General features: G+C 48.3%; 1 pseudogene; it reads right to left on the bottom strand.

Moving 5' to 3' along the window:
• Positions 1-44925: 44925 nt before the first annotated feature.
• Positions 44926-58847, bottom strand: LOC147749060 (ubiquitin-protein ligase E3C-like; annotated as a pseudogene).
• Between the last annotated feature and the right edge of the window lie 13242 nt (positions 58848-72089).

Below are 72089 nucleotides of genomic sequence, written 5' to 3'. Positions count from 1 at the left end.
TGTGTTGCGTTATATAGACAATGTAATGACTGCCTCTCCTTCGGATAAGCAGGCCCTTAGAAGGAGCATTCATCTTCCCCACCCCCTCTGTAAGAAAAAAAAACACCCATTGGAACTGCACCACTCCCCTCTCACTGCTGCACCCCAATCATGCAAGTATCGAACCCCCCTCCCTCCCACAACAAGAGCAAACCAAAGATCCAAAGGGGTACTCCCATTAGGGTAACCGTCTAGATGGCACACGTAGACCCTGCTGGTAATGAGGGAATTCGCTGGTCTTATCAACGCCCAACATTAGCAGGGTTGTCCGTCATATCAGAAGAACCTTAGCCTGAAACCTCTCAATAAACCACTTTCATATCTATGAAGACAAAATTGGCATAAACCTTCAATTATCAGAACACATATACATTACAGTCTTGGAACGTCCAACGGTTTCTCAGCCATCGTTGTAGAGATGAGGTTACAGATTCACAGAAGAAGGACCCTTGGTGTCATGTCCGAACACCCTCATTCCACTCCAGACAAATTTGCCTCATCAATCTCTGCGTCATCAGCTGGGGTATTTTTGCGCTTTTTCAGTGTTTTCAGGAACCTGTCAACCGACTGTGGTGTGGTGTGGAAGGTTTGTGTCCCTTGGTGCGTGATGCACAGACGTGCGGGGTACAATAGAGCATAGTCCACCTGCTCCTGGCATAACTTCTGCTTCACGATGTTAAATTTGCGGCGTTCCTCCTGCACTCGAGCAGTGAAGTCTGGGAAGATGGTGAATGAGACGCCATCATAAGTAAGATGCTTCTTCTCGTGCGCCACCCGGAGCACAACATCACGGTCGCGATAATTAAGCAGCCGTGCTATAATGGGTCTAGGAGCCGTCCCTGGCGGTGGTCTCGGGCCCAATGAGCGATGCGCCAGTTTAACTATGAATTGAGCCGATAGGGCTCCGTCGGGAGTTATCGCCGTCAGCAGCTTCTCAACATATTGTTCGAGGCGTCCCGTGTTGGTACTTTCAGTAATGCCTAAGATTCTGACGTTGTTGCGTCGACTGCACGCTTCAATGTCCTCATTCTTGGCATCTATGATGCGCATCAATTTATCCATTTGGGTGATTGCTTTTTTAAGTTGTTCAGTGACATCCTCAGAATCAGATATGCGCTGTTCCGCCTCCCTAAGTCGGACATCGTGAGTATCCAGCTTATGCGCTATACTGTTCATCCGAGTCGTAAGCGTATCTGGAACTGATGAGTCAGGGAGAGGGCTTTAGCTTGGTTGTCCTTAAAGCACCCTACAGATGCACCTATCTTGCTCTGAACACCCTGACTTCGTCAAATGGCATATCCATCAGCGATGCTAAGATCTCTCCACAGCATCCAAGCATGTTGTTTGACAACAATGCTGAGGAAATGTCTTGACTGACAATCCTCTGTGATCAGATCAGCCCCAAGGTTGTCCTTGGCTGCACCCTAGCTGTCATGTACAATTTGAGCAAAAAATAAAAGTCCTCAGGGAGAGGGGGCAAGATCTTGCTTGCCATGTGCCATAGAGCGAATAAAAGACCCAATTGGCATACACCGTTCAGTAACCACAAGGCAAAACAAACAGACAAAACTCTTATCTAGGGTGTCAGAGTTGTTGTCCTCCCTATCTGGAAGAGCAAAAGAAAAAGTATTAGGGTCACCGAGCTCTATGAAGCCTAAAGATTGAGACTATCTGGAGTTGGATGTTAGGTTAGGAAGAATGTTTTTCCAGAAGTAGCCCTGAGGCGCAGAGCAATCGGGCACATCACTGGTGGGGCAGAACAAGGTTTCAACCAGTTTGCCATAAGAGCCTCGGTTAGTTATTCATTAAGTGGCAGTATGGGCTAAGGATTCCATAACCAAAGTCCAAAATGTCAGTACTTTTGGCTTAATTCCCACCATAGGCAACTGCCCTGCGAAACATGAGTGCAAAAGATGCACTCTTTGCAGTAGATGGGGCCTAAGGGCAAATCCTTTTCAGTTTCAAGTGTAGGGTCTAAGCAATTGACATACTGAAAGTCGAGGTAAAGGCTAGCATCAGTATAAATAGAAGGGAGTACATTGCCCACCTCTTCATTGTCATCTTCATTGAGGGGAATCTGCTTGAGCCCCAGGACCGCAACAGTCAGAACCAAAAAAATATCTTCCAACCACAGATAGTACTGGCACTGCGGTAAAGAAACAATAGAAACATTCTCCCAAGCCACAGGCTGCACATTTGTTATCCCAAAGCATGACACGTGCCTAGATCTGGCTGAAGACAGAACCAGACCTAACACTGTAACTGGTATCAAACTGGGCACCACCAGCAGGGCCTGAGACAAAGGTGTCGCAGTATAGCCTGGAACTGACTGAAGACCAGACTGAGGACAAATGGGGTCAGGTGGAACAATCAACAGCAGTCCAACTAGAGGTCCAGATGGATCCATTGGGCCTGAAGGCACACCACAGAGACCCAAAGCAATTACAAATAACTGCAACAATGCCTCCTTAAAGGCCTCAATTTTCTGCTGATTATCTGGAAAATTAGGGTCTCTCTGGTTCCAAACTGGAATTGGGTCTGAATTGGGCTGGGTTAAATTCTGTTTAGCTGTCCTGTGCTTGTGTCGAGACTAGTTGTTTGCCTTTTATTAGACTTATCCAGGGATGGCAACGCAGACCAGAAACAGTTTTCATATTTCTAATGCCCCCCCCCCCCCAACATCTTTTTTGTGTTCATTGATATAAAGCTTAGTTTTACACTCCCTGCTGGCCTCCAGATTAATCAGACAGTATTTGTCATGGACCTTGAAGTGTCAGAAAAAAAATGTTGGAAAAATTGGCAAAACACCAAAAGTTGAGAGCAGATCTCCGGATCCACATTGAAAATTGCGAAAATGGGGAATGGACATCAGGTAGGTCTCTCTATCGTTTTGGAAGCATGAGCAACGTACTTTATTTTTATTTCAAGTCAGTCTTTTCAATGCAAAACATAAGACCCCAACTCACATTCAAGATATGCAAAGGTCTTTCTGAGACTGAGGATCAGGAAACAAGATCACAACTCAACTCTTGATGAATGCACAGAACAACACTGCCCGTAGGCATCTCAAACTGTGGTAGACGCACAGCAAGTGCCTGTACTCCAGACACGCTTCATAATGGAAGTTTTGGGAAGCATATTTTCAAAAGGTGGTTGCATCAAGTGCAAAAATGGTTTGGTGGCTTCATGATGCAAGTGGGGTACAGTGTGGTATACAGACTCCTTTCACATTGTCTATGAAAGCGTCCATAAGATATGAACAATGAAATATAACTGGATTTGAAATATGTTGATAATTTAGACAAGTGGATGTATAACCTAGATGACCATACAACAAATACAGTAAAAACTGTGATACATTTTGAATTGCTAGTAAAGAAGTAGCAAATGCTCTACCTGACACAATGGCATAAAACATGATCTGCATTGAGGAGTAGCCCTTTTACGGCCAAAGCTGCCAACTTTGGACCTGGTGATCCAGGTTCGAGTCTGTGCGTCGGCTTAATATCCTGCGATTCTGGGCAAACAAATGACTCTTCCCGTCCCCACGGACAGCGCCTAGAGACTCTCACTGGTGGTTAGTCACGCTATATAAATCCAAGACAGACAGATGCTGAACATTGTGAAAGGCTCCTATGGCTTTTGCAATGTTCTTGCCTTTCTTTCAAACGTATGAAACTGGACAAATCAAAGTGCTACGTAAAAGGGAAACTCAAAAAGTGTCTTTGAACCTCTACACCCAATGTGTGCAGCCATGAAAGACCCCATACCAATAAAGCAACTAGTGAGCTGCCTGCCATCTGTGTCAGGAGCATCCAGGGGATTTAAAACTGATATGGGATCATAGTTCCTGTTCTCAAATGGAGCCCTGCGCTTTATGTTCCTTGGGAAAGTACTGAAAGATAACGTAAACATCTTTCCTCTCCTGAACAGGTTGTATAATCTACACCATGTCACTGCTTTGCTTCTGTTGCCATCTCAATTTTCTTCTACACTTCAAACACTTACTTGTCCGATCTGAAGGAGGGCCTGCATTTGCTGCAGGATGTATTGACCATTTACGAACAGTTTTACAACCGTGATTCGGGAACTGCATGTGGGCAGATAGAAGTCGGATCCTGGAGAGAGGGTATAAGTGTATACTCTGTTATGTATAGGACGGCTTTAGCTCTAGCTAGACTTTGTAAAGCTCTACTCCATGCTGAATAGGTAAATATGGAATATGAAGTTATAATGGGGATCCATGTAAAGGATGCACCATTCTTCTGCTTTCTCTTTCATTTGTGCCCCACACACGTCTGCAGCTCAGAGTCACACCTCTGAGGGAGAGGGTGTGCCAGGCCTTCAATATCCATTCTTCCTCCTCCTATTGCTGCCCCTACCATGGCCAGCAGCCTTCTTGCCCTGCAGTATGCTAGATCTTGATCAGGGTTTTCAGTGGCAGAAGGGGTTTAGAGTGGCTCTCATGTATGACCTTATAAGGGAACAAAGTAATTTTTCGGACATTGCAAGGACAAATGACACAGAAAGAAGGATCATTCAAATACTTATTTTCTTATCAGCCATCACTTTTTTATGGACGCCAAAATGTTTAGCACCTATTTTGAAGCAAAGATTTTTCAACTTCGAGCCCCACACTTTGGCATTGTGGGGTTTTCAAAGCGGAACATATGCCTTGCGTGATGATGATGCTTACTCTTTCTCTGGAGTAGGTTGAGCCTGTCTGCTCTTATGAGTTTTCCCCCCTTCCCTTCGACATTGACATATATTACTTGACTTCATCCCTGTGCCAATCGGCACCGAAGGCTTCAAAGGCTTACTTACGGTACTTGGAGTGCAATCTAACTCTTCCGCCTCGGGTCTTTAGGTCTCGCCTATTCCACCCGCAAGGAATGGATAGGGGAGAATAATAGTGGGCAAAATAAGTTCTCAAACCATCGGGCGGATTTCCGACAGTTCACGTGAACACAAGCACACGCTTTTCCCTAGCTCCCGAGCCGTCTGCCTCCGAGAGCTTCACTTCAAAGGGCTCCCCCGCCCACTGCTTCACACTTCATGGCCGCCAGGCCGTGTCTCGCATTTTTTATTTTTTTCCTGCGGGTGTTCTGGAAATGTGGGCTTTAGTTCCTGTACGTGTTTACCCAATCCTAAATGCCTTCATGAAGGGAGTTAAACCATTTGGTAATCATTTTCGCCATTGTTTAATTTTATTTGTTACAATGGGCATGGTTTTTATAGGCATGGGGAGAGCTGACACTGAGATTCAAACACGCTTCCTCTGTCCAAAAGTCGTCAGCTCTGTATGTTACACCACATACTCACACTGCTAACTTGAAAAGCAAACTTCTTTATCCTCTGGTCTCCAGGCAGGGGATCTCGTCCACTCGGTGATGTGTGTGTGTAGCTGGGCGCCGCTCGCTTTCCGTGCTGCACAGGTTGCAGTGCCATGGCCATATTGAACATTCAGCTGGGTCTCAGTTATGGAAAGCGGTGGGGGGACAGCTGCGGGGTCCCGTTGGCAGGAAGCGGAGGCGGCTCTTGTAGCACCATCTTTGCATATACCCTCTTGGGCGGCAGCTGCTTGCTGGTGCTCCACAGCTTCAGCAGCAGCGCCAATGCCTGGCCAGCCTTGAATGGGATGCAGATTGCTGGGCAGGAGAGTCCCTGGCCAGAAATGGAGGTGTATTTCAGTGGTGGAAAGGAGGGTGCATGGAGCTGTGGAGAGGGCTGTTTGGATGCCACAGACACACTACCATCCCGCGATAGCTTTGTGGCATACTGGAGGGGTTGCTGCCCGTCCTCTGGGATTGTTTTGTTCTGATGTCCGTTTTTGCTTCACCCGTCAAGTCACTTTAAATGCAATGGGGGAGCGCGGCTAATGGACGTGTAGAAATTATTATTATAAAGTGTTATGTAAAGTAGCCTGCACATCTTGTGGTCAGTTTGTGGTGCTTCGCGAACTCCGATGAAATAAGTTCTTTGGAGCTGCATATTGTGTATGGAACTTCCAAACTGATTAATGAACTCTGTCTCCACGTTGCATGTTTAACCTTTTATCATCACTGTATGAGTTCAGCTAGTTTAGGATCTTTTCTGGACAAAATTGTGCACGTTTTTTGGTTGCACTGTGACGAGTTTTGCAGCATTCTGTTTACTGTTGCTGTATTGGGTGTGGCTTGGATTAGCTGTTCGGAGAGCACACAAAGGTTAATTTCCTTTATGATCAGCAGATTTTCAGATACCGTGAAGAGTACAATTATGACCTGACTTTTCAGATCTTGGCATTGGGTCTTTATTTTTATTTTTTATTTTTTGGGTAATCGGGTCACCCAACGTTTTCAAAGTTCTGTTTCCACCACACTAGCAGTCAAAATAGAAACATAAAAAAATCAACACTCAATTATCCCCTTATTTGTAATATAAACTTTTTTTCGGCATTCATGCCTTCAACGTTTTCACATATACAAAATCTTTAAAAGCGAGCTCAAGGAAAAACCGTCATAATTGTGCAGTTACCTGAGAAAATAATAAAGTTCATAGGTTTGACTTTGTAGTTGTACTAAAAAAGAATAAAAATTCATACTAGAATTCTTAAAAAGTTAGTCCTTTACAAGTTAACAGAGAGCATGTGTGCTAAGGAATAAAAACGGCCGAATGTCACAATGCTAAATTATACACAGTAAAGCCTCATGCTTATTAACTGTTTTATCAGAGCCAGCCTGTCTGTTATATAGGGAGGGATTCTTCAGTTTTATCTGTACAGCGCATTGCTCCAAGGCTCTTTTTATGGCCCAGTTCCATTACTTTTGGGTTAAAAGCGAGTTATGGCAAAGGCTACTTAGGGCACAGGCAACAGTATAAGTGGGAGGAGTCAGCCTACTTCATGAGCTATCTTCTTGTGCATTTTTCCTAATGCTCCACATATGGTCAAGGAACTTGGTGACTGCACAAGCAAAGACTGGTCTAGTGTCCGATTTAAAGAATGTGCAAGGCAACCTGGTAATTCTGTGTGCCCATTTGTTGGCAAATTGGCTCAATCCATTTTAGTCTGGGGTGCACATAAGCCAGACAGGCAAACACATGGGCTACGACTCCGAAGATGCCTTGGAACTAGGACAATTGCTTTATGTCAGGGCTTTGCCATTTGGCAACTACATTGTTCAAAGGAAGGGTGCCAAACCAAAATTGTATGTAAAGTTTCCTGTCCAGGGGTATTTGGATTAAGTCGCGGAAGGGTTCCAGGGAGCTGACCTGTTTGTAAGTTCTTCCCAGTCACTCCTTAAGAGATCTATTTGTGAAACCCAATCCCAGTAATGCCTCTTTACTTTGCCTTTTTGGAGCAGGGATGGCTCAGAAGTTTCCCAAGCTCCCTGAAGGCCTATGTCTGAAAGAAGTCTTCTTGTGGTATTTAGCCACCCAACTTTATTGAAGATGTCTAGGCAGGTGACCCACCAAGTGCTTTGGCATATGGCAATAGTTATGTGGTCCTTCGGACTCTGGCCCAAAATAACAATGGTCGAAGCTTCGCTATATCGGTGATGGTGTGTCACCCCAAGTCTAGCATTAGGGGGTGGAGATTGAGTACTCTGGGGCACATGCACTCTGTGCAGCCAGGGGCTTTCCAGACTAGTCCCCGCTGCTCACCGAGAATGTAGCTTGATTTCTTTCACTTCTCATCGCGTGGGAAGTCTCAGGCACAATAGCCCATAGTTACTGCCGGCCTCCACCACCCTCCGACACAAATGCAGCAACGTTACCTTTAAACAGGCGCGCAGTCGGTGCTTTCACACACCCTTCAACACACATGCTGTGCGTATATGCTGCGTTTTTGTTGTCAAGCTTTGAAAAAGAAAAAAAAATCACCATAGTCTTCATAAAGTAAAATGGTGCACGTTTTAACTAGGCATTTTGAGTGTGGTCCATTTGCATCCGTCTGCTTAGACCCATATTTTGTCTATAGAAGCTTCTACCTTTTGTGTTTTTAGACTGACATGTCTCCTGTCTCCACTGAGGCATGTGTGTTATGTTTTCGCACCCTCAATAAGTATTGAACCCTTTGGGGACTATAACTACAGAACCGTTTTTTTTCCGTGTTTTTAGACACTCAACCTCTTTGTCTTCATACACTACACCTAGAAAGCCGTTTTGTGTTTTTAGACAACTGTCAATTTTGTGGGCAGTTTCTTCTCTCATGCCTGCCAATGCTCGTGGGCAGATTGTCCAATTTTCCAAGATTGCAATCTGTCCCCTCAGAAACCCTTTGTCTTTTGTTGTCAGGTCTCGTGCATAGGACCGCCTCTGCTAAAGAGACCTGCAAAGAGGCTGGCTAAGGTTTGGTCTTTCACATAAACCTTCATGGTAACGCGCAAGCTTCCCCAGGTGCATGCTTGGCTTCACTCACACCCCATATGCCTGCTCCCCCTCCCCCGCCCCCACGCCTCGCATCAGACTCCTCCGCCGCTCGCCATATGCTCCTTTCCCTCCCACTGGCAGCCTGCGGCCACTGACAGCAGTAAAGGCTTTGATCTATCTCACACCCCTCTCCCACTCCCACTCCTTCTTCCCACTTGCTCCTACTGACCATGTAAAGGGGACGACACTGGAACAATGGTTGCCTGGCCAGGAATGGGCTTCTGTCGACCCCTTCTTACATCCTCAAGATATGGCTGAGGTAGCTTCTTCCTGCAGTTTGTTCTTTGGGTGAGGGTATTCCTGGGTGTGGCAGAGCTGCATGCAGTGTAGGTCCATGCACACCACAACTTCGCCTTGCTTTGTTGTATTTTTGCATTGTTAATGTTCACATTTGTTCGCAATACGCCATGTGCCTTTCGTTTCTCTCTCACTCTCTCCTACCCCTTCACTGTCTTGGCCTCTCCACTCTTCCTCTATTTCTGTCTCACTCTCTCCTGCCCCTTCACTGTCTTGGCCTCTCCACTCTTCCTCAGTTTCCGCCTCAGTCTCTCCTGCCCCTTCACTGTCTTGGCCTCTCCACTCATCCTCTATTTCTGTCTCACTCTCTCCTGCCCCTTCACTGTCTTGGCCTCTCCACTCTTCCTCTATTTCTGTCTCACTCTCTCCTGCCCTTTCACTGTCTTGGCCTCTCCACTCTTCCTCAATTTCCGTCTCACTCTCTACTGCCCCTTCACTGTCTTGGCCTCTCCACTCTTCCTCTATTTCTGTCTCACTCTCTCCTGCCCCTTCACTGTCTTGGCCTCTCCACTCTTCCTCAGTTTCCGCCTCAGTCTCTCCTGCCCCTTCACTGCCTTGGCCTCTCCACTCATCCTCTATTTCTGTCTCACTCTCTCCTGCCCCTTCACTGTCTTGGCCTCTCCACTCTTCCTCTATTTCTGTCTCACTCTCTCCTGCCCCTTCACTGTCTTGGCATCTCCACTCTTCCTCTATTTCGGTCTCACTCCCTCCTGCCCCTTCACTGTCTTGGCCTCTCCACTCTTCCTCTATTTCTGTCTAACTCTCTACTGCCCCTTCACTGTCTTGGCCTCTCCACTCTTCCTCAGTTTCCACCTCACTCTCTCCTGCCCCTTCACTGTCTTGACCTCTCCACTCTTCCTCTATTTCTGTCTCACTCTCTCCTGCCCCTTCCCTGTCTTGGCCTCTCCACTCATCCTCTGTTTCCGTCTCACTCTCTCCTGCCCCTTCACTGTTTTGCTTCTGTTTATTGTATTTGCACAAATCCAATATCTTGGTCTATTCCTTTTCAATCAGGCATTTTTGTTTATTAGGTGTTTATGTGTTTGATGGGTTTATTTATAGGCACTTTCTATCTATATATCCATCGCCCTCACTCTATCTATCTATCGCCCTCACTCTATCTATCTATCGCCCTCACTCTATCTATCGCCCTCACTCTATCTATCGCCCTCACTCTATCTATCGCCCTCACTCTATCTATCTATCGCCCTCACTCTATCGCCCTCACTCTATCTATCGCCCTCACTCTATCTATCTATCGCCCTCACTCTATCTATCTATCGCACTCACTCTATCTATCGCCCTCACTCTATCTATCTATCGCCCTCACTCTATCTATCTATCGCACTCACTCTATCTATCGCCCTCACTCTATCTATCTATCGCACTCACTCTATCTATCGCACTCACTCTATCTATCGCACTCACTCTATCTATCGCACTCACTCTATCTATCGCACTCACTCTATCTATCGCACTCACTCTATCTATCGCACTCACTCAGCACCACCACTCAGGGGCACCACAGCATCAATCTGTGCAACCATTCAACAACAACTGGTTCAAATATATTCTCTCAATGTCTCAAACTTTATTACAAATGTTACAAAAAGATGTTAATATTTCACTTTTGTTCTTGGATTTTCGTCACAATAAAATACACTTAACACAATCTTCACAAAAGTTATTTACAAAAGTATAAGCTATTGCTATTATAAATTACAATAACTTATTTAAGTATTAAATATTTTAAAAAATTAAAAGCCATTGTTATTTGTAAAAGCAATACATCTAAGTCACGTAAATACAACACACAAAACCACACACAACACACACTAGCACACACAACACACACAACCACACACACAACCACACACACAGCCACACACACAGCCACACACACAGCCACACACACAGCCACACACACAGCCACAACCACAGCCACAACCACAGCCACAACCACAGCCACAACCACAGCCACAACCACACCCAACTGCACACCCAACCACACACACAACTACACACAAACAACCACCCACACAACCACACACACACACAATCACACACACAACCACACACATCTATCCATCGCCCTCACTCTATCTGTCTATCTATCGAACTCACTCTATCTATCGCCCTCACTCTATCTATCGCCCTCACTCTATCTATCGCACCACCAGAGCATCACTCAGGGGCACCACAGCATCACTATGCACTACCACAGCATCACTCGTCGCCACCACAACATCACTCAGCGCCACCACAGCATCAATCTGTGCAACTAATCAACAACAACTGGTTCAAATATGTTCTCTCAATGTTTCAAGCTTTATTACAAATGTCACAAAAAGATGTTAATATTTCACTTCTGTCCTTGGATTTTCGTCACAATAAAATACACTGAACATAATCTTCACAAAAGTTATTTCCAAAAGTTTAAGCTATTGCCATTATAAATTACAATAACTTTTATATAAGTATTAATTATTTTGGGGGGGGCGGTAGGTGGCGCACTGGTGAATGGCTGCCTTCGCGTGAGGCTCCCACCGCCCGGCGAACAAAATCCGGACAATTATCCTCTTAATGGCAATTCCTTGAGCTGTGCTTGAGCTAATCTGTGCATCGGGACCTCCGATGCATGTTCCTCGAGTTTGGGCCGAATCGGTGACTGCCTGCGGCCGGGAGGAGCGACGACATCCCCAGCGCGACTGACCTATGGAGCTGCTGTCCGGCTGCACATACAAGGTGAGGCCGCGGCTTCACCGGGGGCCCTAGGCCGCACTGGGCACGAAAAACTGCCGGAGCTGCGCTGCGCAGGCCGTGAACCTGATTCCCCCTGCTGATCGATAGGGGGGCATCGGCGAGGGACTCCGCTCCTGCCACCACTCCTCCCCATATGCTACAGACACAATCTTGGAGCTGCAGGGACGATCAGAGCGGCGCTCGCCACCGGGTAGGCCGCGCTGACCTGTAAGGCTGGACACTTCGCAAGAGGCCCTTCAGAGACGACGGGTGGTGGAGGTCTGGCTGGCCTGCAGATAGTATTTACGCCATAGAGGGAATTCGGACACCTGCCCTTGGGATACGAGCGCTGCAGTATTGGGCCTGCACGCTTGCACGTGTCCGAACTGCCCCCGAACTGACGTGAGCTTCATCCCTAAGCTCTGGTGTAGTGGCGGAAGGCTGGGAGGTTGCCTGGAAAAGAAAAATTGAGGCCTTAAGGGAGGAGACTCACTGTGTCCCTGCTGAGCTGTGGCCCCTTCATTGCGCTCCAAAGCTAGGAGAGAGGTGATCTGCAAAAGAGGCGGAGGCTGGTGGAAGCGGCTGCATACCTTGACGTGAGCTGCGGCTTGAGCCCCAACCATCATTGAACAGTGGTGCAGGACTGCATAGAGTGCAGGGTGGATCGTGATGAAAGGCCTGCTTGTGGGGAGTATAGGAGTGAACTGGGCAGATAGCGGCGGAATCCCCTGATTTATCCGGCCTTCTGCCACCTACAGCACCAGACGAGGCCCGGGGTGACCGCGCAGGACCTGACTGTCCGCAGCCGCTGCCTATATTCTTACCTTGGGAGGTTGGACGTACTGAGGAGAAGTCTTCTCTCTGCTTCTTTGGTCCTTTGCTGAAGGCACGGGTGTTGCTCCCTGACTTTCCTGCGTTGCGGGGATCATTACCGGTGCCCTAGTGCATCGTCGCTCTGAGGTGATCACTGTCAAATTTGGGCTGTGGCGAGAATGGGGAGACCAGACGCGAAACAGCCGAAGATCACGTTTGAGGCTGCCAGGCAATCGAATCGTACCGGGCCAGACCAACAGCATCAGGCAGGCGCTAGTGGAGACACCAGGGGCCCATCGGATACCTCCTCGGACCTCAAAGAAGTTCTCAGAGAAATGCGTCAGGGGTTCGCAACGATAGCTGATAAAGTGGATAGGATGTCTTCACGCATGGATGCGGTAGTACACAAATTGGACGTACATGAGGGGCGACTGAAGGAGGCGGAGCAGCGAATCTGGGACACAGAGGACACCACGACACAACACACGTCACAACTTTCCCGGATGGACAACCCGCTACGGATTATTGCGGCCCGTAGCAACAATTCACTCTCGTTTGATGGCAACAGTTTTACAATATATCCTGACTTCACACCAATGGTACAGGAGGAACGTCGGAAGTTTATCGAGGTGAAGGCCAAACTACGTAATATGCAAGTGGACTACACACTGCTGTATCCGGCTCGCCTGCGAGTAACATACCAGGGGCGGCAAAAATTATTTACGAAACCGCAACAGGTAGAGGAGTTCATCAAACACTACAAACGTGCGGCGCAGCACAATGGGGATGGAGAAGAGGCTCCTGACCCACCCCCTGAGAGGATAGACGAGGAAGAACAGTAACTGTATTGGCTTTGAGAACTTATCACTGTGCTGGTAACCTGTACCGGAGTACTGATCTGTTTCAGAGACTGGAGCTAACGTTATTTCTGTTCTGTGTTTTGCTTATTGCATGGATGTGGCGAAGTATAGCTCCTGGGATGCCAAAATGCTGATCGCTGGGCACCCCCTCTTTCCACTGTCCGGGTTACACTTTCCTGTGTGGCTTCGGCGGGTGTGAGGGGTAATCGTGTTGCCACCTGGAATGCTACCCAGCGGGAAATACCCTTAATGTTTCCAATTGGTCAGGGCATGTTTTGGCCCTGGGCCTCTGGGAAGTTTGGTGTGGGATGGGGAGGGTGGAGAAACTGGCAGGTTGGGGTTGCTTCAGTGGGAGGGGGGTAAAACGTGGGAGAAAGTGTGGGGGTTGCATGTGTTGAATGAGTGCGATATATACAAACGAGCTTTGAGCCTTTCTGTGTTGTATTGGAATGTACTATATTGGTTGCTGATGCAAAGTACTGTGCTATCTACAGCTTATGTTTGGGTAAGCGACGCGGAAGGGAGTGTGGTATGGAATGGACTGTTGCGACAGGTTGAAAAGTCTAGAACCGCGATGGATGACAGTAGGAAATATGCAGGGCACTATCGATGGGGGATGTAGACGTTAATAAATACACCTTTTTATCATGGAATGTACGTGGACTAAAAGATGCTCGCAAATGTAGACAAATGTTGGCTTACTGGGATAGACATAAGGTGCAGGTGGTCATGCTACAGGAAATGCATATCTCCCCTCAAGCTTCCTCTAACTTTGGTAATAGATGGGCGGGAGTCAGAGCTTTCTCGAACTACTCGTCCTATGCCAGGAGCACGGCTATCCTTATACACCGCGCTACTCCCTTTACAATTCTGGGTCAACGTATAGATAAGGCAGGGAGATATGTTGTTCTTTGGGGAAGACTGGGCAGGGATACTATCACCCTTGCTAATTGCTATGCCCCGAATGTGGATACGCCTGAATTTTTTGCTATGTTGTGGGGAATTGTGTCAGATATTGGCTCACGCCACATAGTTTGGTGCGGGGATTTTAATGTAGCCATGGTCCCGGGGTTGGACAGAGCAGATGGACAGACGAACTTTCATCCTAGGGCAAGAGACATTCTGAGGGGCATAGTGGAAGATGAAGGACTTGTAGATGGCTGGAGACATATACATCCCGACCTCAGAGAGGGTACGCATTTCACATCATACACTGGAACGTGGGCAAGGATCGATTATTGCTTACTGTCCAGGACATTGGAACCATGTATAGTTGATGCAAAACATCTTCCAAGGACCCGATCAGATCACTGCCCGGTGTTGATAACTATAGACATGCCTGGTTATGACCGACCTCGCCGGCCTTGGCGATTACAACCCAATGCTCTAATAGATATGGTATTTCGGGAGGAACTGAGGGAAGAATTCTTTCCCCGTAATAAGGACACAGTGGACAGTGTGGAGACGATCTGGGAGGTCTTCAAAGTTACAGTTAGGGGTGGTGTATAGCTAAGAGTGCTGGGGCATTGCGAGATATACAGCATACATTACACAGGTTGGAAGGGGAACTGCGAGCACTTGAGACTAGTATGTTGCAGGAGAATGCAGGGAGATTACAGCAGGAGTTCAGAACCAAACTGTCAGAGTATGAGGCGGAAGCGCAGCAGGAGGTCCACTTCAGGGGCAAGTACTAGAAGGCTCGTACATACAATGAAGGCAATAGACCAGGCAGGGCACTGTCAGCAGCAATCCGTGCTGCCCATGGTAATAACACCATCTTAGAGCTCGAAAACACTGAGGGTGAGATATGTAAGGATACCGATCGTATCTTGACTACACTTCAGGCGCATTATGAACACCTATATACTTCACAAGTCTCCGGAGACATTGATTTAGAGGGCTTCCTAGGAGATCTAGCATTGTGCTGGCTAAGTGACGGTGATAGACAATTCCTCGGAGCTCCGTTCGAATTGGACGAAGTCCGAGACACCATAATGTCCCTGAGCAGCGGTAAAGCACCTGGCCTTGATGGGCTACCAGCGGAATTTTATAAATGCTATATTGACATCATGGCGCCGGTTTTAAGAGAGGTATTTGAGGACTCACTAGAAGTGGGCGTACTTCCTCGATCTATGAGGGAGGTGGGTATCACATCTCTACTTAAGCCAGGCAAAGATTCCTCGCAATGTGACTCTTATCGCCCTCTGTCACTACTTAATTGCGATGCTAAGATCCTTGCCAAGGTATTAGCCACAAGACTTTCGTTACTCATGACTACAATCATATTGCCGGATCAATCTAGTTTCTTACCCACGAGATCGACCTCTCACAACTTTTTTTTTTCACTGATTCAGACAGTGGCCCCAAATGTTCCTCTAGCCGCTATATTCCTTGATGCGTCCAAAGCTTTTGACTCCGTGGAATGGAGATATCTGTTCACAGTGCTGCACAAGATGGGTTTTCCCCCAATCTTTGTGGAGTGGATACGCCTGCTATATACTGCTCCTAAGGCGAGAGTGCTGGCGAATGGTCGTCTAACAGAGGCCTTCGCGATTACGAGAGGCACTCGTCAGGGGTGTCCACTGTCCCCCTTACTGTTCGCCATAGGGATAGCATCATTGGCATGTCGCATTCGGCAACTGCACAAAAGTAGTGCTTTTAATTGTTTTCAGAGACAGCTTTCCATATCATTGTATGCAGACGATGTTACACTCTATGTTAAGGACCTTCAGACCAATCTGAATGCACTCTTGCGGGAGTTTGTGGCCTTTGGCGGCCTATCAGGCGTCTCGATAAATTGGGGGAAGTCTCAACTATTCCCATTAACGACTGCTGTATCTGAGTTCCCGTTGGATTATCCCTTGGAGTGGTGTCATACAGATTTGCGCTACCTGGGGATACAAATATCAAGGGATAAGGAAGAGACTATCCGACTGAACTATGGCACTGCCATTACCAAATTATCAGACTTGGTAGCGAGGTGGATCAAGCTACCGCTATCCATGGCTGCCAGGGTTTCCCTTATTAAAATGGTCATCTTGCCCCGATGTCTTTACTTTTTTCTTAACATTCCGTTTTATCCAGGGTCATACTTTTTTAAAACATTGAGATCCGAACTCATCCGGTTGGTCTGGGGGCGGGGGGGGGGGGGGGGGGGGGGGGTCGACAAGCGCGTTTTAAATGGACGGTCATGGCACAGCCTTACGATATGGGCGGCTTTGACATACCCGATTTTGAGATCTATTACTTGAGTGCACAGGCGCACTATATGTAACACTGGATGAAACCTGCCAGTTTCATGCCGCAGATAGCGGCCGAAGATTGGATAGCCCATCCGTTACCATTAACTGGCGTGGTCTATACCCCCACAGCTGCGTTGGACATTCCGCCCAACACAGTGACATGCACCATGGACGCATGGCAAAGGATAGGACGACGGCTGCAAGTGTCCATGTTGTATACGCCCCGTATGCCGCTGTCTTACCACCCTCAGATGGCGATACTCCAGGAGACTGGCTTTCGCAATATGTGTCGTCGGCTTAATATACTCACATGGGGCGATCTATTCCCTGATGGTTCTTTTCGTTCTCGGGATCTGTTTTTTGGGGAACATAACCCTAGCCCTCTGGAAATTTTTTATTACATACGGCTGCGGGAGGGTCTGAAGGCCATGTTGCCTGATTATCCACATGAACCCCCCAGCGTGGCTCCTCTTACAGTAGTGCTGCATAGCCCGGACGGCACACATCTGGTGTCTAGCATATATAAGAGTTTGCGCAGCACTTTACCGATAGTGGTGGGCACGGCCAGAGAGCATTGGTCACAGGATCTAGGCAGAGAAGTCACAGATGACCAATGGGAATACTGCTGTGGACTCTCGGGCACGCTGATGTCCAGTTGCCATTTTAAAATCATCCACTATAAGTTCTTGCACAGACTATATTACACCCCAGCTCGGAAATTTAGGTTCAAGCTTACAGAATCAGATTGTTGCGAGCGCTGTGGGCAGGGGGGGTGCCGACTTCCTCCATCTGGCATTGGACTGTCCACAAGTCCAGGAATTCTGGTCACAGGTCCATGGGGCGCTAGAACTTATGATTGACGGTACGTTGAAAATGGATCCGCTGGTGTTTCTTCTGGGTTACACAGCACAGGTTCCGAAGAACAATAGAAAATTCACCAACGTAGCGTTACTGTTAGCGAAAAGACGACTGACATGCAGATGGGGGAGGGGACGGTCTCCCAAGTTTAAGGACTGGATACAGGACATGGTGCACTGCCAGGAACAATATGGCATATACTCAGAAATGCAACCCATAGCGTCTAGACCGGCTGATATTTGGGGGCCACTTCAATCATATTTCATACAGATAGCAGCTCAGGAGTTGACAGACACGGTGCCTGTCGAGGCAGGAGGAATTACCCCCACAGAAACATCAGAATAGATGGGTGTAGGACACTTTCAGGGAGGTGATGTATGGCGGTTCGAGGACTATTCCAAAGGGTTTGAATTGGCAGCACTGGGTGATAGGATGGGCGGAGCCCTGTAGGACCTGGGATGGGAATAGGATATTGATGATGTAGGAGAGCAAGGCTGATGCCCCCCTTAGGCCATACGGAATGTGGGTAAGGCAAAGCATGAAATATATATTTGTACTGTCACATCGGCAATACCCTCTGCCATATCCTCACATGTTTGCAAACGATGTACATAGGCCGAAAAGGTAGGGGACCTCCACTGCCGGCGGGGCGGGAATTAAGACGTACTGCCATGTATTTAAAGTTGAAGAGCGTTACATGTTTCATGATGATCATATGGTTTACGTACCACTAGACTGTGTGCATGTCACTCCCCTTGATGTCCTAGAGAGACTGGTCCATTGTAACCTGATGATATGGTCGATAGAATATTGCGCGGCCTGCCCGTAGAGGGTTGTCAGCGGATTGCTGCGTCATTGTATACTTCCTATGGCACTTTTACATTCCTCTTTAATCAAAGTAAATTGCTGCCGGTCATGTATGGTTGTAGGCACAAAGCTGTGTATATGAGCATGTGTGTTAATAAAGGTTTTTGAAACTTAAAAAAAATAAAAGTATTAAATATTTAATTTTTTTTAAAGCCGTTGTTATTTGTAATATCAATACATCTAAGTCACGTAAATACAAAACATCTTACATTACAAATGCTATAGGTGTCACATTTGCAAAAGTTAAAAGTATTGGCGTTGTAAATGACAAAGCTATTAATTTAGCTATTTTCAAAACAAACATAAATAAATCATGTGTCATTTACAATACCAATAGCTCAAACTTTCCTAATGCGAGACCTATTGCATTGCAAATGCTTGTTTCAGTATCTTTTGCCCATGCAGATTGTTTGTATGGCACATCTGTAGTCTGTGTGCTTTCTGCAGAGACAAAATAACTTTAGGAACCGACCTTGGTGGGAGTCCACACCATTGCTGTGTTCAGTTTCCCATCAGAGCCAACATTTGTTGCGCCTATACTAATTCAGCCTCTTCAATTCCTAAGTTTTCATTTGGGAGGGGGGAGAGGGAGGCAAGCAAGACCGACTACTATTTTGTGTGTGGAAAAGGCCGCTTTATTGAAACAGGTGCACATCACATTATTTTCCAAACTGGCTAACCGCCTTACAAAACTTTTACCTCTCTAAACATCAAATTACCTGACCCCCCTTTTTGTCTTTCTCCCTCCACCCCCTAAGAACCCACATGATAATATCCCTCCACCCGCAACATTACAATATATATATATCACAGCTTTGACATCCTCTGAGTATCCAACTTTGTCCCCTACCTATTAACTCCAAACCCTCACAAATGCTACCTTCCTGTCTGTCCTCTTGCAACTGTAACCAAACTACCCTCTAATGTAACCCCCAACTATTTACCCCTTTCCCCGCTCCTGGTCCCCAAGTCCCCAACTTAACGCCAAAATACCGAACTCCAGCCAAACTTGGCCAACATCCCCACCAAAACTCCGCCACCCAGGGAAAGGTGGATTACAGGTGGATACACCGCCTCCCCCTTTCCCTGCCCCCCCCTCCCACAACACGCGCCTCCGACCCGACCCCCACAGACGCCGAACGCGAGAACCGCTCCTACTCCCGGAACACACCCAACAAGCGAGACAACACTTCCCGGAGCTCTAACAAGTACAGGTCCATCCCCATCCTCGAGAGATGTACCCCGTCACCTCTAAACATTTCCGGCGTGCCATAATGTATGTCCCGATGCCAAATCCGCGCGAAACCCAGGTGCCGACAAAATTGCACCATCTCCACGTTGATCTTTTTCCGCGCTTTATCCACAGACGGCGGCCGACTGACCCCGCGCCAGACCCTCCTCGGGACCAACTCCGTCCAAACCACCGAACACCCGGCCCAGCTCCTCCGCAATTCCGCCAGATCCCTACGCATTTCCCTCATCAAAACCAGGCCGGTCTCCCGGACCATATCGTTCTCACCCAAATGGAGAACCGAAACATCTGGGCACCGCCCCCCGTGTACCATGCCATTCAAAGTGGACATCAGTTCTTTCCACCGCATGCCCCCCCTCCCGAGCCACACCACCTGAAACAGGGCCGGGTTGAAACCTAAGTTCTCCCCGAAATAACTGTCCTAGGCCTGTAGCTTCGCCCTCTTCACAAAAGAATGGCCCACTATCCAAATTAACATGCCCTGTGCCGCTGGGCCTGCCACCGAACCTGAAACGTAAAACAGATGTAAGTAACATTGTCCCCCCCAAACACCGCGCGCCTTCACACCAACTCCACGCTGCGCACATAACGCCTGTAGCATGCCGATGACCACCGCCCCAACCACATGATAGCCCCTCTCCCGCATCTTCGCCTATGCGCCTCCGATGCCGCCCCAATCCTGAAAAAGTGGGTGCCGAACTGACCGCCATCTACCCCCAATCTGCCCAGGGCTTTCCTCAACACCCCCAGCAACTGTGCCCCTGTCGTCCGAGTGCCATCCGCATGTTGAAAAACCAAACCGTCCCCCCGCCGAAAACCCTTCAAAGCCCCCCCCAGCGCACCGGGCACGCCACCCCACCCCCCTCCTGCATGGTCACCCAGGTACCCACCCCCCGCTGGTCCGTTTTCGACCGCCGTAGCCAGATGCACACAGCCCCGTGCCCCAAGCGAACCTCCGTCCAAAGCAAGCCCTGGTCCCCTCGCCCCCCTACCAGCTCCGACACCCCCGCAAACATCCACACCATCAGTGTCGCAAACAGGCACTCCTCTCTTCCATCCCAGCCCACCCTATGCAACACTCCCAGCACTCTCCCCAGCAGGTCCTCCGACAAGGGTCGCCGCAATGCCCCCGCCCGCCCACATTCCCGGGCCCAACCTTCCAACCTCCTCGCCCCGAGCTCACCCGCCGATGGCGCGTAACCCCAGTACATCTTTCCCATGAATGCTACCCCTGCCAATTTGCCCGCTATGGTCACTTGAGGCCTTTCTCAATCAATGAGAGCACAAAGCGCACCACATCCTCTCATCTTGCAGCTCCCGGCGGACGCCAACACGCCCCCGACGCCAAGAACTCCCCCCAAGCCGAAACATACATTGGCCTGGTTGAGTCCACCAATGATCCTAGAACCAGCTGTAACTTCCGGAGTTGCCCACTCGCCACAGCTGCCCCGGCATGGGCGTCGGGTCCTGTTCCTCGTCCACTGCCAACCCACGGAATCTCCCCCACTGCGAACGAGACAAGGCATCCGCAATGTCATTGTCCACTCCCGGGACGTGTACCGCGCAAAATGCAATGTCATGACGCAAGCAGCCGAGGACAAACACACGCAGAAGCTTCAACACTTGCTCATCCCTGGCAGACTGGCGTTTCACCACCTGCACCACAGCCATGTTGTCCACGTGGAATGTCACCTTCCGGTGTGCGAGCACCTCACCCCACAGCCATATCGCCACCACCAGGTGGAAAAGTTCAAGGAACGCAATGCTCCGGCCCTCACCTTTCCACTCCTCGGGCCAACTCTCCGCACACCATTTTCCGTCCCAGTACAAACCGAAACCGTCACTGCCCGCCGCATCCGAGAAGATCTGTACTTCCCAAACCATGTCCACGTCCCGCTGTAAGGGCACACCGTTGAACTGGTTCAAGAAAAACCGCCACATTCGCAAATCCTCCCGAACGCCCGCCGACAGCCGCACGCAATGGTGAGGCGGCCTTTTACCCGCCAGCGCCCTGCCCAAACGCCTACAGAATGTCCTCCCCACGCGCACTACTCTGCATGCAAAATTCAAGTGACCCAACAGCACCTGAATGTCCCGAACTGCCACCTTGTTCCTGGCCACCATCCTTTCCAGCAAAACCAGCATCTGCCTCCGTTTGTCCTCAGGCAACCGTGCCTCCATCTGCACCGAGTCAAGCTCAATGCCCAAAAATGACAGCGCCGTGCCTGGCCCCACTGTCTTTTCCGGCGCCAAAGGCACCCCAAGGTCCTCCATGAGCTCCTGAAACCTGTCCAGCGCCACCAGGCAGTTCGTGGAGTCTGGGTCCCCGACCAAGAAAAAGTCATCCAAGTAGTGAGTCACTCCCTGGTGACCCGTGCGTTCCGTCAAAAACCATTGGAGGAACGTGCTAAAACACAAAGAGGGCACAAGACATGGAGCAGCCCATCGGCAGCGCCTTGTCCACATACCAGCGGCCGCGAAACTGGATCCCCAGTAGGCACCAGTCGTCTGGGTGGACCGGCAACAGCCGGAAAGCCGACTTGATATCGCACTTCGCCATGTTCGCGCCTGGGCCTGCTTGTACCACTAGTTCCATTGCCGCCTCCACAGAGGAGTACGACACCGTGGCCTCATCGTCCGCAATGAAGTTGTTCACCGACCCCCCTTCCGGCCAGGACAAGTGCTGTATTAGGCGAAACTGCCCTACCTCTTTTTTGGGCACCACCCCTATGGGGGACACAATCAAGTGCTCCAATGGCCATTCTGTAAACGGCCCGGCCATGCGGCCCTCCTGTACCTCCTTGTCCAGCTTGCCTTGCACCACCTCCGGGTGTTCCTTCACGGACCGCCGATTGTCCGCCCAACACCTCAGCCGTGGCCCAGCATAACCTAAGCGAAACCCCACCCGGAAACCCTCTCGCAAGCACTCAGCGGCCCCCACGTCCGGGTAGGTTCTCAGGGCTGCTGCCAATTGATCCACCTTAACCGGCGTACGAGCCCTGGGTCCCAGAGCCCCTACCCCCTCGCCCCTCGCCCCCCTGCGGGGCGGATCCCGGGTGCGCGCCCCCTCCGGGTGCCTGGGCTCCCCCCCTTGTGGGGCCCCAGCAACGCACCACCGGGTGTCCGTACCTACCGCAACCCGAGCAATCGTGCTTAAAGCAGCAGTGCTCCCTGGCACACGCCCCCCCGGTTAAAGTCCCAGCAGGCGCCCGCCGCTCCGGGTTGGCTCTTTGGCCCTGCCCCCACCCCTCCTCAGGTGGGGCGCCCCTGAAAGGGCTGGTACACTATCGGCAAACCGCTGGCGGTGAAGATGGCCTTCCCCGACCCCGCCAGTCCCATCGTGTGCTGCCAAAGGTCGCCGTCCAGCTCCCCCCACTTCGCCTCTGGATCCCAGGCCATCCTAGCCCGAAACTCCTCGTCGTACTGAGCCCACGCAAACCCCCCCGCCGTGATCTGCGCCTTCCTTACTACGTCCATGTACTTGAACATCGACACCGACCTCTCCGGGAACTTCTCACAATAGACGCTCGCGAAAATCAAAAACGCAGCTGTCCAGTTTTCGATGGTCAAGGGGACCCTCGGACGCTTCTGCAACTCATACTCCTCCTCCTTCGACCCCTCTTTTGACCTGACCTCCCGGTGCAATAATTTCAACAGCTCCACATATTCCCCCTTCCAAATCCTCTCCTTAGTGGACGCCATTAGGTGCGCCCTCAGCGGCTTTGTGACCCCCATATAAGGGAGCCACTTTATCTTCAGTTCCTTACTCTCTACCTTCTCTCCGCTGTCACCCGCCGCCCCTGCATCTCCTGCCGCCTTTCCCGCCGTCCCGGGCGCGTCCCCCGCCGCCACTGCCGCAGCCCCCGCCGGTACCGACAACGGCTCCTCGGGACGCACCCCCTTAACCGCCACATACGTGCCCTTGCATAACCGGTCACCTCCCATCCCTCCCCCCTCACCCACCCCCACGGATACCGTGCGCGCTGTACAGCATTTACCTGGCACCAACGTGTCCCCGTAGCGCTCCACGCCTCTCCGCTCAGTCGCAGACCCTTCTCTGGACTGTGTCCGGGCCGCTGTCGCACCCAGGCCCCGTGACACCTGCAAAAAAGAGCTCAGACCATTAACGGACCCCCGTCCGCCCTCGCCCCCTTCCCTCAACTCTCCTTCCTCCAGACTCCCCTCTTCCCCCTCACTCAATTCAACCCCGCCCCAACGATACACTTGGCGAGCCAGTGGAGGCGCGGACTGCACCCTATTCACAACCCTCTCTCCTCCGCTACCCCCGACCACATAAAACAGTCCTTATCTCTGCTGGTCACCGTCCGCTGCTGCACCCCAAGCTGTGGGGGCCCTGTGGGGGGGATGGGCCAGCGAGCCCGCCAGGGGCCTTCTTGTGCTGGCCATGTCAGGTTCCCTCGGCGTCTCCGGGCCTGTTGCAAGAAACACGGCCCTCCCTTCACCTTGGCGCCGATCCGCCGCACCAAGCCTGGCCAAGTCCGCAACCCCGCGCTGACCCCCCGTCTGCAATAAAAACGGCACTGCTGGTGTACTGGGTCCCTGCCACTGCACGCCCCCCCCCCCACCATCCTGCTGCCTGACCCGCGACCCCCGCCTCTAACTCCTCGTCGCTCCACGCCAGGCCCCCCACACCGCCCCCCCCGCCTCCAAGGATGCCACCCCCCCTCCCCCGTGCTCCGCTCCTCAGCCTGCCCCCCACGGGACGCCCCTGTCCTGGCCCCTCACCCTTTTTCGCAACCCTTCCTCCCATGACTCGAAAACATCCAAACCCGCCCAGTCCTGCTCCCCTTCCCCGGCCTCTATCAAGAGAGGGGACACCCACCCGCTCCCGCTCAACTCCTCCCTCCACCCCCATGACCACCCCCTCTCCCCTACCTGCAGCCTGCCTACCACCCCCCCTCCCCGCCTCGGGCACCCCCCCTCTGGCTACCGGCCTCGTCTCCTGCCTGCCCCCACCCCTGCACCTCCCTCGTGCCTGTCTGGAGACGGGCTCCTCCTCCTCCCTCCCCGCCTGTGCTCCCCTGCCTGCCCCCTATCCGGAGGGACCGCTCGTTTCTGGGCCTTCTTTCCCCCTCTCCTTGTGCCTGCCATCCCAGCCGGAACATCCCCCCTCGTTTCCCTGCCCCCCCGCCTTGTCCTTTGACCCCCTCCCTCCTGCCCCCGCCCCCGAGCCAGAGGCAGCCTCACTCTCCCCGCCGCCAGCCGACGTGCTGGGGAGATCATCCCACCGCCCAGCCTGCTCCTTCAGGGGTTTCTTCCCTCCCGACCTTCCACTTAGGCCCGCACCCCCCCCCCCCTCGCGTCCCGGGACTCCAGCAGCGGCGCGCCCCGGCCCGCGCTCTTACGGGCCGCAGGCTGCCCCGCCCCCCTGGCACTACGTGGGCCGCGCTCCTGACATCCGCGCGGCCCCCAACACCCACCTGCAACTTTTGCGCCTTTCGCGGCGGTGAACACGCCAAAATCGCCACCGCTACTCTCGCCGCAGCGCGCCTCGGCGGGCGCGCCGACGGCGCCGGGCCCACCAGGAGGTCCATCCGCCCCGCCTCACTCAGCAGGCGGATGGCCTCCAGCACCCCGACATCTCCGTCCGCCTCCATTCCTGTCGACCACGATCTCGGATCACCACACTACCGCCGCACTCCACAAACCGGACCCACGCTAACAATATTGCCCACAAAAAACTCGCTCCTCCCCCAGCCACAGTTACCTAAAATGGTGGCTGGGACAAGTGGGAGGAACAATAAATACCCCTACGCAGCCCCTGGCGTAACATACGCTTTTTGGGCTGCCCCCGGTTCCCACCAAAGGCAGCCCAAAACGTCAAAATGGCCACGCCCATGCTGCACTTCCTCCCCCTCCCAAAACTGCCCGGGGGGCAGACCTCGCGGCTCGGTTGCCCCCCAAACCCCTCTTTTGCTGCTGAAACTCAAGTCATGGGACTGAAGCTCCCGACCTGGTCCTGATGCCCTCACAATACAATCATTTTTAATTCTGGGTTTTCTTAGCTTTCAGTGAGGAATCCGTGCTGTCCCATGAGAGACACTTATTCTATGGAACTTGTTTTATCGGGTGTAGTAAATCAGCCAAATGCTGAGGCTTACACCACCATCTGTTTACAAGTAAATCTTTAGATGCCCTGGACGTGTGAATACAGCACAGTAAGCCTTTAATACCTTTTCATCTTTGTCTATCCACAGGGCATCCACTGCCCCCTCAGTACAAACTGCCAATCTAAAATGAAGGCGTGGAATGTCTTGATCAAAACTCAAACCAATACTCGAAAATGGGTGAAAACATTGTAGGTGCACCTGGTCAGCTGCATGGACACCACCTGTTTATTTTTCTAAAAAATATGGATGTGGCAATCCTTGACGAATATATGACGTAATTCCACAAACATTTATACTGCATACCATGACTCCGCATTAAATACACTGCATGAGTCATTAGTCCGCAGTACCATCGTTCCGCAATATTATACCCTGCATATAACTTTACCACGCATGCCTTTACAACGCAAAAGCATGTGTGGTGAAGTTATAAACATATTAAATTAACTTACCATATATATATATATATGGTGAGACATACATTAATTAATATAGTAATCAACTGGACTCTCTTTCACGAGCCGGGCCGGGCCCCCAGGCTCCAACACGTTTGGCCGCGTCACTCTTCCCAAGCCTAGAGGTGCTCAAACCAGCCAGTGAGGCCCCCTGCGCTGGATGCATTTGGGCCACGCCTGGGCCAAGGGTAGGCCCATTCATGCCCGTCATAGCCTGGAAGAGGCTGGGCTGGGCCACCCTCTGACATCTTGTTCCTGAGGTCCACGTCCTGATATTTACGCTATCTACGTCAAAGACAAAGGTTCTATGCTAAGATAGCGCCTCCTTGAATTACTATGAGATCCCCCTCTGTAAGCTACTAGCTGGCGGAGTTTCTTTCTTCTTCCCTGCTGCCAACCTGAATTGTAATGGGGAAGCGTAAAGTTTGAGGGAGGTTCTAGGGAAGTTTGCAAGAAGAGGGTGAAGAAGAAAGTCCTGACCCTTAGCCCAGTTGTTGGGGGCGGGGTGTTGGATCGTATAGGCAGCTTACTATCTGAATGTGAGGGACTTCTTGATCCAACCTCCAATGATACTTCACCTAAGCACACATATCCACAGGAGCCCCATACAAACCAGGCGTATATCAGCTATGTTTAAAAGGACAGGTAGCAGGCCACTTGAAGGTCAAAACGTACTACCCAGGAGACATGTAAGCGGGGACATTACAGCGCAATCAACCTTGGTTGATCTGCCTGTCTTTCCCTGCAGTAACAGTTTGTCTCCACTATTAGGGCAGGTAGAACCACCAGACACTCCCACTAGCCCAGGAAGTGAGGTGCAAAACTAGGGTACAGAGGCTAGCACATGCTATATAAGAGACGCCCAATTAGTAGTGCGTCTAGTCTTACATCCAAATAGTCTAGCTATAAATCGCAGGGTCAGACAACTAAACCGTACAAATGCCATGTCCACTGAGGGAACCTCTCGTAGATCACTAACCTTGCAAATAAAAGATCTAGTACAGTATATTAGCAGTGGCGTCACTAGGGCTGGTGTCACCCGGTGCGGGTAACTCATGGTGTCACCCCTCCCAACTTATCGGATGGACCATCTCACCCTCTGCCTGCACCATCTCCCCTCTGCCTGCACCATCTCCCCTCCGCATGCACCATCTCACCCCCTGCCTGCACCATCTCACCTTCTGCCTGCACCATCTCCCCTCTGCCTGCACCATCTCCCCCCTGCCTGCACCAGCTCTCCCTCTGCCTGCACCATCTCCCCCCTGCCTGCACCATCTCTCCCTTTGTCCGCACCATCTCCCCTCCATCTGCACCATCTCTCCCTCTGCCTGCACCAGCTCTCCCTCTGCCTGCACCATCTCCCCACCACCTGCACCATCTCACCCTCCGCCTGCACCATCTCACCCTCCGCCTGCACCATCTCACCCTCCGCCTGCACCATCTCACCCTCTGCCTGCACCATCTCTCCCTCTGCCTGCACCATCTCTCCCTCTGCCTGCACCATCTCTCCCTCTGCCTGCACCATCCCTCCCTCTGCCTGCACTATCTCTCCCTGCACCATCTCTCCCTCTGCCTGCACCATCTCACCCTCTGCCTGCACTATCTCACCCTCTGCCTCCACCATCTCACCCTCTGCCTGCACCATCCCACCCTCTGCCTGCACCATCCCACCCTCTGCCTGCACCATCTCACCCTCTGCCTGCACCATCTCACCCTCTGCCTGCACCATCTCACCCTCTGCCTGCACCATCTCACCCTCTGCCTGCACCATCTCTCCCTGCACCATCTCTCCCTCTCCCTGCACCATCTCTCCCTCTGCCTGCACTATCTCACCCTCTGCCTGCACCATCCCACCCTCTGCCTGCACCATCCCACCCTCTGCCTGCACCATCCCACCCTCTGCCTGCACCATCTCACCCTCTGCCTGCACCATCTCACCCTCTGCCTGCACCATCTCACCCTCTGCCTGCACCATCTCACCCTCTGCCTGCACCATCTCACCCTCTGCCTGCACCATCTCACCCTCTGCCTGCACCATCTCACCCTCTGCCTGCACCATCTCACCCTCTGCCTGCACCATCTCACCCTCTGCCTGCACCATCTCACCCTCTTCCTGCACCGCCTCCCTCTCTGTCTCACCCTCTGCCTGCACCATCTCACCCTCTGCCTGCACCATCTCACCCTCTGCCTGCACCATCTCTCCCCTCCGCCTGCACCATCTGTCCCCTCCGCCTGCACCATCTGTCCCCTCCGCCTGCACCATCTGTCCCCTCCGCCTGCACCATCTGTCCCCTCCGCCTGCACCATCTCACCCTCTGCCTGCACCATCTTCCACTCTGCCTGTACCACCCCTCCCCCTCCACCTGCACCCCCCCTCCCCGCCTGCACCCCCCCTCCCTCTGCCTGCACCATCTCCCTCTCTGCCTGCACCATCTCACCCTCTGCCTGCACCATCTCACCCTCTGCCTGCACCATCTCACCCTCTGCCTGCACCATCTCACCCTCTGCCTGCACCATCTCACCCTCTACCTGCACCATCTCTCCCCTCCGCCTGCATCATCTCACCCTTTGCCTGCACCATCTTCCACTCTGCCTGCACCATCTCACCCTCTGCCTGCACCATCTCACCCTCTACCTGCACCATCTCTCCCCTCCGCCTGCATCATCTCACCCTTTGCCTGCACCATCTTCCACTCTGCCTGTACCACCCCTCCCCCTCCGCCTGCACCCCCTACCCGCCTGCACCCCCCTCCCCCCTGCACCCCCCATCCCTGCGTGCTGCTCTTTTAACCCTTTCCTCGTCGCCTTCTCCACCCCCCCCATGATTTCCCCCTCACAGTTCTCGCTCTTCATAAAGTGACTGAAATAAGTCATGAAATGTGCTTTGCATGTGTGCGTGCGACACTGAGAAGATACTTTTAAATAGACACAGAAGACACACTCGCCCTCACCTTCGTGCAGAGCTGTGTTACACAGCGTAACCAGATGGTGTCACCCCATGTGAGGGTGTCACCTGGTGCGGTCCGCACCCCCATAGTGACACCTCTTAAAGTAACGGTGAGTAGTAAATTAGAGCTCTTAAAGTAACGGTTAGCATCCTCTCTGATTCTCGAAGTAAGGTACTGATAGACGTGCAACAAGTAAAAAAGCACAACTGGGAACCCACTCAAATTGCACAGCTAAAGACCAAGGGGGCATGGACCACGAAAGACAGGTCTCTGGGGGTCCCTTAAGATATATCATGAGCATAGTAGGTATGGAAAATGTATCAAAATGTGCCAAAATCGATCTTCCAGATCCTAGACAACATAGCAAGGTAGTTACGACTCAAGTCCCACAAAGTGCTGTTAGGGCCCCAGGCATGAGATGCATAGAACACTTGATAAATGTACCAAAGCTTCCTCCCAGCCTAACTAAAGTAGATGAGGGATCCCTAATAAATAAGTGCGTTCATTGGACCCGACAGGTGAGGAGGTGCCGGTCTGTAATAAGGGATGACATCATAGGGGCCAGAAGATACTCACACCAGGGGGCTGCAGTTGATTTTATTGCACTTAAAAAGTCACACCGAGATCTTGTTTAGAATCTGGTGGCCTTTGATTTCTGTACCCAACATCTCACCAAAACCAATATTCGTTTTAAATACAATCCCCCAGAAATGGTTTTAAAGACAAATTTAGCCTATTCCAATTCATCCCATATTGGTGCGTCACCTCTACGAGAGAAAGATTGAAGGTCTCTTGCACCCCCAATGATAGTACCCAGGTCACCATGCCAGCATACACCACTGAGCCCACTGCACCCCTCCAAGAAGTAAAATGTTCCCCGGAGTTGACTTGCCCCACTAGAACAGAGTGAGGCGTGTTGTACACCAGGGACCTTAGATCCTTGGGATAGGAGGATACCAAAAACACACCCAACATCACGTAGAATAGCACTTTTGTCACGGAACATCGCTGGGCTGAGGTCTAAGGGCGGTTCCCCGGAGTGGAACACCTTTGTCGAACCATGCGCTTTTCAGGAAACGTGGACCGTAGATCCACTTCTTCACCCAGGGTACTTAAATTATTACATCCCAGCAACTCATGGTGGCATGGGTCGCCCATCGGGGGGGGCTAACAATATGGGTCCGCCAGGACATTGGCTCTAAGATACAGGCACTTCCGGCCCAGAGTAACAATATTCTTTCCATTCGGTTGGTAATGGCCCCTACGATAACATCGACATTTATAATGTATATGCGAGAGGACATAGTGGGGAGCGGAGATCTGAAACCATACTGGCCCTAGATGAGTTTCAAGACAGTCTCTCTTGGTCCACTTCAGCAGTTACTGTGGGGTATTTTAATTCGACTTTTGAGCCTCTTGATAGTGAGAAAAACAACCTGGTGGGGGACGAAGATGTGCAGTGGGGTAGCCCATGTTTCGAAATATCTCGGTTTAAAAGATGGAAAGAAGTAGCAATCCAACTACTCAAAGCTATTTGCCTAGAAAAAGGATTAAGGGCGGCCAATGGCAGAACCATCTCTGATAGGCAAGGGGCCAACACGTTCAATAACGGCTATCACTCAAGCCATGTTGACTATCTTTTACTTAGCTTAAAACTATGGCACACTCTCTAGGACATGGCTGTGCTGGACAGTGTGGAGAGTGATCACAAACCAATATGATCAGCATTTGAATTTAGGAAGTTACATGAACCATCCACCACCAGTGATTTTCAAACCACTAATGACATGCGGGGAGTTAAATGGCCCATGATCCTAGAAAAACCGGATACATTGTCCACTATTGACAGTGATGTTGAGAACACGCTAGCAGAGATGGAGGTTTCCCTCGTTAACTCTCAGCCTCTTAATGAAATAACAACGCTCCATAATACACTGTTTGCCAAAATGCGCTCACATTTTCAAAGACCACACAGGGCTAAGGAGAACTGTATTCAGCCACAGCACCACTGGTATAATATTGAGTGCGAGCAAGCCCGTAGATCATTAGGGGAGGCCATTCGATCAGGTGACTCGCTCAGAGTACAAAATAACAGAAAAATGTCGCTGGCAAATGGTAAAAAAAAAAAAGAGGGGTCGAGTCTCATTGCCTCCCCAAAATCATGTAGACCCAAACTCCTGGTTAATTATTTTGCCACACAATATGCCAATGATGATGTACAGGTTTGCAAGCCTTCCCAGGCCCATTTTTATTTAACTGATAAAGTATTTGACTTGGCCGACGTAAGTGTTGCCCTTAGTGCCATCACTGGGGGGACTGCACCAGGCATCTACAGTATTCCAGCAGATATCGTTTTGCACGACAAGGCCAAATGGAGCGGGTATATAATGTTATTAGCAAATGCCACTGCCAATGGTGCCCTATCCCGAATACCTGGAGGGGGGTGGAGATCTTCCAGTATATGAAAAAGGGGATAAGTCTTTGCTAGGATATTAGAGGCTACTAAGCCTAATTTATTTGATTCAAAAGGTTGTAGCCCGTCTTGCCCTGGCAAAGGTTCAAGAGTGAATAGATGCTAATGACATCGTAACCCCACTTCAGGCGGGTGTTCGGGCACATATCAGTACCATTGTTTAGGGCTTTAGATTATTTTAATATACTGGCGGACTGTAGTTCTTGACAAGGGTAGCATGTATGCTGCCTTTGTCAACCTTAAGTCAGCTTTTGACCTGGTTTCACGCAAAAAGTTTACGTGGCGCTCCTGGGGATGCCCATGGATTTGCTCTCCCTCATTGCTTACATCCATGAGAAAAAATGTGCACAAATACGATGGGGCTCATAGGAGAACAAAACAGACCCCTTTCCTGTAGAGAAGGGAGTCCGCCAAGAATGTGTAATGGCACCCACACTATTTTCCCTTTTTATCAATGGAGTTGCTATACTTTTAACCACCCTCTCCAATGATGCACCGGTTTTAGCAGGCAAAAAGATTCCAATTTTAATGTTCGCCGACGACACGCTTATTATTTAAAAAACAGTGGTTTACAGTGTGAGCTGGGACGTATTGAAGATTTCTGCTCTATACGAGGCCTACAAAAATCAAGGCTGCAAAGACCAAGTTTATGATTTTTAAACAGCACAGATAATTCAAGGGTAGTATAATTCTGTATGGGTTACCCCTTGAACAGGTAGACACATTTACCCATCTAGGTATTACCCTGCAGAAGGAAATGAGATGGAGGCCACACATTGATACTATGACATAGAAACATTGTCAATTAGCTGGAGCTTCTAGCAATGAATTCAAAACATCCATGACCAAGCCTGTTAATCTGGTGTTGCAGATTTATATTGCTATGGTAGTGAGCTCGGCTTTTTACAGGGCAGAATTATAGGGCTTTGAGAAACTCACACAGCTAGCCATATTGGAAAATAGGTTCCTTTGAGCGATTACAAGCCTACCACAAATCACTCCTATGCTACCCTTGATATAATGACCCAGGCAGGAAAGCACTAGTAGACTTAGCTAGGCTATGCCCTATTTTATACTGGCGCAGAATCTGGTGCACGCTGGAACTGGCTACTTTTGCAGGTCTCAGGGATATTGTTGAGGCGGATCATTTCCACAAAATCAGCTGGCTACGTGATATCAGAGGTGCCCTGGGCAGCATGGGTCTGTTGTACCTTTGGGAGACTCCATTAAGTACCCAGTTCTCAAAAGATATAATTAAGGAAAGATACTGGGATATGATTGAATTAAAATACTAACAAAAAAGCGATTGAACAACTCTGACGGGGAGCCTTTTAACAATCAAACCATGGCCGAGCCTCGAGCATTATCTGGAAGCAATTTTAAAACCCTTTGATAGCAAACTGTATTCCCAATTTAGAGTGGGTTGTCTACCATCAAAATCTTTTACTACTAAATGGGCCACATTCGGCGACAACAAATGCCCTATATGTATAGACCAAGAAACCTACTCTCATGTATTGTTTGTCTGTCCCGTCTGTGCTGGCCCTCGAAAAGTATGGCTGGTGCAGATTTGTTGGAACTTGCGTACCAGATTAAGTAGCGTCGCCCAGGGGGGCATTGCCAGGCCGCAGACAAAGATGGACGCCCCGGCAGTGACGCTCCGCCAGCCATCCCAGCCAACAGCGATTATCCCCCATTCCCGCGGCAGAATCCGCTTTATTCATACCTCTGCCAGACTCCTGAAAGAGTGTGCATCCCAGAGCTGCCCTCTGACCGCACGACAAAGCAACCGTTGCTGGGTTCCGTGAGCTGACACTTACGGCACATGGCGCGGCCTGTTCTGCGGCCGCGACCCCATCCATCGGCCTCAGATAAGGGACGAGCAAATCATGCGGCCACCGCCAGACGACCCAGCGGCGGTGAGGTCAACGGTCACTGAGCTGCTCCCGTTTGCAGAGCACAGAATAGTCTTCGCCAACTGCTCTGCATCACTTCATTCTACATCAGGCCTCACCCATTGCCGCCAGCCGCACCATACAGCTTTAGCAACTGCCTCGGGATGCCTGCTGGGCCGGCAGACTGCCGCTTCTGTCCCTACACCATCTACACTCCAACAGACTCGGATCATGGTGATCCTTCGCTGTGACATGGCCCGGCGGGAGGCTTTACAGGCTCTGTAGGCCATAGTCAACGGCCCTCTTCCCTCCAACCAACTGGGTCGCGACACCCCACGAGCGTTCCAGCTATTCCACACCGCTACACTCTTCCTTTCGCCACACAGTGGCCATGCATTACCTCTGGCCATTTTTCCATTCCACCTCTTGGGCCTGACTGCTCCCCTTGGCCTCCAACACGCTTGTCTCATCTTTCTTCGAGCAGTGTACTTTGGGTACCCCCCAGGGCAGCACCTCCTGCGACATCGTGGAGCGGATGGGCCACAAAGACCCCAAACAGAAGACACTCACGTTTGAAAAATTAGCAAGCACGGCCCCAGAGGGTAGTTCCAGCATGGCGGAGGGCGGACAGGTCATGGAGCGTGCAGACTATTCAGCGGCTCCACCTACAATGCTGCTTCAAGAAATGAGAGCAGGCTTCTGAGCCCTGGATGGTCACCTTGATGCCCTCAAAAAGAGCCTAGCGGAAATGGGGACTAAAATTCAAGTACATGATCGTCGCCTAGATGTCGCGGAGGTCCGCATCTCGGCCATCGAAGATAGCACTGCCCAATCCGATAAAAAACTTGAGTGGGTGGAACGCATTTTTAAGGAGGTCGCTATTAAAAATGAGGATCTTGAAGCGCACAGTAGGCACAACAACATTCGCATTTTGGGTTTGTCAGAGTCCACTGTCACAGTCTGTCTGGACACCTTCGTAGAATCTCTGTTGGCCGACGTATTTAGGAGGGACTCCTTAACCCCGGGCTGTGTGATAGAACTGGCCCTTCTCTTCCTTGGACCTCGACCCAACCTCGGATGCCCACCGACACCCATCATCGCAGGAGTCATGAACTATCGGGACCCTGACACCGCTCTGCGCCTAGCGAGAGAGCGCCGCAACGTCGTCTGGCAGGGCTCTAAGTTATCACTGTATCCTGACTTCACAATGATGGTGCAAGAGGCCCGCCGCAAGAACACTGGTGTCAAATCCACCCTCAATAACCTTGGCTTAAAATATGGCAGAATGGCAGAATGGCAGAATGAGGGTGGACATCAATGGTAGGGCCTGGATTTTCGCTACCCCGACGGAAGTCCAGGAATTTTGCCATGCATATAAGCGGAACACTCAGCCAGTTGCAGATAACGTTCGTCCTTCTCCGTCTCATAGTGGGTCTGTTGCCAGCATAGAACTATTTTCAAGGACAGGTTCTGGCTGAATACCTTAAACTCTTCTCCTACAATAGCTCTATGTTTGTTGGGGATAATGTCTTCCATTCTTACATAATGTTTTCAATAGCTGGGTAACTGGTGTGGCGTTGCCACCCTCCTTTGGGTGTACACCCTGGTTTGGTTAAACGTATCATTGATGTACTGAATCTGGGTTTTGATCTTTCCACTGTTAAATCTCTTGTTACTTTGTATGCTACTACTAGTTATGGGCAGGGTTCACTTTATTATTAGTAGTGAGGTTGGGTGAGGTGTGGGATTGTTGCGAATTGCTAACTATTGTTGAATTTTCATGAGACTGTTCACAGTCACGGATTCTGTTCATTTGATATGGCCCTCATGCACATCTCACCTTTTAGATGGCCCAGTTAGGTAACGTACAAGGCCCCTCCGGCCTTTCCTTAATGTCCTGGAACATTCCTCCCCCTTATTAGACATCTGGAGCAAGCGCAACCCCACCCACACAAAATGTACACATTGTGCTGGCAATACAACAGCGGGACTAGGATCGATTACTGGCTGTTCTCCGCGAGCTTCGCGGGTTGGTTTCATTCTCTCACGACGCTTCCTAAAACATACTCTGACCATGTTGCCGAGCAGAGCTTCAGGTGTGCAGAGATGCTGAGCCAAGATGCTGTGGGCTGCAGGCGGCTTTTCCTTTCACCGCGGTAAACTTTCTGTTGTTTGGAGCTGCTTTCTTGCCAAAATGGAGTCAAATGGAGCGGAGAGCTGGGGGAATCGTGACTGCTTCATGGAGTAAGGGCAGTAAGGCTAGAAGTCCGCCTTTTTCACCCTTACTCTGCCGGCTTTTCGTTTGCTGGGAAGCTGGAGGCAGTTAAAGATCGAAATCTGCCTCTTAATCGTTTGGTTGGATGCTTGAGGAAATATAAGGAGTACTTCAGAGATTTTTACGAGGAACTGCAACATGAGGCAGGAGATATGAATGTGAGTACACCACGGGTGGCTGCCAGCAATTGTTGATGGTTTCTTCATTAAAGAGAGTGGTGCGAGAAACTGATAGGCTCAATATACTGCACCTTTTAAATTGAATAGAGTCCGTATTCGCCAGCCACTTGCCACATACCTGCTCTGTTCACTGCTATTACCGCCACGCAGGAGAAGGAATGCGGGCTGAGCGCTGAGGGCCACCATTGCCAATTCATCGCTGGGGAGACTACATCACCCAGGCTCCTTAGCGGCTGCTGACGCCACATTTTTGCGCCAGGAGGTGCTTAAAGCCCAGTTGGCGGGGCTAACCATTTTCAACGCTGCAGCGATGCCCCTAAAGACTTGATTAGTGTTCTTGGACCTTTTTACACAGTGACTTTGAACTATAACTGCTAAATACTGGATATATCTACCCGCTTATATTTAGTAGCCTTGACCTGAGGGAGTCTATTGACAAAATTGTTGTATGATACTTATTCTTGGGTTATTATTTGTTAAAGTTAAGCAGAGGTCACAATTGTTGTGCACTAATTATGGGGAGGCGCAAGACACAGGCAAATCAGGATGGGGTTCTGGGTAACGCAAGAGTAACCGTGACCACGATGGACGCCTTATTGACCAGAGCTGCTACGGTGATAGGGAGATTGAGCTGGTAAACAGACGTCTTTCTAGATCACCCTCAAAACGGCTCTTTAGCGCTTCTGGAGGGGGATATAATTCAATCAACTATCTGTACAGACGAAACTGTGAGCCCTATTTCTACACGTGGTTGGGGAATGGTATCCCTGATTCGGGTGTGCTTTCCCCAGTTTTAGAGGCCCAGCAGGACATTTTAGCTACACCCCTATCTCCCGTTGTTAGGGTGATAAATAAGCAGGGGTTTGTCCCCCCCAGATTTTGGCAGTAAAGGTGTGGAAAAAACTGTTACCACTCGCAGTAATACTAAGGCTGCTAGTAAGTTTAATTCACTGCAACTATTGGGGGGGGGCACGTTACCCTACTGGTAGCACTAAGAGAAAAGGAAAGGAAATGGGCAGTCAAGCGAAAAAGTCTAAATCTATTGTACCATCGATACCAGCATCACTAACTGGGGCAGCCCCGCCTGCGCTTGATCTCCCATTAATAGAAGTGTTTAAATCTACCCTATACAGTATACTGAATGATAAATTACGCCCAATCATGATCAAAATACATAATATTGAGCAAAGTTTAGTAGACCAGCACAATAGTATATAATCCTTTCAAAACTGTAGTTGCACAGCAGCAGCAGCCCCTTCTGTTTCAAATATTGAATTATCGAAGACGCCTGTTGAGGGGAAGGTTGGAGCCCCCTGTCAATTAAATAATCGTGCTCCATCGGTCATAGATTTGATTACTAGTAGTGCTGGGGGGCGGAATGATAAGAATCCTCATTGTTTGCCAATAGACTGAATTCATGTAGCAGAGAAACCTGGTGTAGTTCTTAATGTTGTGGGAAAGAAAGGGGGGATGTCGCAGGATTACACCAATGATGTACCACAGAACATACCAGTTATTGATTTACCCCCACAATCAACCCCGCTGGTGGCAATTTTAGGGAATGTGCCCCCTCTCCCAGTTGGAACAAATGAGGATTATGCCCAACTTAAAAATAAGGTAACTCATTGGTTGTCTCGCAAAACTGTTGCAGGTCCAACCACCGTACATAACATCATTATGGTCTGTCGTGTTGCCTGGCTGGGAAGTTCCAGGAAAACAAGAAGGGGGGATTGTATTGTGGTGAAGTTTAGCAACCCACTGCCCATAGAGAGAATTTTCAGGGAGGTCAATACTGGTCTGGCATATAGGGGCCAAGGTATTCAAAGACTGCCCTTGGGATTCTTTTATAAGGCAGAGATTCCTAGACAGAATAATCTGAAATTAGAGCATTATACTTGGCCCCATATGCCTGTGGAACAGTGTAGGACTGGTATTTTTAACCCCTGGGTAGAAAGGGATAATCTTCGGGGTGATTGTCATCTTTCCTCCTTTGCTCAGGGGCAAAATAGATTTGCAGTCCTCTCAGGGCTGAATGATTGTGATTGACTGAGCAAAAATGAAGTTCCCTTGGATGAAATAGCCCAGAAGTTTGTGCCTGTTGATTTAGTCTTGTCGAATTATGGGCTTCCAACTGAAATGTCTCCAGTGTTACCAAATGCAGAGTCATTGGAGGTCATAATTGGCAAAGGGCCAATGGAACAGGAACAGCCAGGAATACTACTTGTTGCCCCACTGCAGGATCCAAATATTGTTTCCCCTGAGGACCAACCTAAGACCCAGGATTATAATGTGTTGTTCTGGAATATCGCAGGGCTGGCAGAGAACGTTGCAGACCCATTATCGGTGCAGTTTGTTAGTCACTTTCCTGTGATATCCAAAGAAAAAGAGTTCCACAGCGGATCTAACAACCAGCACCTCTTTATTCCAGTCCCTCAAATGTCTGATTTTGGTTGTGCTGAAAACCTCCAGGACCTGCTGCGGTTTGGTCCCACTGGAATTCCAGATGAATGCTTCAGAAGAAGAAAGGAGGCAGCACCAAATATGAAGTAGACCAGGACCACGTTGTATCAAAAATATATTTTCTTTTATTGGTTCATTTTTAAGACAGCCAACGCGTTTCGCTCCCCAACCATGGGAGCTTCGTCAGGGCAAAGATGTTAGTAGATCTTGAATCGACGAAATGACGTAGATGAGACAGTTTGACCAATACAATAATATGAATGCCGATATCAAAAATTCCGATATCCGGATGTTGCACACACGTCAGGGGCCTTAATGGTAAATGACACGATTTAACCTGCAGTGTCCCCATGACAGATTCAGACTGAATCCGTCATGGGGACACTGCAGTAACAGGAAACTTGGAGCATTTGTGGCAGCAGCTTATTAAGGTCTGCGCACGTGCCTGACATTGGACGCTAAATTTACTTTATTATTTGGAAATACTACCCCCTTGGTTAAATCGTGTCATTTACCATTAAGGCCCCTGACGTGTGTTGGGGAGCGAAACGCGTTGGCTGTCTTAAAAATGAACCAATAAAAGAAAATATATTTTTGATACAACGTGGTCCTGGTCTACTTCATATTTGGTGCTGCCTCCTTTCTTCTTCTGAAACTTTCCTGTGATATGTCTCCAGGAGACATGGTTGGTTAATTGTAATTTTTTTTTGGAGGGGTATAAAGCTTTTTTTGTTCCTGCAACCCCAGCATCTAGTGGGAGAGCAAGGGGTGGGTTGGTTATTTTTATTTCTTTGTCCCTGAAATGCAGGATTAAGGTTATCTCCTCTGATTATAGTGATTTTCAGGCAATCATTTTAGGGCGCGGAAACCTTAGTCTTTGTTGGATCAATTTTTATAACGCAGTACGCAAACAAGGGGCATGTAAGATAACCCAGCTGGACAACTTTGTAAGCAGTATTGTGGCCCCTTTAGAAATAGCCTTATGATTGGTGATTTTAATGCTCACCCAAGTGGGGATCCTGAATCCACTAACATGGGTGATTTGGGATGTCCAAGGATCCGGGGCCTTCACTTTGAGCATTCTCCACAGGGAGATGTTCTTAACGATTTGCTCAACGAATATGACCTGTTTTCATCCATGAGCTTTGTACCACCATCTAGTAAACAAAAGGTTCAGTCTTTCAAAGGTCGCAGTGGTGGATCTTTATCGACCACATTTTGATCTCTACAAGCGTTCAGCCCCTCTTAGGGGACTTCGCAATATTAGCAAGTGCTTTTAGTGATCATAACCCTGTGTGTGTGTGCTTGGGAGGGAGTATATTGAAACGGAAGCACTCGGTGATAGCTCCAGGCACGCTGAAGCTGACCGATGGTAGGCGACGCCTTAAATGGGCCCAAGTAACTCCGTCCCTTTTTTATGAAAAGCTCTATGAATCCTGTGCGGCAGAATTTTCCTACTGTGTGAAACCTTATTCTACTGCCGTGGGTATTCTTAACGCTTTCAATGGGATTGTCTCTAAAGTAGGGACATTGTTATCTGTCCCGGCCCAAGAAAGGATTATCGGTGACCCCAAGTGGTTTAAACCATTATGCTCCAAAGCCGCCAGAGAACTAAAGGCTGCATTGAAAGCAAACCCTAGGGATCAATCGCAGATTCGTATTCTTCGCACTAACTATAAAAAGATGCTGGCCAATCGTAAAATGGAATTGAAGGAGGCCACATGGCGGGAGCTTTTAGATCCTTTTACTCTATCTAGTAGCTCCAGATTTTGGAGCCTTATTAATAGACCTCTTTCTGAAAGGGACAGAGCTGAGGACGTGAGCACCAATATAACGGAAGAGGAATGGGTGTCTTACTTAAGTTTTATTTTTAAAAGTGTTTCAACTTTGCCCCGGTTGCAAGCAAGAACCCAGAATAATGGCATAGCTGTGTTTACCCAAAGAGAAGTGGAGGAAGGCATTACTAGTCTTTCATGTAAGAAGACACCAGGTCCGGATGGTATTCCACCAGACCTTTTTAAATCCAACCCCTCCCTCTGGGCATCAATCCTAGTGGCAGTGATTAATGCCGCCGCCAAGGAAGGTTGTCCAGAGTCATGGGGCGTCTCCACAATTGTCCCAGTGTTTAAAAAGGGAGACCGTAACAGCACTATGAATTCCAGACCAATCTCCCTTATCGACTCCGTGGTTAAGGTCGTAGGCAGAGTCGTATTAAATAGATTGACGGCCTGGGCGGAAGAAATAAGATTATTTCTGATATCCAGTATGGGTTCAGCCCAGGTCACTCTACCATGGCACAATGTCTGAATCTCTATTTGATCCTCAGAAAGTACACCGTTGCCCGCCAGGGGACAATCTACATGGACTTCATGGATCTCTCCTCCGCTTTTGACTGTGTCAATCGGGGGAAGTTGTGGCAGTCCTGGTGGACTTTCTGATGGATTTACATAGAGATACTAGGGCAAACATTAGATACGCCCAGGATCTGAGGGTCACCATGGATTTTAATACAGAAAGGGGCGTACGGCAGGGGTGTATTTTAGCCCCTTTTCTCTTTAACATCTACATCAATGACCTAGATAAGACTTTGTTGGAAACTGGGGCTGACTTTCCGTACGTGGGACGCAGGGGCCCGCCCGTCTTGCTATACGCAGGCGATGCCGTTCTCCTGGCACGTACCCCTAAAAGCTTACAGATCCTGCTTGACACTTTTCGTGGGTTAATGGCCGACCAAGATCTGGCCATAAATAATTTGAAATCCTATGCAATGCAGGTCGGGTTGCACCCCAAGAGTCAGTGCACCTTTAAGGTGAACGGAGAAAGAGTGCCAATAACCTCGACGTTCTCCTATTTGGGTGTCCTACTGGATGATCGTCTGGATTGGGGCACACTACTTATGAAGAAAAGGGGAGAGGTGATCAGGTCCAATGCAGCAATCTTTAACTTCGCGGTCAAAATGGTCAATCGCGGAATAGCTGCAATGTTGAAGATCTATCAAGCCAAGAGTGTATCGATTGCTAGCTATGGGAGTGAATTGTGGGGATATACAGGTTTGGAGGGTATCCAAGTGACGGAAAACAATTTTTTAAAGCAGTTGCTGGGGGTCCTTAAGGGACCGCAAACCTAATAGTTCATGAAGAAACTGGCCTTACATTCATTTGCGACATTCTGGCTTTGCTCCCATTGCTTTTTTGGCTCAAATGTTGGCTGAATGAAGACCTTGGCCTTACTCAAGAGCTACTGAAAGAGACCTTGAGCCTGGACAACTTGATCGATATACCGTGGTTAAAGTATTTAAAGGGGTGCTTTAGAGAGTTGGGGCGTCCGTATCTTTTTTTAATACCAGACTGTATTACCAGGGCAGATGTGGTCTTTGTGAAACAATCTTTTATTATGCGTAAAAAAGCTAAAAGAGAGGAGGTGGAACTGTTGAAAAATAGTGTCCGTAAGCACATGATGCTTAACTCATCTCTAGATATGGAGCCATATCTCTTGTGGCTTTTGTCGGCTCAGGAGCGTTTCCTATTGATCTGGTTTAGATTGGATTATTTCCATCTTTTATTAGCCGTACCGAAGGGGAGTCACAAAGGTCAAGTGTTAGCACCCTGTGGCTGCGACAGTATGTCTCTTCAGGATCTGCTGCACTTTGTGTTCTTCTGTATTTTTTATGAAGCCCCTCGGAGGCTCTTTTTAAAATCTCTTTTAAAAAAAGTTACATTTTTTACAGGTTCGCCCCGCCCTCTATTTATTGCAATTATTAAAGCCTGAATGTATTCCGTTTGTGGGTGGTTTTCTGAAATGTTCCCTAAGGTACAGAAAATGTCTGCAACCCTAAAAGACTTGGCTGCTGCATTCTATGAATTCATTTTTAAATTGAAACAATGTGATGTCCTTTTTACACCAATAATCTTTGTATATAAATTGGAATATTTGTATTGTACGTCCAGTTATGTATTATGTGATTTGTACATTTTTATAGATGAATTGTAACTTTTTATGGTTTTCTAGTATGTAAACCGAACAAAGTTTATTGAAATTAAAAAAAAATACTCTGACCATTCTTCCATCTTACTCCATTTTAAGGTGCCCCGCCTGGAGGGATTTGAGCGACAATGGCGCTTTCCCAGCCGCGCCCTTCTTGATGACCTCTTCAACAACGAGGTTCGGGAAGCCATCAAAGAATATTTCCTTCTCAATACCGGCTCGGTAGACAACTGGGCAGTCCTGTGGGAGGGATTAAAGGCATATATCAGAGGCGTATACATTGCCAAACACGCAGGAGTGTTAAAATATCTGCACAACACGTTAACCTGAATAGAGCACAGTTTGGCAGAACTTGACATTGCCATCGCACTCTCTCCTGATTCAGAATTAGCGGGGCGACGCCTCGCCCTCCTCTCTGACTATAGAGAGACAGCGCACCGTGAAATCCTTTTTCTGGGCAAGTACCAAACCGCTCGGTGATACAGAGTGGGTGAAAGACCTGGCCGAGTATTGGCCCAAATGCTGCGGCCTCCGTACAGTAAGGCCTACATTATAGATCTATGAACCGCCGCTAACCAAACACTCACATCAGACATTAGGGACGAATTCCTTGGCTATTTCAAGTCCCTCTACATTCCAACACAGGCCAGGACCCCACGGCTGAGGAAGCCTATCTATCCGAGATTGCATTAGTAAATCTCGAAAAGTACATGCAAGATTTCCTAGCAGAACCAATTTCCGTAGAGGATGTACTCGGAGCCATCGAATCCCTTCAATCCTCCTACACACCTGGGCTAGATGGCTTCACGGGTGATTTATACAAGGCCTGTAAAGATCTCCTGGCACTTCAACTCATTGAGGTGTACACAGAGGCACTAGAGAAACAGGTCCTGCCCCCACTTTAAGAGAAGCCGTCATCATTCTCCTCCCCAAACCTGGCAAGGATCCACGGCACTGCGGGTCCTATAGACCATTATCATCGTTAAATTTAGATTATAAATTTCTGGCCAAAGTAATCGCTATGAGATTATCCCAACTAATAGAATTCATTATTTCCCCGGCCCAATCCGGCTTTGTCCCCCCACAGATCTACATCGCTTAATCTTCGAACTCTCTTTTCTGTTCTTCATAGGATTAATCCAGATATCCCAGCAGCTGCCATCCTACTTGACCCTGAAAAGCCATTTGAATCCTTAGAGTGGCCCTTCTTTGTGTCAGTCATGCACCGTATGGGTATGCCAATGGGCTTCATCTCCACCACTTTCTTGCTATATTGCCGCACGACTTCGGCTAAACGGTACTCTCTCTCTGCCAATCTCCTTATCCCGCGGTACATGACAGGGCTGACCGCAGTCAACTCTGTTATTCATCCTGAATGAATGAAATAAAATGTATAGTGCGCAACTAAAACCCAAAGGCATCAAGGCGCCTAGCAAAACAGATCAAAACATAAAGGCAGAACACAACTACAAATATGCCTTCGCGAAAAGCGGGGTTATCAAAGCCTTTCTAAATGAATGCATGTTGGGGAGGGACTTAAGTTCCACCGGGAGAGTATTCCACCACTTAGATGCCAAAGTGGAAAAGGCTTTGCCGCCCCATTTAGCTCTACGGGTGCGTGGAACTGATAACAGAAATTTGTTAGTAGAGCGCAAGTTCCTAGAGGGGCTATAGCAGGACAGGATGCATCCAATCCCAGTAGGGCTGCCTCTATACAGAGCCCCATAGGTCATACACAGGGTCTTAAAAAGAATCCGATCTTCAATGGGGAGCCAGTGCAGCGTTTTTCTGGCGGAGGTGGCCGAGGCACGTCTGGGCAGATCTAATACAAATTTGGCCGCCGCGTTCTGGACCACCTGCAAGCGCTGCAGCAGACCCTTATTTAATCGAGCATACAGCGCATTGCAATAGTCCAGACGGGAGCCAATAAGAGCGACCACAACTTGTTTTCTCGCCTGCTGAGAGAGATAGTGTCTAATTTTCCTCAGTACATAGATTATGCCCCAGCAGGTTGAAACTGTTCTATTGACCTGTTAACGCATGCTGAGGGTAGGATCGATAAGAAGTCCTAGATTTTTGGCCAATGTGACAGGGACAGGACACGCTGCTAGTGAGTCCGGCCACCAATTCGGCGACCATATCTCTTCCTTCCCTCCGAACACCATGACCTCCGTCTTCTCCCCATTTAATTTCAATGAATTGTAAATCATCCATTGAGCGACTGCCTCCATACAAGATCTAAAATTGGAGCCAGCCGAGCTGGCCGGCTGGGAGAGAGAGAGAGAAGAGGATTTGGGTGTCGTCGGCATAGGAAACTACCTCCATCCCGAAAGATCTAATCAGTCCGGCAAGTGGGGTCACTTAGATGTTGAAAAGGGTCGGACTTAATGCCGACCCCTGCGGGACCCCACAATGCACAGACAGGGATGGAGATAGGAAATCCCTCAACTTCACCCTCTGCTCTCTCCGGTCGAGGAAGGATGTCAGCAAACGCAGGGCAGGCCCCTCAACCCCAATCTCCCTCAGGCGAGATGTTATAAACCGAGGGAGAAAGGGTGTCGAAGGCAGCCGTGAGGGCAGGCCCCACCAGCCCAATCTCCCTCAGGCGAGATGTTAAAACCGAGGGAGAAAGGGTGTCGAAGGCCGCCGTGAGCTCTAGCAGGATCAGGAGGGTGGTCAGGTCCTTATCCGCACGTGTGCGGATATTGTCCAGCACTATGGTAAGGGCGGACTCGGTGCTGTGTTACCTCCTGAAACCATGCTGTGAGTAATCCAGCTGACCTGAACTTTCCAAGAAGCCCGCGAGATGCTTATTCAGGTGGGTTTCCAGCATCTTCGCAGGGGCAGGGAGCAGTGAAATAGGGCGGAAGTTCTTTAATACCCCAGGGTCTAGAGATGGTTTCTTAAGCAATGGCTTCACCACTGCCCTCTTCCATTGCTGAGGGAAGATGCCGTCCCTCAAAGCCCTGCTCATAATCTCCACAAGAGGGGGCAGGAGAGATTCCCTGCACTGCTTGAGGATCTTAAGCGGACAGGCATCTAATGGGGAGCCAGACCTAGTTTTGTTCAGGAGATTCTCTAGTTCCTGAAGAGAAAGAGGCGGGAAGAAGGCAAGGCGCCCCAAGGGAGAATTCTCAGCAAGAACTGGTGCGGAAACAGAGGGAACCAAGGGCTCAGTAATGAAAGTCCTCTGCAGCTCTAAAGCTGAATAAATATCAGTGATCTTAGTCTGAAAGAAAAGAGCTATGTTGTTACAAAGCTGCTGAGAGGTAGTGACAGGGTCTGGGATCTGCAGGGATGTGAGAGAGTCAACAATCTTGAAGAGCTCTTTCGGGGAAGAGAGTGAAACAGTGAGAGCCGTGAAATATTCCTGCTTCACCCTTATTACCTCCACCTTATAGCCCCTCAATAGAATCTTATGCGCCTCTTTGTCCCTTAGATCCCAGCTGGTATGCTAGAGACGCTCCTGTCTCCTGACTCCCTGCCTAAGGAGTCTTAGATGCTCAGAGAAACACGGAGCCGAAGGTTTTTTCCTCGCCGAGTAATGCAACCGGGCAGTGGCCAGTTCATCAAGTGCCATAGTAACGGCCTTTTCATACTGCGAGACCGCCAGATGAACGTCTTCCTCTTGAGAGGTGGACATACTGGAAATAGAGGGGGGCAAGGGAGCTATTAGAAATATTTTTAAAATTCCTCCGTGATTCCATTTTACTCGGGATCCTTTCATTCCTGACAGCAGTCAGACAGGTCACTTCAATCGGTACAACGAAGTGATCCGACCAAGAAAGTGGAAGGGGGTCTTTTACAACCAACCTGCCATCATTGGAGAAGATCCCATCAAGCGTATAACCCACTTGATGGGTGGCACCTCTCACAAGCTGATTCAGCCCACAAGCGGACATGACATCCAGCAAGGAGAGAGTATCACTAGCCTCCAACTTCTCCAAGTGATAATTCAGATCTCCCAAGATCGTCAGATGTTCGCGGCCAAAATAGGGTTCCAGAATGTGCAGCAATTGTTGTCCAAAGTCCGCTCTGGGGCCGGGAGGACGATATATCAAGATCCCATTAAATGGGATTTCGGAGACGCCCTTTAGAGAGAAGTACAGGGCCTGAAAGTAATCCTGAGGATCCGATAAAGGTAAGGTGTGACAATGAAAGCTATCTTTGTAGAGGATAGCCAGCCCTCCTCCTACCCTACCTATTCTATCCAGCCGCACTAGAAAATAGCCCTCTGGAATTGCCTCAACAAGATCAGGGCCGGAAGAATCCTTTGCCCACGTTTCGGTGACAAATACCCACGAGGGCTTTGTATCCAGCACAAACTCCTTAAAAGCGATATTATGCTTGATTAACGAGCGGGCATTGATAAGGAAGCCATCTTCTCTCACTATACTGCCTCTTTTGTTGGTATGGTCTCCCGATGGGTGAGACAACGGAGGAAGGCTAGAACCCCCATAGCCCTCACAAAAACACCCGCAACCTAAAGGGTGAGAGAGGGCTTCCGGGGAGGATTTAAAATGACATGGGAGTCACAATGGTTTTAAGTTAAGCAGGTCATAACTAGAATACCCGAGAACCATGGAATTTTCCTCAAGGCTACCCGATAACCAGCCATCCAGCCCGTCCGCGCAGATGGGCTGGACTCTGGCGTGACTCCGGCGTCGCTTCTGCGCACACGCAGCGCGCACACGCTGTGCGCCATTATCTCGAGTTTAAATAGGGCTCTAGCCAGTCCACCTGACTGCTAGAGCGCAGAGTGAGGCGTGAGCTTCCCTGAAATCCCCCCAAGATGGCGCTCACCAGAGTAGAAAGCGCGAAGAGCAATCCGCCTAAATAGCGGTGCGGGGCACAATTAAGGTGCGGCAATGCGAAGGGGAAGATAAAAACAAGGTAAGAATGTAGTCACACACAAAATAAAAATAATACGAAAAACGGGAGTGATTAAAAGCCCTGAGGCGTCTTAAAGCAAATCGCAGCGCGCAGTAGTGAGGAGCCTAACATCCTGGCTATGGATCCTTTGATTCGTCATTTTCAGGAAAAGCATCTACAGCGCAGCCTTCTATTCACTGGCCCCCTCCTTTTCTCGCTTTATGTGGACGACACGGTCTTATACGTAAGAGAGCCACAGACAACCTGGAACCGCTGATAAGGGAAATAGTCAGATTTGGCCATTACTCAAGCCTTGGCATTAATTGGCTCAACTCAGTCACCTTCCCCTTTACCCCCAGCATCACACCTTGGGAGTGTGCATTCCCTTTAGAATAGTGTGCAGACACAGTTAAATACATAGGCATCCACATCCATTTGGACACAGACTCGATTATACGCCTCAACTATGGGAGAACTATCAACTCCCTTGAAGAACAAATAGAGCGATGGCTTAGACTACCACTGTCCATCGCAGGTAGAGTGGTGATTCTTAAGAAGGTGGTCCTTTCTAAGTTTTTATATCTTCTCAATAACATCCAAATAACCCTCCCTAATCATGTTTTCCTGACGCTAAGGTCCCTCCTTATTAAATTAGTCTGGGGGGAGCCAACAACCTGGTGTTCTATGGCAGGTACTTACACTTCCCTACGAGAGAGGAGGATACAGCGTCCCAGATCTCCATCTATACTACCTTGTAGCCCAATGCAGTTATGCTCATGCTCAGAATCGGACTTTGTCCTGCCTGAAAAGCTAAACGCGGTGTTGCCCCGGGGTGTTCCAAGTGATCCAAATTACATTTAAACTGTGTCCACCACCAATTGGGCTTGGGAAAAACTGTGGCGCAACACTGGCACTGCCATGCTATATTCCATTTCCCTTCCACTCCCCAACGCCCGGTGGTTACCAGTTACCGGGGAAAAGGTTGTACATTGAACACTTTCTAAATTTGATATTACCAAATTGGGTGACTTATACCCCGACAGTCATGCCTTTTCGGTACAAGACAATGACCGTTTTCCCGGACCGCTTCACACTGACTCGGATACGCTCAGCCTTGCGTGCTGCGCTCCCTAGTTTCCCACTCGAACCCACATCATTTGCTCCGCTGTCCCAGATCATAGACAGTGAACAGGGGGTTCATCTCATTCCTAAATTATATAAAGCCTGCTCAGAGCTTATCCCGGTAAATGACTACGTACTCCACAGAGCCTGGGAAACTGACCTCGGTCATTCAATCACGGATGATCAATGGGCTAAATGTTGTGAGATCACCAAGGATGTCTCCCTCAATGATGGATGTGAGAAGTTGGCCTGGTATATGATGTTCACTATTCTAGTGAGCACCTTGCACCAGTCCAAACAACCCTTATGGTGATGGTTGTAAAGTCAACCTTATAGACCAGCTATCCTAGGGGTAGCATCAGGACAAAGCAGCCTTAGGCTAAACTCAAGAGGGCATGTGAAGCCAGCAGTTTTACCATATGCAATCCCTTTAATACCAAATGAAAGGACACCACACAGGATATATATTCAAAATATATAAGTGTTTATTTCTAAACAAACCCCTGAACTCTTTATGAGCACAGAAGCACAAGCGCAAAACAAGTAACTTAATAGAATAGACAAAAGTTGCACAATTATGGATAGGGCCGGGTGGCCCGCTAAACCATATATTAAAAAAGTGATATAAATACCACGTCACGAACAATGGTAAGGCCTAGGGCCTTGAGAATTGCTGGGGCTACACTGGACTAACAATGGTTGGGGAGCAGGAGGCCCACGGGATGCGTGTGCAGTTACTAAAGGCACACGCGTTCACACATAGAAGTCAATGGGTGCGTAAAAGTTAATAGTTAAAGGTTTGGGAGTCTTCCGACTGGACTAGAACTTAACAACTTGAAACTAGGAGTGTAAACCTTTACAGGAGCACCGTAGTACTCGCGTTACCTAACCCACAGGAAGCGGGTGAATAGGTCCCAAAGTGTGTCGGGTTTCATTGTGGAGATCTATGGAGCCTTGGAGAAAAGATGCTGCAGGCGGCCAGAAGAGAAGAGTCTGGGTGGATACAAGGGTGGATCGAAGATGTACAGGACCTGAAAGTAGAGGGGACAGAGTCTGGGTCACTAGCCAGTGACCAGGATGGAACCAGGTGATGCTGTGTTGCAATCAGGTGCTAATGGAAAGCTTGGTTCTGCAGCCACGTGGACCAGGAGGTGTCAACGATGACCAGGAGGCAGGAACGGACTGTCCCACGAAGGCTCTCGCGGTGAGCGGTGTCGGCTTCAAGATTGGACTCAAAAAGCCTTGGCAAAGGCAACCCACACAGGAATCGACGTAGGCTTCTTACTCAGACAAGCAAGGTCTGAGAGGCTGCTTCTTTTGAGGGAAGCAAGGGCCAGTCTGGAGCAACTAGACCAGCAGTGTAGTTTCAAAGAATCGTCGCCAAAATGGCCACTAGCCAATGGGCAAGTGACCGGGCAGACACGTCGAGCAGGAAAATGCAAAAGGGCCCCACGCAGAACTCGTGGAGTCTGCAGGGCTGATCTTTGGTGCAGATGCTGCTCGGGGCTGGGGCTTCTCAATCCCCACTGCACAGCTTCGAGGAGGCCTCGGGGGCTACACAGTTAGCAGGTCGCAGACTTTTCAAGATGGTCGGTCCCACGTCTCTCGTCGCCTCCACGGGTTTCAGCTTTGCAGGGACTGTGGATCGGGCTGTTGGATGTCTGGGAATCTGGTTCTTGCCAGGCTCTGGGCTCGGGCTGCGGCGGGAGGCGGCGGCAAAGCAAGTCGTCGATCGCTGGATGGTGCCTGCTTGTGCAGGGTGGTCACTCCTTGACCACAAGGGAGATTCTTCAGTCGTCTTCTTCCAAAGTAGAGTGATGAAGGTCCAGAGTTTCGTTTCAAAGTTTCAGTCAGGATAATCTAAAATCTTGGGACTCAGCTCCTACCTATATACCAAACTTAGGGGCTGGATTACCCGCTTAGGTCCCTCCTTTGGGTGGGACCAGGGAAGGGGTTGGTTACACCCCTTTCCCTTTGTCCAGTTTCACGCCAGAGCTGGGGCTGGAGTGCCCCAGCACCTGTTTGAACTGGCCCATGCATGGGACACCTTGTGTGCCCCAGGCACTGTCTCACTCCTTTCAGCCCTCCCTGTCCCAATACACAAAATCCTGTCTGTGGTGGTGCTAGCACCTCCCAAGGCAGGAAACCTATTGTCCAAACCTCCCTCGCTGGAAGGACTCCCAGCAGCAGGAGGTCAGACTTGTGTCTGTGGCAGCAGCATCCATTTTGTGATGCTGAGGCTCTGGTTAACTTTAACCGGGAATAGTCAGACCCCCCAGGATATAGCGGCATGGATTAGCAAATTTAGCGGCACAAAAATGGAAATTTAGCTGCACAAAAATGGAAATTTAGCGGCAATTTAGCGGCATTTTATTTGGCGTTTTTTCCTACAACAAACACAGATATCTGTGTGTGTTGGTCCCTGGCGTGTCTGTGGTCTGTGTGTGTTAGTCTCTGGTGTGTTTGTGGTCTGTGTGTGTTGGTCCCAGTGTGTTGGTTTGTAGTGCGTTGGCACCTGTGCCGCCGGGCACTGATGTTTTCCTCTTGTCCTTGAACTATCTGAAGCTGCTGCTGTCTGCGGACACTGAAATCCCCCCTTGGGCCCTCAGGGGCCCGGGCAGTGCACGTCTCCAGACAAGGGCCTGTCCGGGAGCCAGGAGAGTGAAGGAAGCCCCCAGAAGGGCTGGGGCAGAGTCAGGCTTCCGGCAGGGACAGATCCCCTGGTCTGTGCAGCTGCATTAAATGTTCCTGTAATTGCATACACAGCTTTCTTTGAAAGAGCCATCAGTTTATTTTTAAAAGTTTTAAATAGTGCTGGCTAGACCCGGAGGTATCAGAGCGCTTTACATGAGCATCAGATCATAGTTACAGGCTACATCGTTACAAAGGTTACACAATTCTTAGAGCATGGCAACATAGTTACTTGTAAGGTCGAGATAAACAATAAGCACAAATACGTAAGGGGAAAAGAAGGCAAGTTGAGAGATTCAGGGGAGGGGGTTGGAGTAGGGGAAGTAGACAGATAATGAAGGCGGGAAAGAGGAGGGGAAGATGAGAGACACAGCATGGGGAGAGGAGGGGAAGGGTGACGGGGATACAAACCGGTAGACGAGTCAAGGCAACGTCCAAAGTCCAGTAAGCTGTGATCCCAGGGGAAGGGGTATCCCTTCCTTATATCTATTGCGAGAGGCTCCCTTAACGCAGTGGACTCTCTCAGAGGGTCTCTGAGACTCCAAGGCCTACATACTGGATCCTTCCCCAAAAAGGGGAGAGGGAGTGCTTTGGCAAGGGGTGCCATACCATACCTCAAGTGTGAGTGGCTCCCTTGGCGCAATGGACTCACTCAGCGGGTTCGCTGAGACTCCAGAGTATAAATATTGGATCTTTCCCCAGCAAGGGGAGAAGGAGTGCTTAGTCAAAGGCACAAAGGACAGGGGGGTAGGCAGAGTAGCAGGCAAGGGGAGAGAGGATAGGAGCTAGGGAAGAGACAATAAGGAGAGACGAAAAGAAGTCTGCCTAAAGACCGACTGGGTAGGTGACGACCAAGGAGGGAATCCACGGCCCATCTCCCCTATAGCTAAAACAATTAGCTCCATCGGGCATCAGACAAAATAGTTCAGTCTCAAAACATTGAGAGAGGAGGGAGGGAGAGACATAAATAGAGGGAGGATGCGGTAGGAGACGACAGGAAAGACGAAAGGAAGTGCAACAATGTGGTTCAACAATATACCAGAAGAAGATCAACAAGTAAACATGAAATCAAACAATCAGCAATACAATTAGGGGAGGAGAGAAAGGAGAGAAAAAGTAGTGAGGGGTAGGGAGGGAGAGAGAGTGAGGATAAGGGAAAAGACAACCGTAGAGATGAAAGGAAGTCTGTCTAAAAACAGACTGGGTAGGTGACGAGCAAGGAGGGAATCCACAGCCCATCTCCCCTATAGCTAAACCAGGTAGCTCCATGGGGCATCAGACAAAATAGACTGGTGATACTATTTACATGCTGTACTTGAATACAATGTGGTCCTATGCTTTGCTCCATGTGCATCACTGCTTGTACACCTTACTCATGGCACCATCATTCGGTGTTGCACCATTAGTGTATGGCAAATTGATGCCATCAATGTGAAGACTTCTTCACTGGCACAGTCCCTCCAGACCATGTTAAGCAAGTTGTTAGTCTGCTGCTTTGTTTCCAGTTTCTTGAGGCACTCTTCTGTGATGCACTGAATGGATATTTTCCCATCACCTGTTGTAGTTGACATCCGGCCAATGGCTTCCTCTTCATCTTCAGAATCACTTCCTTCTTGTGAGTTTATATTAGATGCTGAAACTGGTAACTGTGACAGAAAAGTCTGCAGCACCCTCAAATACACAAGTAAACCTTCCTCTGAAAGAGTTTCTAAATAGGTTTCCCCAACTCTTAAAACAAAATAAAAAAGCCAGGGTGCTTTATCCCTTTTTCTTGAAAGCTGGCTTTCAGACGTTAAAAGTGCATTCAGAAAGAATTCATAAGGGAAGACAATCTGTATATCAGCCAGCGCTGGAATGATGAAATTGAATATCTGATCGGTGAAAGGTGCAGCCAGAAACTCCTCTGTAAAGGCAGTGAAGATCTGAATCCTTGAGACCTCTGCACAATAACGGTATGTAAAGTGCAGTGGTTTTAAAACATTCTCAAGAAGGATCTTTGCAGTAGGAACTCGAGAAACAGTGTATTCAATGCTTAACGGAAGTTTGCAATTTATTAACAAGTAAAAAGACTTGTAGTATCCTTTCTTTATCATGTAGTGCAAAATGTGTTCAACTATTGATGCTACGTAGTTGGCATCCTGCAACTTAGGCAAATATGTACTCTCAGATGCAAATACCTCAATCATTCTCAGTGGAAGTGCAACATTCAAACTGTCTTCATTGCAGTGTTGCAACAGTCTGCAACACAGCCCAGCAACCTCTTTATCTGAAATAGGCATGCCCGTCTGTCGTGCCAGTCAGCTGCTTTACAAACTGAGCATTCTGTTTGATTAAATGTTGACATTTCCACAACAAACTGTGGTATCGTAAAAGACGGGCTACACTGAGTGAAGTTAAGTAATTACTTTATTTGCAGACGGAGCGCCGGGGATACACAACTGATCGCTGTGAAACGGTCGGCGCCAATGAACAAAATGGCCGCCTTCCGTTTCCGTTTGCCGTGCTTCCTGTTCCGCCTAGCGGAACACAAGTGCGCTAACGCAAAAGCGTTACCACATATCTCCCCCCTTTACTCACAGTGAATCAACAATAAAAGTTCTTACTTCCAGTCCATGTTAAAGTCTTTGAATCTCTCTGGTGTCTTCACTTCTCTTCCCACTCTGGTTCTCACCTTCATCGTTCCCTCTCTGCACTCCTGTTCCATGCTCTCTTTACCTTGAGTACCACTCTTGTCTGTCATGTCCTTGTCCCTCTCTCCATTCCTTTCGCTCCTCTGTCCTTCTCGCTCTCCTGCACCATTGCCATCCTCGGCTACCTCCTGCTGTCCTTCTTCTACGTTCACGTTTCTTTCTCTGCTACTTTCTTCTTCTCCATCTCCTTCGACATTCTCTGGACCATCTTCCACATCACATTCCTCTTTGATTGTCCTGCTGCACTTGGCCATCCTGTCCTGTGACCATACCTTTCCGTCGCTCAGCAAGGCCGATCGGTCGTACGGTTCCAAGACTTGTAATGGCGGCGAGAACTTGCTCTCACCCTTCTTCTTGTGGACTGCTAGTTTGACTCTTACCCAGTCCCCTTTCTCTAGCTCTGCTCTCTTTACTTTGTGGTTCTTATTGAAGTGTGTCGTATAGATCTCCTGTGCTCTTTCCAGGTTCCTTTTTACCACTGCCGGAGACCATCTGCTCTGTATCACCAACTTCCTCCACGCCTGATTGTCCTTGGTGAACGCTTCTCTCCCCCTCAAAATCTTGAAAGGGCTGTACCCGGTGCTGCCCGGTGTGATCCTGTATGCCCAGACCATCTTTTCCAGCTCCTTCTCCCAATCTAAACCGTCGTTGATGGCCGCTTGGATGGTTCCCATGATCACGCGGTTAAACCGCTCCACTTGGCCATTTCCCGCGGGATGGTAGATGGGTGGGTGTTTCACTTCTATCCCATTCCTTTCGGTGAAGGTTGTCCATCTTGTCGAAATGAACTGAGGACCATTATCGCTAATGATGATCTTTGGAATACCTTCTCTTAGGAATGTGGACTGTAGGAAGTTCACCACCGCCTCCGTATCCATGTTTTCTCTTACTTCAATTTCTGGCCATTTGGAGAATTTTTCCACCAGTGCTACTACGTATTTCTGAGTCCCTGCTTTGTTTAGGACTGGTCCTAAAATGTCCACTGATAGCATTTCCCACGGGCCATCCGGTATGGGGAATTTCCCCAGGGGTGGTCTGATTAGATTTTGATATTTGTCTGCCTTGGCACAAGATTCGCACTGTCTCACGTGCCTTTCAACCTGCGCATCGACAGCCGGCCACCAGTAAGCTTGTCTGGCAAGGGCTTTGGTCTTGGTGATGCCCTGGTGCCCTTCATGTAGTAAAACCATCAGATGTTCCAGTACGCCTTTGGGTGGTATCACTTTGTCTCCTCTCAACAGGAAGACGGAGTCCTCGGCCAGTGATAGTTCCTCTCTGACCTCCCAGTACCTTCGGAGCTCTTTTCTTAGGTGCCTCTTCTCCGGCCATCCGTGGACGACATATCCCTTGATGGCTTCCAGGTCGACATCCTCTTTGTATGCTTCCTCCCACTCTTGCATACTAATCACTTTCTCTGCCTCTTGGATCGTGGCGACCACATAGCCTGCCCATTCCTGTTCTTCTTGGTCACTCTCCGCTTCCATGGCAGCTGCCCTGCTGAGGAAGTCCGCCACTTTGTTTTGTGGCCCAGGGATGTGTTCCACATCGTAGAGAAAGTCTAACAGGCGCAGAGTCATTTTTGCGATCCTAGGTGTGGCATGCGCATGGCCACTCGATGTCAACACTCGGACTAAGGGTTTGTGATCCGTTTTTACTAAGAATCGCGCTCCCCACAGGTACTGGCGGAATCTCTCCATGGCCCACACCACTGCCAGCATCTCTTTCTCCACCACGCTGAACTTCTCTTCGTTGGGGGCTAGGGATCTGGATGCGAAGCTGACAGTGTGTATCTCTCCCTTCTCAGTTCGTTGCATTAAGACTGCCCCCAGCCCTCGGTCACTTGCGTCCGTCGTGAGGATTGACTCTGCCTGGGGATCGAATCCCTTGAGTGGGATGGTGGTACTCATCTCCTTCTTTAATGTCTCAAACTCTTCTTGTTCTGCCTGACCCCACTGGAATCTGTTCCTCTCTTTGAGCAGCTGTCGTAGGTGGTGCGTCTTGGAAGCAAATTGTGGCACGAACTTGCTGTAGTATTCGGCCATTCCCAAGAATGACCGAACGTCCTCCTTCTTGCACGGGGTGGGTGCATCTTGGATGGCCTTCATGTTGGCGGTTTTGGGCCTGATCCCTTCTTCACTTATTTTGTGGCCTAAATAAGTGACCGATTTCACTCCCAATCTGCATTTCGACCATTCTGCTGTCAGTCCGTTGTCCTGTAGGATCTTGAATACTTTGTGGAGCTTTTCATTGTGGTCGTGCATGGACTTCCCCATTACTAGGATATCATCCTGAAAGAATTGAACGTCGACTACTCCTCTCAGCAATTTGTGCATCATCTTTTGGAAGACTGCGGCTGCCGAAGCTAGGCCAAATGGCATCCTTAAGAATTCATAACAACCGAATGGTGTGATGAAGGAGGTGAGGTGTGTACAGGAGGGGTGTAGCTTGACCTGATGGTAGGCCGACGACAGGTCCACTGTCGAAAACCATTTGATGTTTTTGGTCTTCGACAACATCTCGTTTATGCGTGGCAGGGGGAACTTGTCGACAAGTATATTTTTGTTCAATTCCCTCAGGTCCACACATAGCCTGACTTTGCCGTTGGGTTTTTGAGCTACCACCAAGGGAGAAAGCCACTCTGCACTTTCTATGGCTCTGATCACCCCTTCTTTCTCGAGTCTGTCCAGCTCTTGTTGTACTGCCTCTCTGCTCCTGAACGGGATGTTCCTCACTTTGTGCACCACTGGTGTTGCTCCTTCCTTTAGCTTGATTAGGTGCTTGTATCTCGCCAGCTCCCCGATTTGGCCATTAAACACTCTTGGGTACGCCCTCTTCCATGACTCCACATCGTCTCTTTTCTCCATGTCCATAAGCAGGATTTTCTCGATCCCTCCTGGATTCAGCTGGATTCCTAAGGCACCCTGGTCTCTCCAGCTCAGGACTGAGGGGCCTTTCTCCGCTACGTACAGTTTGCACACGGCTTGGCGGTCCCTGAACTCGAACGACAGGGGACAGTACCCCAACATTGGGATCTTCTGCCCGGTGTACGTGACAGGACGCAAATCCATGGGACGTAATTTCTCTCCGTGAGTGGACGCAAATTTGTCTTCCCATACCTTCCTTTGAATTATTGAGATGGAAGCTCCACTGTCCGCTATCATTTCCAACGGTATACCTCCGATGTGCATGTCTAATCGGGGCTTGTCATTTCCTGAGTCGTCCATCTCCAATACCTGGACATCTATATACAGGATTTCCTCTTGGTCATCAGTTTCTTCAGATTCGTTGGTATCGTCTTGCTGTTCTCGGTCAACGAACTTCACTGTTGTCCCTTTCGGTTTCCGGCGGCATACTTTCTCGTAATGGCCAAATATTCCACAATACGAGCACTTTGCTCGGAACGCCGGGCATACCTTGTCATTACCTAGATGGTTGACACTCCCACATCTGTAGCAGCTCAGACGTCCTCCCTTATTCCCGCTCTGGTCTGTGGGATTGGTGGACTTCTGCCTTCTGCCATCCGGTTTTTTTTGTGGCTCCTTTTGCCTGGGGCGTTCCCCCTTCTGTTGTGTCGATATCTGGCACACCAACTGCGTACCTCCTGATTCTTTCTTAGCTGCTTGGGCACAGCGTTTTGATAGTTCAGCTTTCTTTACCATGGCCCAAATTTCTTTGAGTGGGGCATCTCCGTTTACCCATAGCTTCTCCTGGACATGGGAGCTCGACGTGTGCATGATAATCTGGTCTCGGATGAGATCGTCGTGTAGTGCGCCGAATTTGCATGAGATGGCGAGTTTCTGCAGGGCAACAACATATTCATCTACAGTTTCGCTACTCTTTTGCTTCCTTTGGAAAAAATTGTAACGGTCAATCGCTACACATACCACGGGCCGGAAGTGTGCGTCTAGGTCAGCAATGGTGTGGCTGAAGACGTCGGTGTCTGCGGCATCTCTTTCCACTTTCACGATGGTGTCGTAGATTCTGATCCCCTCCGGGCCCAGGTTGTGTAGCAAGATTTTTTTTCTTCTTTTGCTGGAGTATGGAGCGCCTGCCTCCTCCTCTAAAGCGTCGAGGTAGTTGAGGAAATACCTCTTCCAGTCCTCCCATTGCCTCTCCGGTTCCCCTGGATTGGTTAGGAACGGTACAAGTAGCGTGAGGGACGACGATTGCACCGCCATTCTGCCTGCTCTGTTCCTGGTGGGTTGGACAGAAACTGTCTTCCCTTGGGGGCTGCCTGGAGCGTTATGCTTGGTCGAGTCCCCTTCTTCCGGGTCACTCTCGCTATCTTCTCTTAGTTGTGCGTGGGAAGGGGTAGGTAGTGTCTGCGCCCCTGCCCCTCCTACTGCATGCACGTCTGCTGTCTCTTCAGGGCGAGTGGTGGATGACTCCCCTCTGCCCTCTCTCTGTTCCGCCAGCTTGGCTGGTCCTGTACTCCCTGGGGCGATGCTCCCCACTGCCCCTCGGTTCGCCTCCTGTTAGCGCGGGCTCTATCGCTATGCTCGCTCGCTCGTTCGAGCTTCTGTGGTGCTCGGTGCCCTGAGCGCTTGCAGGCCTACCTCCGCTGCCTGATCTTCCTGTGTGCCTCAGGCTGGGGTGTGCACCGTGTGGAGCCAGGTGTAGCCCTCTGCCACGCTCCGTTGTGGTGTGTAGCACTTGGATTACGAGTACGCCGGCTGAATCAGCGTCCTCTGACCTCAATTGCTCTTCAGCACTCTTCTGGGGTTCTGCGTCAATCCTGATGCCTCGTCGCCATTGTGGTATCGTAAAAGACGGGCTACACTGAGTGAAGTTAAGTAATTACTTTATTTGCAGACGAAGTGCCGGGGATACACAACTGATCGCTGTGAAACGGTCGGCGCCAATGAACAAAATGGCCGCCTTCCGTTTCCGTGCTTCCTGTTCCGCCTAGCGGAACACTAGTGCGCTAACGCAAGTGCGTTACCACACAAACGTTTAGAATCCTCCTTTTGCCTATAAAGAAAAACAGAAGTTGCCGTACTAAAAGAGTCAGGCTAATTTCATGAGTAATGGACACATTTTCCTCTGATTGTGTCGAAGCAGCACAGCGATCAAATTCACTTCTCTGAATGGAATATTGATGTTTTCTGTCCTTGTAACCTCGTACAAAGGACTGAATAATTATTGCATTTTTTAATCTTCGTCTTTCTTCCTCTCTTTTCCGTCTTTCTTCCTGAGTCCGATGCAGAAGAGATGACTTTTCTTCCTTTCTACTTGCACTGCCAAGTGACACCTTGGGTCTTGTCTTGAAATCTCCTTCAAAGCTGAACATCTTTATTATTTATCACATCTAGAGATGCGGCTCCAAACCAGACGCAGCATGGATACCATTCGCACGTGTCGCCAGTGTCTCCAACTGGCTTTGAGTCTGGTTGCTGGCTGACTTAGACAAGAACCATCCCCCGCCCCCCCCCCCGCACAGGTCAGATGCTCTCCTTAGAGCCTCCCAAGTTACAACACGGCCCTCTCTCCCCTCGATCGTGCGATCAGCAGAGAGCACCCCTGGAGGGTCCCACAGAGCGGCCCCTCCCCAGGCTTCCCACGGAGGCTGCCACTGCCTCCAGAGGCCTGAGATTGACCAGATGGCTCTTTCCATCAACCCCCCCGGCCCCCACCCCTCAGCAGACCGGCCCCTTCCCCTTGAAAGGGGTCTTGATGTCTAGATTTCGCTGGCACTTTAGCAAAAATCCTGCCATGTTTACAAAAGTGCCGATTTCGCGGCTAACTGCGAAATCGCGATATCCTGAGGGTCTGAATAGTAGGAACAACAAGTCTTCTCCCTCTAGAAGGGTGAAATGCTACCCCTGTCGCCAGAACTGGCGAGGGGGTAGTATTCCAAATCATATGACACCTTACTCGACATGTTTTGATAAAGCCAAACCAGAGTTAGCATTTAACCGCAAGGTTCATAATGCACTTAAGAGTATATGGTATAGCAATATCCTAGAACAGCTATAAGGACATGGTTCCGAAAGCTGCAGACAGGCTCGGCTCATGCTAGAGCACCATCTCACAAAAAAACAAGCACTCTGCCTCCAGGATTGTTAAGGCCTACCATAAGAGTGACTTATAGGTGTATATGTGTCTAGATATAAGGTTAGATATAGGTATACTATATCCAAGCAAAGGGTGATTACACCAATTTGCCACACCTGAGTGATCAGCCAGTTGTGTCAATTTGGGTGGCGAGCCAGGGGTGGCATAATACATGCTGCAGCCCCTGGTAGGCCTTGGATGCACCTATGCCCTCGGTACTATAGTACACTGTACAGGGGCTCATAAGGTGATCCAGTATCCAATAGGAGATGTACCTAGGGTACATGGAATCCATTTTAAAGAGAGCAGATAGTTGGCCTGGGATCCTGCTAATCAGGGCCCCAGGCTAAGTCGAAAACCAGCTAAACACTAGGCAAAAAAATCTGAGGTAACCATAGTCAGGTATCTACCTTCCTACAATGGACATAAATTGCTACACTTCAAATTCCTGTGCAGAATATTTATTATCCCGGCTAAATCCCATAGACTTGATCCCTCCAGACCCCACAACTGCCGCAAATGTATGGCACCTCACGCAGATTTTGCTCACCTTTCCTGGACCTGTCCACTCCTCCAGCCGTATTGGGTTGCAATCCATAAGACACTGGCCGAAATGATGAATCGGCCCCTGGTTGCGGTATTGGGCTATATGGTTAAATTTCCCAAAAAAGTGAGAAAATACGCAGCCCTCAGTCTAATGCTTGACAAAAGAGAGATCGCAATTTATTGGAGCCGTAGGTCAGTCCCCACGCCACAGAGTTTGATGGATAGTTTAGCATCCTGCAGCATAACTAGCTAAATATACGCTACCACTCTACCCTCCTCTTCTCGCCCGAAGGATATCTGGGGTCCATTGAGGACATACATTGAGACACACCAACAACCCTCTCACACACCACTTGAACGGGGTATCGCCCCATCCGGGGTGGGATGACCAGCCAAGCAGAGGTTTCGATCATTCATTTAAGATATAGCACATGTCTTGGCCATGATGTTTTCTTTGATGGGGTAATGCATTTAAGTCCATGATTTACCAGGATTGATGATCAACAAATGGGCGGACAAAAAACTCCTCGGCATGATGGACTGGCCGTGTTTATGGGTCTTTATTTCTCAGTTCTTTTACAAACTTAGCCATCTACTAGGACTTTTGGTATCTATATGCATAACTTAATTGTACATCCTTGATTCTGTGCTAATCTGTGTATGACCTGTGACAGTTTCACTCATGTGTACATTGTTTCTGTATGGAAATACCTAAATAAAGTTAAAAAAAATAAAAGTAGCATTGCCCTGAGATTTTTGCGCACTGATCCATCACCCCACTATGCAATTCCAGTACCAAAGTTTTGGAGATTGATGTAAACCGTAAGATCACAATTACTGACCGTGAACAATTGAACTTGGAATGATGCCACCTGTGCACGTGATCTCAGTACACATTATTGAGCGTTGGCGTTTTCTAAATACTTTAATGATCTAGTTACCTACTTGAAATTTCCCACGTCGCTGCTCATCTCATCTCATGAATTTATTTTATCTTAACGTATTACGATGAACTGATTCTCTTATGACTATTTGCATATGTTTTTATAATATTTTAACCCACTGTTTTATTCTCCTAATCAGTATTTTATGTACAATGCTTTCATGACATGTATTGTCGAATAAAGCTTACTTTGAATTGAACTGGTAATCCACTGGATAAGACAGGTTAGGCAATGTTGCTCAATAATAAGATCTGACATAGTAGAAGCAATACGTTGTCTCTTAAGTGCAGAACATGACTATATCATTTTGGATATAATTAATGGGAAATTGGACCAGCGTACTTCACCCCCTAATGGATCTTTGATCCAGTTTAAGTATGCTCTACCTGTAAAGCATTACTGCCTCACTTAGCAAGCATTAGCTTTCCAGCTTGCCAAGCGGACAAAATCCAACATGCACTGTAAAAGGGACAGGCCAATGAGGAGGCCGGGAAAGGTAGTGTAGTGTAGTTCCTAGTTTCCCACTAGGCCCTGCGCATTGGAATAACATAAACAGTAGTATCGACGTGGAACTGCTTATATTCCAGGCCTCCACTGACTATGCTAAACTTAATTGGGTTGTGTTACCAACTAGCTCAGAGGTCACTGGAAACTTTCTTCTCTGCATAGGAAGTGATCAGCTTCCTTGGCACAGACAAGAAGGGATTCAGCTTTCCAACAACCGTGCAACATGACAACTTTGCTCCTCAGATCAAGAGTCGATCTCTAGGGTCGTGTGAAACAATAGACATAGATTTCACTCAGTCAGTCTAGTGCAGTTTACTTTCACGGTATGTAGAGAATAGAGAGACGGGCGTTTATCAATAAAGGGTTAACATTTATTGAACAGTCTTTCTTCTCATACAAGAGAAATGTATTGCCACAATTGCAATAACTGTTATTATAAAAAGTACGTACAGTAAGATAAGAATAGCGAAATAGAACTGTAAAAGCATTGATATGGTTTCTTAGCCATACAATGGTTTAAAAGTAATAAAACATATATACAGTCATATATACATTAGGCTAACATACTCAACTGGTGCTTCTAACTAAGCCTACCCCAGTGTGCCTGACCTAGGCCTAACACGTGAGAAGGGGGAGTAAGTAAGTAGCTTAAGTTAAGTTGGTTTTGCCAAGGTTTGTTTCAAGAATTCTCGTCTAAGGGTTTAGTCAACACCATACCTCTGAATAGAATGATGGAGGATTGGTATCTCCTTCAGGGGTCTCTCTCGATATCCCAGTCACCTGCGAGGGTAAACTGGAAGCGCCGGGACTGGATTTCTCTGCACGAGAAAGGCAGCGGCTTCTCTCAGCGCGTCGAGGAAGGAGGGGTGACAGCGTCCGCGGGCAGCTGGGCTGGATGTCTTCGCAGAGGACGGCTGCACGGCTCCTCAAGCGTACTGCACCATAGGTCGCGCTGTAGCGGCGATAATGGTAATCAGCAGCTTCACCACCACAGGATAGCAGGCTGCAGCGACAGAGTGCTAGTTTTTACCAACACGGGGTCATGCAGGCAGCTGGCATCAGCAACATGTTCGCTCATTGCTTAAGGCAACGTTGGTAATATTTATAATTGACAGGTGCCGGGTTTGACGCAAGTTTGCTGGACATAAGACGTCAATTAAGATGTCACTAGGAAGTGATAGTTATCAGTTGCTCATTAGAGTTCCATTACTAATCAAAACATAGCAAGCGGGGATTTCCAGGTTTGCTAAGTTTTTATCTTGTTGAAGAACTCGGAGTGTTATCTAGGAATATCAGATAGTGACTGCTGCTCTGTCATTGCACTAATTGGTCGCAAAGGAAGTAGCAGAGAGTCATGCTGGAATGTGGCTCTGTGGCTCTGCTCGTGTGAGGCCAGAGATGACTTTTCAGAAAATCGTACTTGAACGGTTATGCCAATATAGGGAAAAAGGGGCTTTATAGCCGAATAGGGGCATAAGGTCACAGTATCGATCAGGAACCTAGATAAGCACATGACACCCACTCCACGAATTCATGTCCATCAAAATTACTAAAACTAAGCAATTAGATGCATGTGTAACATTGTGTAACATAGCCCACCCCAAAATACATAAATGCATTCGAAATAGGCGTACTTGTAATACATGGAATTTAGGTACTGTACGTAGTTTTAAAAGCATAGTAATCATTCAAAAATTATTGCATATGAAATCAATGAACGATTATGCATAAAGAATTACACATGAAGTATCTCTGACAGAAGAAATGCGAGATAAATCATCACATAAAAATGCATTGTAATAATATGTGTGCTAGAGGCTGGTGTTATGTTGTTATGTCTCTAGATGTGTTTAGAAATAGAAGTGTGAAGCTTCTGTTCTCTAAGAATATTTTTTACGTTAAGCAAAGAATTGTTCGTGCCAAAAAGGGTCAATATTAAAAAAATTGTCCAATTCAAAGAAAAATCAGTTTACCAAAGCTCCTGGCAGTTCTATGTTGATCAAAACTGAAGGCCGAATTCAGAGTTCATGGGAACGCCGTGTGTCGGAAAGCTTTTCAAAAGTTATTGTTTCTCTGTGGGTGAGAACATCGTATCAGACAGGCTCACAAAGAATTGGTCTACAAAATCAGGTGATAGTTCAACCAAATTAGATAGCGCTGTAACTTGGCAGGTGTGAGAATGATTGCTGTCATCGAAGGCAGGACCAGCAATGCTCACAGAACGTTGTACCTGGATGATGTTGCTTTTGTCACTCGCTCCACTGTTACCACTTGGCTGTAGTACAGGAGTCTCCACGAATGCCGTCATCAGGATTGGTAGCGGCTGGGGACAACACAATGCGTGAGCCGTTATTGGACTTAGCAAAGTATCGACGTCCATTGGTACTGCTGATGGAAGTGAAAGACAGACGTCCAACACGCATTCCTCGCCGCAAAGCATACACCGTAGCACAGGTAAAATGCAATTTTGCCATATTGGTCTGAATGAAAGGAACCAGGTCATGTTTAGATCTCTCAGCCTGGCCAATCCGAGGACGTTAGTTATCCTGTCCCTGTAGCACATTGCTAGGATTGTTTCTTCCATTCCCATGGGAGCTATGTCTGAGCCGAGGCTTGCCATAACGTAGCAGGATGGTCAAAAATAGAATCCCTGCGATGAGTCCAAAAAATAGTGGAATACCACCAAAGATGGAGTGCACAAAATTAGGAAAGATTCCCAAAATTGCCTGGAAGGGTGTTAGCAGTCCCGTAAAGACTGTCTTAAATATGCCTGGGATGCTTGTAGCACTAGACATGTTAAGGAGTTGGTCGAGCATTTGTACGAAATGCACAGGGCAATTTGTTGATAAAAGGTCATGGACCTCAGTAGCCGTCCTTGCGACTAGAAGATCATACGTCTCTTTAGATGACGTTATAGGCACTGTTGTCTGTAAAAGCACAGATTTCATTTTGCTTAATGTATCAATTCGTATAGAATAGAGATTCAGACGAGGCCAGAGGGGAGTCACTAAGTCTGGAGGCCCGCTCGGGAACAATGCTTGCATACAACATTTGACCATGGACGTTACTTCTACTAGATAACTTAGTCCGGGCGCGAGGCCACAGCACCTGTGATCCGTTCTTAGAATGTAACTCCCGTTTGCGAGTTGCATAAAGAAGGGCTCTATCTGAGTTGCAGGTGTGACTAGCTGGTGGCATGAAAGGTTATTTGAATTTCCATCACATGCTCCGTGTAAATTAATACCCTGACACAAAAGTATACCGCTTAGTGAGTGTTTACAATTTTCACCACTAAGAAATACATTTTTGTCGCTGTCACTATAGCAAGAATGAGTGTATGGTAATTTCCATTCGGATTTAACATATCCCTTACCCAATTGTTCATATTGGCCAGCAGGTATGTATTCAAGGCACTTTTTAAAACGGAAAGTTGTTATCGGAATTGTGATAATTCCGTGTATTATCCATTCAATGACAGGGCTCTCTGACATTGTCAATGGTAATCTCTCGAGTTTCTCGATGCTCAAGATTGTATAGTCTGCTCCTTTCTGTGCCAAACTGATCTGTTTATCAGTAAGGTTAAAAATGGAAAATAATGACGTTGTGTTTATCAGACGCCAAGGCACATAGCCTGAACGAAGATTTTGCAGCGTCCAGCCTAGTTCTATAATAGAGCGTAATTGAGACTGGCCATGTTGTAACATTAGCAAATCTCTGTCTATCACATCAAAGGCAGAGGATACAATATTGTCCAAAGAATATATTCTGGAAGACAGAGTCATTAACCCATTGTCTACCACAGAAAGTGATTTTTCCAAATTAATACGATCAATTTCTCGTATTTTTTCAGCAGTTTCAATTTGCTTTACTTTCCAAGCCTCGTTGTAAGCAGCATAGATGCTGGTCGCTATGAAACGCTTTTGACGCTGTTTGCGTGGTCCAAGAATGAAATCGCGCAAATCAGCACCATCTTTTAATAAAGACAAGTGTTGCTTAATTTCAGCCAGTGTGGATGTAGTTAGCCATTCTAGGCAGAGTTTGCCTACACTGTATGTGGTTATAATTCCTGGATGTTGTCTCTGGGAGTATCTTGGGTCTAATCTGGCCATTTTTAACCCCTGTGTTTTATTCAGGAACCTATCTTGACAGCTATTTGTGTCTGTAGGCCAGATTAACCACTTTTTCCAATCAGGATGTGTTCTGTTGAAATGTAAAATGTGTGACACGTCTAACTCATTATCTGCAGTTGTATTCTCAGCTATTGGCTTTGGTATAGACGGTGTTTTCATTTCTTTGTTCTTAGCTAGGCCAAGACAAGATGTTTGGTGTACAGTGTCATTTAAAAATAACATTTATTCTGGTATCATGCAGGTTCTAAACAGTGCTTCTATGCCTTGCACCTGCCAATCTTTTGTACCCCAAATTGTTTTCGTTTCAATATTATTTTTCCAATAATCAAAACCAATTGTCATCATTTTGTCATAAAATGCTTCTGAATATATCAATTTAGAATTTGTCAGCATTGTTTTCATTCCTGTTTTATCTAACAGTTTGTAATAAAACGTTTCTGCATCACTGGTGTTAAACCCTGAGAAGTATTTGAATTTCTCAAAAAATGCTTTAGAACTGCTTTTAGGTGGTGTAGAACAATGTTCCCATTGGTTATACATAAAAACATTTCTAGGCTGTGCAGATTTATGCAAGTAATGATCCCCATAGTGGGTGTAACAGAATAACTGCTCATAACTAGATGAACCTTGTAAATAATCATGATCTGTGAATCTAGCTGACATTACTAAATCAGACATCATGTCATTAATACTGTTAAAGTCCCAATCATCAGAGAATGTACTTGGTGTAACAAAGTCACTTAAGGAAACCTTTAGTTGATGAGGATACTTCAGGATTTCGACCGGACCATAGATCTCATAGTCTGTTTTCTCCCATACTACCCCACCAGGTATTGGGATTGCTGTGACATTAACTGTTGACAGTTCTCTTTTCTTCAAGTGGGATGATCTGTGTGGTTTCAGGACTAGGTTGATGTTCTGACTTGCTGTGTCCATTGTAATATATTTTCCTTCAATGAATTTTCCCAAACATAGTACCATGATGAGCCAAAGCAGGAGGAAAAATACACCTAGACCGAACCAGAACTCTAGCCAAGGGGAAATGAGGTAGATTTCCTTCAGTTGATGAAAGAGTTCCGTTGCTTTTTCTTTAAAAGACTTTTTTGTTTCTGGCATCACTTCGGGGTCATTTAAATCTTCAGAGAAGTTGTCGAAGTTGATGAAATAACCAGAGGCAGTTCTGTCAATTGATGGGATTGTTCTTTCAATCTGTCTCTCGGTAGCACTTTCTGATGCCACATCATTGTAGACTGGTGTTGTTTCTTGACGAACTGTTTCAATCTGTGTTTCAAGAGGCACGAGTTCCATGGCTGTATTGCATAGTCCTTCATTGTGCACTGCAGGCTGATCGAATGTGATTAGTCTTTCAGTTTGAACCTCTTGGATTGTTGCAAGTTTGGGTATTCTGTTGTTTCTTGGGAGTCCACTGGGCCTACTGTTGATTATAGGCCACATGCTTGTGGTTTTACCAGATCGATAGACACGACTCTGTTCTCCTTTTTACCAGCAAGGGGCGGTAGCACAACTGATCTTGTTCCGGTGATTGCTAAGACAGGTACTGCTTTTCTGTAAGAAGGCCCAAATTCCTTCTTAACCGCGATCTTTTCTCTGACTAGATCCCCAATCTTTGGAATCCAGACAGGCCTTGCTGGGGCTGTTGCGGGTGGTGCCTCGTCAGTGGTACTTGGCTGTTGCTTTAACTTTATGTTGCTTAATGATTTTCTTGTTTCATTCAGTTCCTGTAAAACAGCCAAACGGTCTTTTACTTCAAACTGCTTTGTTTCTGCTTGTACCACTGACATCTGACTATCGAGGTCCTGAACGTTCATTCTTATTCCGAACAATAGTTCGTATGGGCTGAAACCTTTTAGAGAATTTCTTGGCATGTTGTTAAGACTAGTCTGGACACTTATTAAATGTTTGACCCACCCAGCGCCTGAACCTAATACCTTCGCTGTTATAGATTGCTTTATGTCACGGTTTTTTCTTTCTACCACACTATTCCCTTCGGGATGCGACGGACAAGAATACCGCAACCCAATTCCCATGCTGGCCATGGCCTCCCTATAAGCTCGAGAGCTGAAGGCAGGACCCTGGTCAGAATGGAACGTGGTAATTGCGTATGTGCCGATAAAGACTCGCTAATCTTTTATAACAGTTCTAGGCGTCAGCCGAGTGCTGGTGGCCTCATTATTTTAAGTGCATTTCGTCTTAAACGTTGTACACTGGGACGCGCTTCTCTTCTTTGATTGCGCAGATAGACCGCCTTATGCTGTCTAGAAGGGATCCTGAAACTACACTTGCCTGTTCATTACTGCGATCTCTATTGCAGTCTTCACAATTTTGAGCAAAACATTGAATATCTATACTCATTCCTGGCCACCAGTACTCTGATTGCAATTCTTTCAGAGAGGCTTTGATTGTTTGGTGTTTCAGACCCAACCCCATGTGTGCTTCCAGTAAGAGGAAGCCCCTCCTGCTCCTGTTTGGAATTACTCTGTCCCCCACTCCAGGGATTCGAGCAAAAGGAACGGAGTTTGCATCGATTATGTATGCATAATTGAGTGGATAGTTTACGGGTAGTGCTGCACAGTCGCCTTTTACGGTCGTTTTTACTGCTAGCATGGTTTCCCCGTCTATATACTTATCTGTACGCTTTTTTGTGGCTACGGAAGCCGGTTTAGTTGCTTCCGTGGTGGCTGTATTAGCCAATGAATTCCCTGCAACGTGAACGCCATCACGTCGAAGACTCTGTGCGTGAATCACGTGAGTCTTTTGTAGTTCTTTGTGTAAAAGAGCTACTTGTTCCCAAAGCAATTTATGCTTTATTGTGGCACCTGTGTCATCTTTGTAGTCGTTTTCGATCCAACTCTGCAGTTTGTTGTTGTAAGAATTGACGCAAAAATGAGAATCGCACACGATAAGTGTGGGGAATTCGCGTTCTGCATTTTCGAGCGCCATCTTTAAAGATCTGATTTCAGTTCTCTGAACCGAACAGTTTCTTACAGATTCAGTTTTTGTTACTTTCGGTCTGAGTTTACCGCACAGCCAACGACCTTTAATGATCGCACATGCTGCATTGTAGGATTTACTCTCTACATTAAAATGCTGTACAAAGCTATCTGTATAGATTATACATGCGTATTGTGGGAGAGGCAGGATTTCGATTGGCAGAGGATATTCTTCTTCATATTCTAAATCATTCAGTTCTTCGTATTGCGGGGCGAAATAGTATTTCACGTCTTCCGCTCCTAGAGAATCTATGCACTGTATCCATTTTGGATCCAGTGACACTGTAGGCAGGTTTACTGGGCTGAATAGCGCTTCGAAGGCGGATTCCGCTGTAAGGATATTAATCCGTTTGCCGTGTGCTAGTTCTCTTTCATTTGCTAATGCGATTTGCACTGCGTTCACAGTTTTTTCTGTGCGAATGAATGTTTTTTCTGCTTGTGTGTACAAGTGAGACTTAATTGAAATTGGTACCTTTTCTCCCTCATTAGAGGTTAGGTACGTGAATCCGCATCTTCCTGGGATGACTCGGATTACAAGATCGATCGTGTTGTCACGTGTATCTAATTTTGTTTTTGCTAACATGTCTGTTTGCAGTGATCTCAAAATTTCTGTGTTTTTGAGTCCAATTGATTTGTTTTAAATCAGGTTTTATTAGTTCGTAGAGAGGTTTAACCCTCTCTGCGTAATTTAGGATGTAAGTTCTTCCGAAATTCAAAAACCTAGTATGGATTGTAAATTCTTCAGCGTTTTTGGAGCTTGGAGTACAGCGCACTTCTCTAAGAAGTTGTCCGCTAGGCTTTTTCCTTCACTTGATAATTCGTACCCTAAAAACAGTACTGTCAGATGGGCAATTCGAGACTTTTTAAAGTTGAATTTGTAACCCTCTGCTGCGAACCCAAGTATAATGGTGTTCACTCTTTTCAAGTGAGTATCCAAGTCGTCGTCTGTGAGATAAATATCATCTACGTAAGATAATGCTTCATCATCATAGATTTGTAGTAACTCTGTTACCCTAGCTGAGAATAGTCCTGGGCTGTTCTTGAACCCCTGTGGGAGTCGACAGAATTTTTTCTGTGACCCAAATGCGGAGAAAGCGGTCAAGTATCTGCTTTCTGGTGCAATGTTTTGACAAAAGAAACCATTAGAAATGTCTAATGTCGTTTTGTATTTTTTCCTAACTATGTTATTCATTAGGGCTGCACTATGCGAGTTTTGTACTGCAAAAGTTTTGCAACATGTATTAAGGTGTCTGTAGTCCAAAACTAGACGATCTGAATTGTCTGGCTTGGAGACAGGAAACAAATGATTGTTCATTTGAGAGGTGCATGTTTCAATCACCCCCTGGTACTCAAGTTGATCTAAGATCTCCCTGACCTGTTTTTTAGCTTCTTGCTTTATGGGATACTGCCGTTGGGCAGTTGGTTCACTTTTTAGTTGGATTTTGTGAGGAGGTGAATCCTCATCCCATCCTACATGATTTTTATACAATGCAGGTGCCTGGGCTACAGCCCATTTCCTTGCATATGTGTATTTTTTGTGAATCGGTATGTGATTCGAGAAGGCAGGCATAATCACTTCCTCGCCACGAGGGCACTCCCTGACAAACTCCGGGGGCCAATCTTTTTCAGCTAACAGAATATCATAGCCTTTTGAGAGCTTATCCCAAAATAGACCCTTAATTTTCCTAGTCTTATCACCCTCTATACGCAATGTTATTTCGTATATTTTATGGGGCTCGCTAAGCCTGGCGTCGGCAGTTTCAACCTGAATGTATTCATTCGTGTCCACTGTCTCCAGATGACTCCTCAAGATCTTGCGCGCTATACTGATTTCTGCTGCACTGTCCAACATTGTCAATGCCCACTCCCCGTTTTTCAACTGTGTCCTCAGTATTCTCGGCATGGTTGATTACTCTAATACTGGCTACCTTCTTTTTCTGAAATTGAGATTTCTTATTTTGAGCAGGTTCCTTGTCTTTGGACTTGGTGTGCTCTCCTGGGTCTGACCGTCCTCTTCTTTCCGAATTCTGTGGAAGAGATCGAGAGGGACGTGTATCAATACTTTGATATCTATCAGGTCTTTTTATATTATCCCTATTTCTAAGGTTATATCTTTTCTCAGAGGGCTCCCGTTGGGGAGACTGGCGTTCTCGAGTCGGAGTTCTTTCCCTCCGTCGAGGAGACCTTCCTCTGGACTGGAAAACTTTTTCCTTGGGAGTGGATTGTTTATTTCCATCCCAGCTCTTTTTAGGAGTGTTTGAATTATTTTTAATAAATAATTTTTCTGGATTTTCGAGCAGTTGGGGTTTAACTGGTTTCCCACCCAAGCTGTCTCTACCTAATTCTTCATAGCATTTTTCTATGATTTTTGCAAGCTCAACAGGATCTTTTATATCTTTTTCCCTCAACTTCTGGCGAATCGCCACAGATGCTGCTTCTCCCTTTACATTGGCTAATAATATAGCCGTGACCTGCTTGAAGTCTTTCAGTAATTTCATACCTAGATTTAAAGCTGGTTCTGGACCGAATTCATTTTGAATCTGTTTTAGCACGTCTGGTATTACCGCCATAGACGGAACACCGTGTGTTTTTGTGTAAATGGAAGCAAAGACTGTACCCCAAGTGTCGCAGTCCTCCACGTGTGGTGCGGTTCCCATAGGAAGGCAGATGGTCAAGATTCTGTGTTTCTCAATAGGGGTAGTATCAGGAAATACTGCCTCTATTTGAGTGATTTTCTGGGCTAACCAGAAAGGAATTTGTTCCCGTTTTACGGGTGTTTTACCAAGACATGACTGTATGTTCTGTGGTGTAATTTTATTTGTGTTCCCCTGATGAGGGGTCAGCTGGTGTGAGTTAACAGCTGGCTGGACTGTTGCAGTCCGCAGTACATATTGGACTAATTGCCTATGTATTTTTATTAATGTGTTTAGCTGTGCTAACAGCTCTTCTCTAGACATTTTTGCAATGTCAGGATGTGGTGTGTAGCTGGCTAGAACCGGCCACGTGGCTCCTGGTCTACCTAGTGGACCGAGCCTAGTTATGTGATCATTGTGTTTTAGGGCGCCATTAAACCAGAGCAGGTGCTCTTGAAATTTAAGTGGGATTTCAACCTCCTCGAAAGGAGCGTACTCTCCCGGAGGTTCCTCTATTTTGTAATAGTGAAACTCTTGTGTTATAGCGTTTACCGCTGGAAAGTTTATCCATGAATAGAATACCTCTGTCTGCCGATACTCGTGAGCCTCTATCACGAAAATTACTGTACCACCTTGAGGTGGCAGTCCGTTATCTATAAGTTTTAAAGTTATAGATCTTCTTAACTGGACCGGGATGATAATAGCAT

Source organism: Lissotriton vulgaris, chromosome 1_1, assembly GCF_964263255.1.
Source record: "Lissotriton vulgaris chromosome 1_1, aLisVul1.2, whole genome shotgun sequence".
In the NCBI taxonomy this organism is placed as follows: Eukaryota; Metazoa; Chordata; class Amphibia; order Caudata; family Salamandridae; genus Lissotriton; species Lissotriton vulgaris.
The sequence above is the reverse complement of the archived record's forward strand: the minus strand, read 5'-3'. Positions and strand labels throughout refer to the sequence as shown.